The 60,948-nt window shown below is 43.2% G+C and overlaps 1 protein-coding gene across 2 annotated transcripts; it reads right to left on the reverse strand.

Annotated features, from left to right (window-relative positions):
• Positions 1 to 9,583: 9,583 nt before the first annotated feature.
• LOC124048475 (alpha-tectorin-like) lies at positions 9,584 to 60,698 on the reverse strand. Of its 2 annotated transcripts, none has more exons than XM_046369312.1 (25): positions 60,580 to 60,698; positions 60,386 to 60,464; positions 60,153 to 60,176; positions 43,036 to 43,157; positions 41,758 to 42,036; positions 41,478 to 41,573; positions 40,752 to 40,905; positions 40,106 to 40,506; positions 38,079 to 38,658; positions 37,383 to 37,966; positions 35,085 to 35,655; positions 32,416 to 33,017; positions 31,832 to 31,989; positions 31,178 to 31,578; positions 30,236 to 30,432; positions 27,758 to 28,156; positions 27,148 to 27,431; positions 24,334 to 24,605; positions 24,015 to 24,131; positions 23,651 to 23,835; positions 21,561 to 21,730; positions 19,009 to 19,254; positions 18,012 to 18,174; positions 16,934 to 17,036; positions 9,584 to 10,242 (listed from the first exon to the last, which is right to left on the reverse strand). In XM_046369312.1, exons 2-25 carry the CDS (start codon positions 60,429 to 60,431, stop codon positions 10,136 to 10,138), a joined length of 6,261 nt encoding a protein of 2,086 aa, XP_046225268.1. In that variant the 5' UTR covers positions 60,432 to 60,464; positions 60,580 to 60,698; the 3' UTR covers positions 9,584 to 10,135. The 2 variants fall into 2 exon arrangements, with proteins under 2 accessions (XP_046225268.1, XP_046225267.1); XM_046369311.1 differs by having other exon boundaries at positions 24,015 to 24,134.
• Between the last annotated feature and the right edge of the window lie 250 nt (positions 60,699 to 60,948).

Raw genomic sequence — 60,948 nt, forward strand, 5'->3', positions numbered from 1 at the left:
TCCCTATGATAAAACAAGATGGCAGACTGTTAGTTCATTGTTTTTGTGCCCGCTGTGCCTTGATTAATAATCTCAAACATCAGCAGAGTATAAATTAAAACCATTATAAATCATTTCCTTCATTAGAAACATAAAGTGCAAACAGCTTGAAGCTGTAGGATCATTGACACCAACACAGTGCAGGAAACAAAACATTATTGATTTATTGCTGATATATTGGGAGCATACTGTACTGTATCAGTGGTCATACTGTATTTTATTGTATCGCCTTTTCAATATAGCCTCACACCTACTGCACAAAAACAAAGGTCACAAGTCTTATAAGCCGGACATCCAATAAAATTTGGTCTACTTCACTGAAAACACCTCAACACACACTCTATAATGCCCAATTTCTAATACATTACCATTATATAACCATTTATATTAAAATACTTTAAGCCTCTCAACTGCAGGAAGGTTTTCATTTCTTCTTACATGCCACTTTATATTCCACGATGTGTAGTAGAGGTCTGTTATGTTTGTAATGGCACGGTTACTGTCAGGACCCTGTCACGAACCCAGGTCTCCGGTGTGAGAAACAGTCACTTAGCAAACTGAGCCACGAATAGTCGGCAGAACTCAGAAGATGAGGCAGACACAGCAGTACTTGAAACGGTGTTTTAATAAAGTAAAAAGAAAAGTTCTTCAGGCAAAAATATAAGTCCACAACGTCAATAGTAATTCCAAGAGAACAAAGGTAATCCTCCAAGTCGAAAAGGTAAATCCACAAGGTGGTAGGTACAGCAGAAAAAAGCCTCAAAAGATAATCAAAAATAAATAAACAAAAACAGAGTACCACAAGTGATTCCAACTGGCGCAACAAATGTTCACAGCATCACTGGGGCTGGGTGCTAACATTCAAACACAGAGCAAAGAACTGAGGGCAAACTAAGGGTTTAAATACAATCAAGGGAAACGAGGCACAGGTGCAAATAATAACTGGAAACAGGGGAAAACAAAAGGGTCAAAAAGCACAATGGGGGCATCTAGTGACCAAAACCGGAACAACCCTGGCCAAATCCTGACAGGTTACTATGGGAGATGATGCTGTGATAATTAAAATGATGTAAGCATTTGTTGTGGGGACAGACACTGGGAGACGAGAAGTAAGTACAGGGAGTGAACATGTTTCTTTTTTCTTAATAGGGGTGGATCAGCTTAATATTGAGGAAAGATTGTTGCTTCCATCAGTGTAATTGTCTGCATAATTTCCAATCCCCCATATCTTTTTTGGGTAAATATATATATATATATCCATATACATACACGTACATGCCCATACATATACATATGCATACATAAACATTCATACATATACACATATATACATACATACACATACCCACATAGATATATATATATATATTTTCAAATATACCTTTATTATTCCTGCAAACCCTACCACCTTTCCCCCAATTGGAGTAAACTAATAAACAATAACACTTAGGCTTCTACCTTCAGTTTATACATATTATACACATTTTACAGACACAATCTATTTTACAATAGTTATATTTTGTTTGTTTATAGTCATTCCTCGATTTCTGATGTCCATCCAGTTGGATTTCTATTTGTAACTATGCTATTTCACAAACTGTCTGAACCTATATACATTTTACATACACTCAGTGGTTAAAACATGATAATAATGGTCCTCTGAGTATATCAAAAAAGCTTTGGTATACTTCCACTGGTATGCCATCCAGCCCTGGAGTTTTCCCATCCTTAAAGGCTTTAATTGCATCAAGAAGTGCCTCTGTAATTTGGCCATCACATTTGTACAGATGTTAATTTTACATTATTATTAGGAAAATAATCCATACAATTAGCTTCGGTTAGTGGAGATGGAGGAGACTGAAATGAAAACAAATTCTTAATGTACTTTACTTCCTCTTTCAGTTTAAAAAAAAAAAAAAACAGTAGCATTTCTATATTGAAGATTGAAAAATAATTTGGTGCATGTTTCCCAATATTCCATTCAGTTCGCGTTATTTTTATAATAGATTACACTGGATTTTCCTTGAAGAAGTTCCTCCATTTCTTTTTGTTTTTCTCTAACTGATTCTGTGCCTCCATGGTACAGTTTTTATTACTTTATAACTGTACTGTTAGTTCTTCAATTTCTTTTGGTCATATGGACTCTTCTGATCTAAATTGCTTTTGTTTTATAGATGAGTACTGAACTGCATGGCCTCTAAAGGCACATTTAAAAGTGTCCCATACAATAAGGGGATCTGCTGTAGCTAAAGTTGAAGTCAAACGTTCACATACACCTGAGCCAAATACATTTAAACTCAGTTTTTCACAATTCTTGACATTTAATCCTAGTATAAATGTCTTGTCTTGGGTCAGTTAGGATCACCACTTTATTTTAAGAATGTGAACTGTCAGAAAATAATAGTAGAGAGAATGATTTATTTCCGCTTTTATTTCTTTCATCGCATTCTCAGTGGGTCAGAAGTTTACATACACTCAATTAGTATTTGGTAGCATTGCCTTTAAATTGTTTAACTTGGGTCAAACATTTCGGGTAGCCTTTCACAAGCTTCCCACAATAAGTTGGATGAATTTTGGCCCATTCCTCCTGACAGAGCTGGTGTAACTGAGTCAGGTTTGTAGGCTTCCTTGCTCGCACACGCTTTTTCAGTTCGGCCCAAAATACAATTTTCTATAGGATTGGGGTCAGGGTTTTGTGATGGCCACTCCAATACCTTCACTTTGTTATCCTTAAGCCATTTTGCCTCAACTTTGGAAGTATGCTTGGGTCATTGTTCATTTGGAAGACCCATTTGCGACCAAGCTTTAACTTCCTGACTGATGTTTTGAGATGCTGCTTCAATATATCCACAAAATGTTCTTCCTTATGATGCCATATATTTTGTGAAGTTCACCAGTCCCTCCTGCAGCAAAGCAACCCCACAACATAATGCTGCCACCCCTGTGCTTCAGGGTTGGGATGGTGCTCTTTGGCTTGCAAGTCTTCCCCCTTTTTCCTCCAAACATAACGATGGTCATTATGGCCAAGCAGTACAATTTTTGTTTCATCAGACCAGAGGACATTTCTCCAAAGAGTACAATCTTTGTTCCCATGTGCAGTTGCAAACCGTAGTCTGTGGTTATAGATACTTTTGTACCTGTTTCCTCCAGCATCTTCACACGGTCCTTCGCTATAGTTCTGGGATTGACTTGCACTTTTCGCACCGAAGTACATTCATCTCTAGGAGACAGAACACGTCTCCTTCCTGAGCGGTATGACGGCTGCGTGGTCCCATGGTGTTTATACTTACGTACTATTGTTTGTACAGATGAATGTGGTACCTTCAGGCATTTGGAAATTGATCCCAAGGATAAACCAGACTTGTGGAGTTCTGCAAAAAAAATTCTGAGGTCTTGACTGATTTATTTTGATTTTCCCATGATGTCAAGCAAAAAGACACCAAGTTTGAAGGTAGGCCTTGAAATACATCCACAGGTACACCTCCAATTGACTCAAATGATCTCAATTAGCCTATCAGAAGCTTATAAAGCCATGACATCATTCTCTGGAATTTTCCAGTTGTTTAAAGGCAGTCAACTTAGTGTATGTAAACTTCTGACCCACTGGAATTGTGAAACAGTGAATTATAAGTTAAATAATCTGTCTAAACAATTGTTGGAAAATGTACTTGTGTCATGCACAAGTTTTAATGACTCCAACCTAAGTGTATGTAAACTTCTGACTTCAACTGTATGTTATGTCTGAAAAAGTCAGTTATAAATTCTTCTGTCCTAATTATAATACAATTTATCATCTTGTAAGCTTTGATGAAATTTCCAATATCCTCGCCCACGTGGATATTCTGTAAGAGTAATATATATGCCAATTTTGGTGCCAGAGAGAACGGCATAAGAAAGTAATCAAGACGACTAGCTTGATTAAGACTCCGCCATGTATATCTCACTAGGTCAGGGTATTTAAGCCTCCATATATACATTTACATTACATTACATTACATTTAAGTCATTTAGCAGACGCTCTTATCCAGAGCGACTTACAAATTGGTGCATTCACCTTATGACATCCAGTGGAACAGTCACTTTACAATAGTGCATCTAAATCTTAAGGGGGGGGGGGGAGAGAGGGATTACTTATCCTATCCTAGGTATTCCTTAAAGAGGTGGGGTTTCAGGTGTCTCCGGAAGGTGGTGATTGACTCCGCTGTCCTGGCGTCGTGAGGGAGTTTGTTCCACCATTGGGGGGGCCAGGGCAGCGAACAGTTTTGACTGGGCTGAGCGGGAGCTGTACTTCCTCAGTGGTAGGGAGGCGAGCAGGCCAGAGGTGGATGAACACAGTGCCCTTGTTTGGGTGTAGGGCCTGATCAGAGCCTGGAGGTATACACTAATATACACTAATTCCAATATATCCATGACATTCAGGATTTCCTTAATTGCCTGAGAGTGATAGATTGTAGTGTGATTTCCTTTACGGTCTATAGAGGTATTTAAGACCGTATAGAGGTATTTAAGACCGAGTCTAGTGTTGCTTGTAGAGTTGATACATTCTTATATATATTTTCAAAGAATCTTGGATCATCATTATTTGGACCGTATAGGTTAATAAGCCATATCTGCAATGATTAGGAAATGGAAGACATACAAGACCACTGATAATCTCCCTCGATCTGGGACTCCACGCAAGATCTCACCCCGTGGGGTCAAAATAGCCTTTCATGTCATACATTGAGGCTAGTTCACAGACAACCCGGGAATATGCATGAAACCCAGTAAGTATTCCAAAGGGAAATTCTGCCCTCTCCTGGCAAGGAGACATTAACAGTATATCACTTTCTACAGTATATACCATCCCTGATCAAAAAAGAAACATCCCTGTTTTACAGTTAATTATAAATGTAGAAGTTTTTTTTAAACGTAAAGCATGAGAAGAACATGTTACCTTAGCACAGTTAGTTGTTAGAGGATAAAACATGAGAGTAATCCACATCGTCACCAGACTGTGGCTAGAATATGTCAACACAGAACACTTTCAGATAATTCACACCAACAGAATAGAGATGTTTTTCAGAGAGAGAGAGAGAGAGAGAGAGAGAGAGCTTGTGTGCTCGGTTGATGTCCGTTTGTGCAGAGCTTGATTACTAATGCCCAGAAATACAAGATTGAACACTATGTCAAAAAATCTAATCAAATGTTATTTGTCACATAACCATGGTTAGCAGATGTTGATGCGAGTGTAGCGAAATGCTTCTGGTTTCGACAGTGCAGTAATCTCTAACAAGTAATCTAACAATTCCCCAACAACTACCTAATACACATAAATCTAAAAAGGGATGAATGAGAATATGGACATAAGAAAATATATGGATGAGCGATGGTTGAGCGGCATAGGCAACATGGAATAGATGATATTTGATACAGTATATACATATGATGAGTAATGTAAGATATGTAAACATTATTTAAGTATCATTATTTAAAGTGGCATTGTTTAAAGTGACTAGTGATCCATTTGTTAAAGTGGCCAGTGATTGGGTCTCCATGTAGGCAGCAGCCTCTCTGAGTTAGGCCTTGAGATATACTGTTTTTCAGTCTCTCGGTCCCAGCTTGGATGCACCTGTACTGACCTCTCCTTCTGGATGGTAGTGGTTTGAAAAGGCAGTGGCTCGGGTGGTTGATCTTTTTTGCCTTCCTGTGACATCGGGTGCTATAGGTGTCATGGAGGGGAGTTAGTTTGCTCCCGGTGATGCGTTGTGCAGACTGCACCACCCTCTTGAGAGCCTTGCGGTTGAGGGAGGAGCAGTTGCCATATCAGGCTATGATACAGCCCGACAGGATGCTCTCGATTGTGGATCCATAAAAGTTAGTCAGGGTTTTGGATGACAAGCCAAATTTCTTCAGCGTCCTGTGGTTGACGAGGCGCTATTGCGCCTTCTTCACCACACTGTCTGCATGGGTGGACCATTTCAGTTTATCGTTGATTTGTACGCCGAGGAACTTAAAACGTTCCACTTTCTCCACTGCTGTCCCTTCGATGTGGATAGGGGGGTGCTCCCTCTGCTGTTTTCCTGACACCACACTCCGAATGCCCTCACCTCCTCGCTGTAGGCTGTCTCGTCGTTGTTGGTGATCAAACCCACTACTGTTGTGTCGTCTGCAAACTTGATGATTGAGTTGGAGATGTGCATGACCACGCAGTCATGGGTGAACAGGGGGTACAGGAAGGGGCTGAGCACGCACCCTTGTGGGGTCCAAGTGTTGAAGGTCAGCGAAGTGGAGACGTTGTTTCCTACCTTCACCACCTGGGGGTGGCCCGCCAGAAAGTCCAGGACCCAATTGCACAGGGCGGAGTTGAGGCCCAGGGCCTCCAGTTTGATGATGAGCTTGGAGGTTACTATGGTGTTGAATGCTGAGCTGTAGTCAATGAACAATATTCTCACTTAGGTATTAATCTTGTCTAGATGGGATAGGGCAGTGTGCAGTGGGATTGCGATTGCTAATTGATGGCACTCTGATTAATGCCGAAAATCGCTAATCAATATAAACATTTTACCACAGTGATCATGTTATTTTTGGGAAGCATATTTGATTCGGAGTTCGATCATTATAACGTTTGTATGTGAAAACGACTTCTAAAATGAATACATTCAGTTGTTTCCGAAATTACCTCACTTTCAGTTAAAGTCGGAAGTTCACAACGAGTCATTAAAACTCGTTCATCAACCACTCCACTAATTTATTGTTAACAAACTATAGTTTTGGCAAGTCGGTTAGGACATCTACTTTGTGCATGACACAAGTCATTTTTCCAACAATTGTTTACAGAAGGATTATTTCACTTATAATTCACTATATCACAATTCCAGTGGATCAGAAGTTTACAGACACTAAGTTGACTGTGCCTTTAAACAGCTTGGAGAATTCAAGAAAAAAATGTAATGGCTTTAGAAGCTTCTGATAGGCTAATTTGATATCACCTGAGTCAATTGGAGGTGTACCTGTGGATGTATTTCAAGGCATACCTTCAAACTCAGTGCCTCATGGGAAAATCAAAAGAAATCAGCGAAGACCTCAGAAAAAAATTGTAGACCTCCACAAATCTTGTTCATCCTTGGGAGCAATTTCCTAATGCCTGAAGGTACAACACTCATCTGTACAAACAGTAGCATGCAAGTATAAACACCATGGGACCACGCAGCCATCATACTGCTCAGGAAGGAGATGCATTCTGTCTCCTAGAGATGAACGTACTTTGGTGCAAAAAGTGCAAATCAATCCCAGATCAACAGCAAAGGACCTTGTGAAGATGCTGGAGGAAACAGGTACAAATGTATCTATATCCACAGTGAAATTAGTCCTATATCGACATAACCTGAAAGGTCGCTCAGCAAGGAAGAAGCCACTGCTCCAAAACCGCCATAAAAAAGCCAGACTACGGTTTGCAACTGCAAATGTGTGGGCAGAACTGAAAAAATGTGTGCGAGCAAGGAGGCCTATACAACCCTGACTCAGTTACACCAGCTCTGGGGCAATGGGCCAAAATTCACCCAACTTATTGTGGGAAGCTTGTGGAAGGCTACCCGTAACATTTGACCCAAGTTAAACAATTTAATGGCAAAGCTACCAATACTAATTGAGTATATGTCAACTTCAGCCCCACTGCGAATGTGATGAAATAAATAAATGTTGAAATATATCATTGTCTACTATTATTCAGATATTTCACATTCTTAAAATGAAGTGGGGATACTAACTGACCTAAGTCAGCGAATTGTTACTCAGATTAAATGTCAAGAATTGTGAAAAACTGAGTTTAAATGTATTTGTCTAAGGTGTATGTAAACCTCCGACTTCAACTGTACCTCGGGTGGCTAGGGGAGCGGTTCCTCTGATGAGACAAGCTGTAGTCTGGAGTAGGTGAGCAACCTACTCTGCCTGTGGAGTAAGAAGAAACCTGTCAACTTGGACTGCCTTTTGAATCATGGTGTGGGTCATCCTGCCTCTGTCTTTGCATTGATAATCCCTGTCCCATCACCTGTTGTCCTTTACGTAGTCCGGAGAATGTCACTTCGCACCGATTTCATGTCGGTTGTAAGGTCCTCTATTATTTTCACGAGCCGCTCATCACATTAAGTGGTTGCAGCACCTGAGCCTGGCACAAGGGGTTAGATGTGGTAGACATGTTAACCATTAGACTTGGGGAGTTCAAATGCATTTTTTTCTGTGCTCGCGCCCAGCAATTACAAATGCCTGTTTCAGAGTAGCAGCCCCATGTTCGTGGCATGTAAGCCTGAAGCACTGGGTACAGTCCAGCTTCAAAACGTTTCATTTGGATGGCAGCATCATTGTAGCCTGGAAAAGCTTCCTGTGTTAGACGTGTGATTTCAGCTGCATACACCTCTAATGCTGATCTTGGGAGTCTGGGCCTAACATTTAACAAAGCTCTGAAAAGGAGTATTGCTTTCCACCAAAAACATCACTCCACTTTTCCATAGTCCAATTGAATTGCTTGTTGCAGGGAAATCCAGCAAGACAGTGCATCATCACTAAGTTTAGTTGGAAGACTTGTTGCTAAACAATTGTCTGTTGTGCCAGCACAAGCTTTGACAGCTAATTCCCAAACGTTTTTTCCTTTGAGTAAAACTCTCCTTGTCCTTTCCATCGCCATGAAATGGTGGGGGCAGATCCACTTTCTAATGTATCACGTTGTTAACTGTCACGCCCTGGTCAAATTATTTTGTGTTTATGTATTGGGTCAGGCCAGGGTGTGGCATGGGGTTTTTGTATTGTGGTGTGTTTTGTCTTGGGGTTTTGGTGTGTATATATTGGGATTGTAGCTAGTGGGGTGATCTAGCAAAGTCTATGGCTGTCTGGAGTGGTTCTCAATGAGAGGCAGGTGTTTATCGTTGTCTCTGATTGGGAACCATATTTAGGCAGCCATATTCTTCGAGTTTGTCGTGGGTGATTGTCCTTAGTGTCTTTGTTCCTGTCTGTGTTAGTTTTCACTAGTATAGGCCGTTTCGGTTTTCGTTACGTTCTTTGTTTTGTAGTGTTTGTATTTTAGATTCGTGTTACGTTTTTTGTTCATTAAACATGGATCGCAATCTACACGCTGCGTTTTGGTCCTACTCTCCTTCACCACACCTAGAAAACCGTTACATTAACAGTGGGATGCGCTGGGTACCAGGCAATACTCACAGGGTCTCCAGTGGTTTCTGCTCGTCCCTCGGGTCCTCTCAGCGGTGCAACGACGTCCTCACGCACCTCCTCAGAGTCCGACATTCTCGTTTTAGCTGTTTTGTTTGTTTGTTATTCCACTCACTTGTAGTTATATAGTCTGTTGGTTCGTTTGTTTAGTTTTATTGTTCTTGGTCATGAATAGCAAGCTTCACAGCAGACTCATTCATTCATATTCCATTTGCTAACTAGGTCAATGCTTTAGTAGGTAGCTATTGATGCAAAACAGCATAAAAGTCTGTAATTCCTAACAGAACCCACTGTCACCAACTATGTAAAGGCATGGATATAAAGATGAGCCGAACAACTTCTGTCTTCAATGATTAATATTTAATTTCCAACTGCTAGTTCCACATAAAACATGTCATACATTAAAAAGGCTAGTTCAAAGACAAGTATTCTATGAAATGATTACATCCTCTCCTGGCAAGTAGACATGAACCATACATCACTTTCTACATTGGGATAACATGGTTTCATGGTTGGCCTAGCAAAACATTGAATTTGTAATGCTCCGGAGTTGAGAATATTGATAGCCTATATCCAGAGACCAAAAAGTTGAACAGGTAAACACATTTTAAAATTGCAGGAGGGGGAATTGCACTAAATCAAACTATTAATTAACAATATTTCACAATATCACTGTACAGTTTTATCGACGTCATTGTAAACCTCAACACACACTATATCCCTTTACTCAAACATGATCACTATATCACCATTAACAATATCACTGAAGGTTGGTCTACTTCATTGTACACCTCAACACACACTCTACTATGTCTCTTCAGTCATACAGTCATATTCGGATTATTTTGTAACCGGACAGACCCAAGCCTGGGTTTGCCATAAAGACAGATTGGTCCTAGATCAGTGTTGTGACACTCAGGAGGACAGAGAGCAGCAGGGTCACCAGGGAGCCAATCTGACCTGGGGCTCCACTCACTCTCTCAGATATTGGAATCCACATATCTGAGGAGAAATCAAAACAGATCAGAGATCAGTTAGTCCAAAAAATAAGAGCACTGAACAAAATAGTAATAATAATAATACATTTAATTTGTATAGCGCTTTTCATTACAGAGTTATCGCAAAGCTCTACTGAGGGAAAAAAAATAATGATACAGAATAAAAACAACATTTAGAATCAAGGCAAGTAAAATATCAATAGTGAGCTTGGTGCTAAATACATTTAAGGGTGGGTTTTAAGGCCAGTTATAGAAGTTCTGAGTGATGGAGAGAATCTCAGATGGTCAGGTGAGGGGCAAGGGAGCAGAAGGCTCGGTCCCCCATAGTTTGGAGACATGTCTTGGGGACTTGAAATAGTAGCGAGTGGCTGGAATGTAGAGTGTGAGGTGGCTCGCTGATTTAGACAAGGTCACTGATGTAGTGAGGCTCAATCCATTTGAGGCTTTAAATACAAGCATGACCATTTTTAAGTTGATCCTGTGGGGGGGGGGGGGGGTCTGATTTCTTCTTCTTCTTCTACCCTGGCAGCACTGTTCTTGACTAGTTTGAGCCTCTGTAATAATTTGGCTGGGGGGCACCCAAACAGCGCATTACCGTAGTTGATCCAAGAAACGATGTACACTACCATTCAAATGTTTGGGGTCACTTAGTAATGTCCTTGTTTTTGAAAGAAGAGCACCTTTTTTGTCCATTTAAAATGACATAAAATTTATCAGAAATACAGTGTAGACATTGTAATAATTGTAGACATTGTAGACAGTGTAGACATTGTAATAGACAGTGTAGACTAGACACTGTAGACATTGTAATAATGTTGTGAATGATTATTGAATGATGATATTAAATGAATGATATTATTGAATGATTATTGATTATTGTAGCTGGAAACGGCAATAGTCTACATAGGCGTACAGAGGCCCATTATCAGCAACCATCACTCCTGTGTTCCAATGGCACTTTGTGTTAGCTAATCCAAGTTTATAATTTTAAAAGGCTAATTTATCAAAACCCTTTTGCAATTATGTTAGCACAACTGAAAACTGTTGTTCTGATTTAAAAAAGCAATAAACCTGGCCTTCTTTAGACTAGCTGAGTATCTGGAGCATCAGCATTTGTGGGTTTGATTACAGGCTCAGATTGGCCAGAAACAAAGACCTTTCTACTGAAACTCGTCAGTCTATTCTTGTTCTGAGAAATTAAGGCTATTCCATCTGAGAAATTGCCAAGAAACTGAAGATCTCGTACAATGCTGTGTACTACCCCATTCACAGAACAGTGCAAACTGGCTCTAACCAGAATAGAAAGAAGAGTGGGAGGCCCCGGTGCACAACTGAGCAAGAGGACAAGTACATTAGAGTGTCTAGTTTGAGGAACAGACGCCTCACAAGTCCTCAACTGGCAGCTTCATTAAATAGTACCCACAAAACACCAGTCTCAACGTCAATAGTAAAGAGGTGACTCTGGGACGCTAGCCTTCAAGGCAGAGTTCCTCTGTCCAGTGTCTGTTCTTTTGCCCATCTTAATCTTTTCTTTTTATTGGCCAGTCTGAGATATGGCTTTTTCTTTGCGACTCTGCCTAGAAGGCCAGACTGTTGTTTTGCGGGTACTATTTAATGAAGCTGCCAGTTGAGGACTTGTGAGGCGTCTGTTTCTCAAGCTAGACACTCTAATTTGAACGGTGGTGTAGGTGTGGATGAATTCCTCTGCATCTGGATGGGAGAGTGATGGTATGACTCAGGTAAAAATGTTTTACATGTGCATCGATGGACAGAGAAGGATCAAACTTGACTCCTAAGTAGGAGATGACAGAGGACAGGTGGATGGCCTGGCCGTTGATTGTAAGGGAGATGTTTCCAGTACTGGTGACCTGCTTGGGTTTCCCAATAAGCATAGCCTCAGTCTTGCTACTGTTCAACTGGAGGAAGTTCTGTTTCATCAATACCCTGATGTCCTTTAGGCAGCCGCTGAGTCTTGCTAGGGTCAGTGATGGTGTCTAGTTTTTTGTTGTAAACCTGGTTTCGTCAGTGTAGCAGTGGAAGTTAATGTTATAATATCTGACGATTTGGCCAAGAGGGAGCATGTAAATTAAAAACAGGATAGGGACCAGCACTGACCCCTGTGACTGTAGACTCCTATGATCTGGACTCTCTAAAAGGGATGTATTGTTTCCTATGGGAGAGGTAGGAGGAGAACCAGTTCAGAACTGTTCCAGAGACAGTAGTATGCTCTCTGATAAGCCGCAGGAGGATGACGTGGTCTACAGTGTCAAAAGCAGCACTGAGATCTAAGAGGAGGAGGATGCTGATCCATAATCGTCAGCCATCAGTAGGTCGTTGGTAACTTTATCCAAAGCTGTTTCAGTGCCATGCAAGAGCCGGAAGCCAGACTGGAAAACCTTGTAAAACGGCACTTTCTCCAGAACTTTTGATAGGAAGAGATGGTTGGAGATGGACCTGTAGTTGGATGGGATGTCCTGGTCAAGTTTGGGTTTCTTCAGTAAGGGGGGGACAACAGCTGTTTTGAGAATCGATGGTACTTCTCCGGTCAGCAGGGACTTGTTGATCAGGGTGGTGACAAACATAAGCAGGCTAGATGAGCAGTTTTTGAGTATGGGTGTAGGGAAAGGGTCAAGGGAGCAAGTGGTGGCCTTCATTTGTGAGATGATGGAATGCACAGCAGTGGATGTGACTTCTGTAAAGATGCTGAAGGGAGGGGCACGTGGGGTGCCGGCCGTCTTAGAGGCCATTATATTTGTCCTGATGGTATCAATCTTTGTCTTTTAAAAAATCTCAGAAGCGATTGCACTGCTCAGAGGAGGCTGCAGGAGAGCATGAGTTTGCAGGGTTGAAAAGGCGGTTAATGGTAGGGCTAACTTTGTCATTGTCAACCGTGGCAGAGTAGAAGGCTGATCGTGCTGCTTTTAAGGCAGCAGAGTAGCTTGCCTTGTGGTCTTTATACATCCTTCCTCAGATATCTCTCAATCTTACTGCCACGAGTCTTCATTCTGTGCAGTTCATAAGTGAACCAAGGAGACAAGCGTTAGAATGTTACTTCACATGTTTTTTCAGGGGCAAGGATGTTCAAAATATTACTCTGTGCGCTGTTATACAGATTGACCATGTCATCGAGGGCCAGCTCACTGCAGTCAAACTCAAAGGTGGACTGCATGTGTACCTGAAAGATGGTCCTTCTGTAGCTCAGTTGGTAGAGCATGGCGCTTGTAACGCCAGGGTAGTGGGTTCGATTCCCGGGACCACCCATACGTAGAATGTATGCACACATGACTGTAAGTCGCTTTGGATAAAAGCGTCTGCTAAATGGCATATTATTATTATATTATAAAGAGGGATGAGGTTAAGTTTCCTCAGGTTGCAGAATTGAATGGTCCGGTAGAGAAGAGTTGGAGCGGTTAGAGACAGTGTCACAGCGTTGTGGTCAGAGATGCCTAGCTCGATGACATCCAAGTCAGAGGCAGGGACATCGCATTTTCATTGCATGTTGGTTTGTCCACTGTGCTCTGTATGGACTGTATTGGCTTGGAGTGGGTGACGTCAATTGCCTGAGGGTCAGCTTGCAGAACTGGCAAGTGATCCTTATTGTCCAAGTCCAGTGTGCATGCTGTACTGCTCGCACTGCGAGTGCACACAAAAGACTTTCATTTGTGGATCAATTTCCCATGGCCCTATCGTCCTCACCATCTGCATGTTTTCCGTAGGATCCCGTATTGCATAAGGCTGTTCTTGAGCTCCTTGCACAGAGTTGTTTTAATCTGTTCAAAACTGTGCATAATGGAGGAAAGTTGCTGCCATTTCTAAATATTTGATCCTGCCGTGCTCAATGGCAACGTTCTTATCCCTTGCTTGCTAGCTAGCCAACTAGCCAGGGCTAACACAGTCACGGCCTCTGCAGAATAACAGCAAAGTACTTCCATTTGCGTTTGCTTAAAACCTCTAAAAGTGTAAACTGTTGGGGGAGGGGGGGGGTACTAATTTATGGAATTGTTTTAGGATGGTCATGAAATATTTAGCTATTTGATTTGGAATTTTAGGACTCCTTTGGGTATCCCCCAAAAATATAGAACAATTATTTGATAAAATACTGATGTTGGCCTTTACTACTATAGCCCATAGAACCACATTGAATAAGACATTCATAATGGCAAAAAATACAGTTAAAAAAATGATAAGGAATAAGATTTTGAAGTGTCTGTCCTATATCTAGGAGATACTGTATAAGAAATCTCAGGAAATATACAGTACCAGTCAAAAGGTTTGGACACACCTACTCATTCCATTTTTAAAATCTTTAAAAAAAAACTTTACCTTGACAGCTTTGCACACTCTTGCATTCTCTCAACCAGCTTCATGAGGTACTGTAGTCACCTGGAATTAATTTCAATTAACAGTTGTGCCTTGTTTAAAGTTAATTTGTGGAATTCCTTAATGCGTTTGAGTCAATCAGTTGTGTTGTGAAAAGGTAGGGGTAGTATACAGAAGATAGCCCTATTTGGTAAAATACCAAGTCCATATTATGGCAAGAACAGCTCAAATAAGCAAAGAGAAATGACAATCCATCATTACATTAAGACATGAAGGTCAGTCAAGAACTTTGAAAGTTTCTTCAAGTGCAATCACAAAAAAACATCAAGCGCTATGATGAAACTGGCTCTCATGAGGACCACCACAGGAAAGGAAGACCCAGAGTTACATCTGGTGCAGAGGATAAGTTCATTAGAGTTACCAGCCTCAGATTGCAGCCCAAATAAATGCTTCACAGACATCTCAACATCAACTGTTCAGAGGAGACTGCATGAATCAGGCCTTGATCGTCGAATCGCTGCAAATAAACCACTACCAAAGGACACCAATAATAAGAAGAGACTTGCTTGGGCCAAGAAACACAAACAATGGATATTAAACTGGTGAATATCTGTCCTTTGCTCTGATGAGCCCAAATTGTTTTTTGGTTCCAGCCTCCGTGTCTTTGTGAGATGCAGAGTAGGTTAACAGATGATCTCTGCATCTGTTGTTCCCACCGTGAAGCATGGAGGAGGAGGTGTGATGGTGTAGGGGATCTTTGCTGGTGACAATGTCAGTGATTTATTTAGAAGTCAAAGCACACTTAACCAGCATGGAACAACAGCATTCTGCAGCGATACGCCATCCCATCTGGTTTGCACTTAGTGGGACTATCATTTGTTTTTCAACAGGATAATGACCCAAAACACACCTCCAGGAAGTATAAGGGCTATTTGACCAAGGGGGGTGATGGAGTGCTGCATCAGATGACCTGGCCTCCACAATCACCTGCCCTCAACCCATTTGAGATGGTTTGGGATGAGTTGGACCGTAGAGTGAAGGAAAAGCATCCAACAAGTGCTCTGCATATGTGGGAACTCCTTCAAGACTGTTGGAAAAGCATTCCTCATGAAGCTGGTTGAGAGAATGCCATGAGTGTGCAAAGCTGTCAACAAGGCATTGGGTAGCTACTTTAAAGATTTCAAAATATATTTTGATTTGTATAACACTGTTTTGTTTACTACATGATTCCATATGTGTTATTTCATAGTTTTGATGTCTTCACTATTATTCTACAATGTAGAAAATAGTAAAAAATAAAGAAAACCCTAGAATGAGTAGGTATGTCCAAACTTTTGACTGGAACTGTATATATTATAATTTTCTTCTACACATACTTAACCCCATATTTTTGGGGGCAAAAAAAACACTTCCATACTTGCATTCATTTGTATAGGTCACCTTCAGACACGTCCCGTGACACTTGCGAGGTCATTATAGTAAAGCAGAGTAGTCTCCCCCATAATGAGGAAGGCCGACATAGGCGGATGCGGTGGATTGAGACTCAGCCCACGCAAAAAGAACATGATATCGCCATCTTAAATTGATGGATTTTGATGGGGATTCTTTTATTATGTTACTTAGATTGACGCACGGGTGTGGCAATCAGTGGAGGCTGCTGAGGGGAGGATGGCTCATAATAATGGCTGGAACGGAGCAGATGGAATGGCATCAAAGACACGCTATAGCCATTACCACGAGCACGTGCTCCCCAAACAAGGTGCCACCAACCTCCTGTGGCATCAATAGACTCTTAAGAATTAAGCGGTTTTCTATTGACATTCATTTGGAGACATCCATAACAATGAGCTGATGATGCCCAATTTTGCCTGGACACTCGTCGACACTGGTCATTGCTGTTAATTATCTATGCATAGTCACATCACCCCTACCTACATGTACAAATGACCTCTAAATTCATGTTCATCACTCACAACGTTATGTCATCAGATGCTCCAAAAAAAGATTTCTCTGCAAAAACAAATCAATTGCTAGCTAGCTAAATTTTTCTTTGTTGGACTTGCAATTTAGTTTTGTGTGGTTGTTGGTTTAGCTTTCTGTAACTTTATAGCAAGCACGGTCTGCATGTGTAGACGCATATTGCGTCATGATTGCAAGGTGTCCCGATATCTTTTCCAACTGTCCCAAAATCTTTTCTAACCGTCCTGTTATCTGGTTTTAATGTGCATTCTAGAATGCCCTTCTCGCCAGTCAGAAAGGAGTATTCAACAAGGCTGTGGTTATTTTCAATTTGTGCAGTTGGTACAGTATGCCATAGTGTATTCTGTATAAAATATCATATTTTAAGGCCAGAAATACACAGTGGGAAATATTACCTCTGTCTTTTCCATTCGAAACCAGAGGTCCCATGGAAATGGCAGCGCTGTCGTGGAAGGACACGTCCCTGCGTCCTCTGTGGTGGTGCCCAGGGTAGCAGTGCTGCAGGACACAGAAACACGACGGAAGACTGTATTACCATGTTTAGGCTATGGACTACTAGAGTTTCCGCCAAATGACTACTGTTTGTAAACAAGTTCAACTTATCTAGGATGATTCCAGAACATATTTTTTTACATTTTACTATAAGTGGTTGTCTTGGCTATTTGACATTAACTCACAAAAGTGAGAGTATAATCTAACATCAGCTGATTTTAGAGAAAAATGTCAAAGTTCCAATTTAACAAAAACGTCAAAGGCATCAACAGGATGCTTGACTTCCGGCGTGTGTACGGCAGACCTGGGTAAATTAACAAATCAAATAATTTAGTTGCATTTTAAAGGGGCAATCTCCAGTTGCTACATCCATTTTAGGATTTATAAATGAATGATATGTACCCATTGACTCTTTACGAATATCACTTATTACCATTGGTTCTTTACGAATATAACTTATTAATAAGCCTCATGAGATTAGTTTAACTGTTCTACACCTTCAGAACCACAAAATGTACGTTTTTGTACACCAATTTTTTGAAACAATTTAAATGTAAAAATAAAAAAACACTGTATAGCCTCAAACATGGTTAAAAATATACTTTTTATATCATGGATGGTCAGTACTTGCATCCATTGCTCTGTTTATCAATTTGAGAGTATTTACATTTCTTCAGCCCCATCCCTCAGCTTTTTACCGAAATAGTGGCAGGGCAAACACTTTGATATTGTTTCAACTGCGGATTGCCACTTTAACGTAAAGCTTTGAGCTTGCCTGGTACAATGGAATCAACAATGGAATAGTCGCAAAAGAGCAAACCACACACATCTGCCACTCCAGACAGGCTCAATTAAATGCCCAAAGTATTTGAAAGTAAACAAATAGTATTTTAAACCTGGGCCATGTTAATTTTGCAATGTTTTCAAACGTTTTGCAAAATGAACATGGCCCAGGTGTGTTGGGGAGGGAAGGAGACTCACAGTGGTGCAGTCGTTGAGGTGCAGCAGGCACAGATGGACCTGGCAGTGCAGGAAGACACTGGAGGAGTTCCTGGTGAAGGTGAACATCCGGAAGGAGAAGTGGGCCGATGTGGAGACGCCATTTTGGACAAGCTCCACCGTGCTGTCCTCAGGGTTAGGGCACCTGGAGTGAACAAGGAAGCAGGGGAGGAAATGGGAGGAGGAAGTGAAGGAGGAAGTAAATGATAAATTATGCTGTTATTTTTGCTTTCTAAATGAAATGTCATTTTGGTGATTACATGCGATTACATTAGGATGGTTTAACAGTCAAGCATTTATCAATATCTCAACTATTTTGTTCCATCAAGTGTAGTTTCCTTGTTAAATAAATAGAATTTTAGTTGACCAGGAAATGACAACCTGTTAAACTGCGCGGTTGTTTTGGACCTGGTACCAATTGCTAGCGTCATTTTAAGATGTCTGGCTTGAAAATCAGCAAGCCACTACCCAAACCAGACTCTGGCCAAGTCACATCATGTGATATTCTACTGCGATCTAGTGGATGAATTGAGAATCAGACATGAGATCTGATTACATCAGCGAAAAGGTTATGACTAAAGCTTTCTCATCACATGTATATAATTCCTGTAAGGCGAAAATGAAAGCATGGGACGTTGCACAAGTACCGCACTTTTAAAATGGCTGTGTTCCCATTGGAATATGTGCATGTTAAGAGCGCCACCCATAGCTGCAGGAAGTAGTTTGTCAGGGGGTGGGGGGGTTGGGTTGCTGAGAATGTTTTGTTCAATTCTGATTATTCAGGACCCCTACTTCCCATAGCTATGGCGCCACCATAAGGTTATGACCCTTTTTGTTTAGTTTTGATCCTTTTGGAATGGTAATTGGTGACATTTTTTTATACCAAACCTACACTTTCAAATCTCTTATTCCCATCATGGGGACAATTTGTGGCTCTGAACATGCTAACATTTCCCTGGTAAACATAATGTCTCCATACTCTCTAGCAATAAGATTCCAGCGGGCATAGTTTGGGTCATTCACAGGCGTGGCCCAACAGGAGTCCAGCACAGTAGAGATCTGATGACCGTCCACTCCGTCCACCTGCACGGCCACATAGATCTGCTGGTCAATCTCCACGTTGATGTGAGAACCAGATAACGGGTAGCGGAAGCCGGCATCCTGGTATGGGATCATCCGCATTTGGTAGTGGCCCTTGCCGGAAGGAAGCTTCCTGGTCACAATGCTATGGAGCAGAGGAACAAAAGGTTATTCAAATAACTAGACAAAAACTCAGGGGTTGAAGATTTAAAAAATCCCATGACTGAAACAGAAGTCGATCTCAAACCGATTGTCTGAGGGGCCTAGTTAACCTCCCCTGTCATGTACAAAAGTAATGACCATTGTACTTTTAGGGGAAGAGTACATGTATTGTACATAAACTGTAAGTTTGATCTATTCCAGTACCCTTGCTTAGGGGGTTCCAGCTTCCTCTTCTGGGATTTGTTTTGTGTAGACGGTCTGAGTAGCTCAGTTCTGGTGACTTTTTAGAAGTAGTTTCTACTCTAAAATAAAATATAATTTCCACCTCCAGAAATGAGCCCAATAACATATTGGTAAAAAGTGTTATTTTTAACATATGTCTATATTATCACATGTGCTATAAATACATATGCTGAAGCATGGGGTTTGGCCATATGCATTTACCCGATTGGACAAAACATCCTGATTGTTAATATTATTAATTATTATTACACACTCAAAGTTCTATATTTTTTTGTTTCTATTATGAAGTATGTCATTGCCCTTTTAAGATGAAATTGCCTCTTTAAGAGCTCTGTTGCGCCTTAAAACTACAATATTTAACTTTTCAGCGACCAGACCAAATTCACATAGAAATATAAGTTAAACATCTGTCATTCTCATTGAAAGCAAGTCTAAGAAGTGGTAGATCACTTTTATATGTGCTATTTCTATGCTTCTTGTCTTAAGTTGTGTTTTTGCATATTTTACTTTCGGTTTTGTACAGCAGCTGCAAAGAGCAGAAAATACGATATTTTTGGATATGGAAAATATATTTCACAGCTTTTTAGATGGTACAATGATTCTCTACACAATGACTGCTTGTTTTGTCCCATAAACTGAAATTAGGCAAACTATTATAATTTAAGCAACCAGGAAATGGCAGAGTGATTTCTGCATATTGCACCTTTAAACATGTTTGAAACTCTGGTTGTACCTGCAATTTTTAAATGATGCCACACATTTTAAGAAAACAAGAATAAACGTGGTAGCAATGGAAAGCTGGGATCCCCCAAAACTGCTTTCAAAACATAATTGCATAAAACATTATTGTGCATTGACTGCTTGTCAGAATACGTTTCCCTCCCTATGGCTCTCGCAACCTGAATGAGCCTCGATAATAATATTTATATTGCATAGAACACACAACAAGCCGACTAGGTGAATATGTCAACTATTGGGTTGTCTGATTTTGTTTAAATAATAACACTGGAAGGTTTCATCGTTAGTGATGAAATACAGGCTTTGGATTACTTTGCCAGCAGCTACGGTAGGCTACCCACCACTATTTGAGTTGAGCGCTGGGGTGGTGCGCATTATAGACTGTTTATTTCCTTTCATCTGAACATCAGTGTCAGCAACAATCATGCATTTCAGTTCACAGCGTATGCACTGAAGTCCCCAGAATTCTCTTCCCCGCAGTGACAGAGAACTTTAACCCTTGTAAGACTATTCAGCTCATTTGTCATAATTAACGGATACTGCGAGATTCTGGCTACCGTAACTGTAGACTTCAAGTCAGTGCGCTAACACTAGTTAGTATTGTCTCGCGAAACTTGTTCCGACATACAGTGCGCAGAGACATAAAAATGGTATCCACGCGTTCATCTACTCTGGGTAAATAGAAAAATGGCTAGAATCCCGCCTAAAAAGGCCTACAATAAAGGTTATTTGTAGAGCACATTTTATACAGGTGAAGCACAACCCAAATTCTTGTACATAAAATACGATACGTTTATAAAAGGATTATAAAAAGATACTTTTAATATAAAAGGATCATTTTGATAATAGGATAACATGAGCATAAAACAGAGTTTCACGCACTGACTACAGAATATTAACAATGATATACTGTACTAGCACACATAGCACTTAAAAACATCCTCCAGCGATATATTTTTTTACTTTTCCTGTTGAAAAGCAATATCCCAAGTATAAATACAGTGCATACACTAAAGGGTAAAAAAATAAAATAATGTTTTGAGCAAAATACTTTTTTTTTTTTTACACAACTGCAAACTTCAAGGAATAGGGCATTCAAGGAGTTGGTCTGATGTGATGTCATCAGCCTCCCCCTTGCTTGAGATACAACTTGTGTCATGTCATGTCTGACCTGGACCACCTATTGATGTGTCCTTTGTTAAGTAAATAAGGTGTTACTTGAGGTGAAAAAGGAGACTGGAGGAGAACTTTAATGCTAAGATCAATTTAATTCCAGTCATAATAGGCTGTTTGAGAGGGTGCTCTGACCTCTCTAGTGGGTTGAGATCCATGGTCATGGACAAGGACTGGTAGAGGGGGTACTCGCAGCAGAAGCGCAGGTTGAGGTGCCTTGCACGGCTGATGACCCCCATCGCCCCTCCGTGGGGTTCCACTTCACCCTGGATGTAGTTCTGATAGATGAAGTGAGTCCCGTTGCTCTGTGGAGAAAAAACAAACAAAATAAGAACATTTGTCTCATTCCAAAGAGTCTCATTCCAAAACGCTCTATGTCCCCTTTCTGAAATGTTGGTAAATTAGCTTATGAAAAAAAATGGTGTGTTTTTTCACTATCTAATCATGGCGTGGGGTTGTTCATTGACAGACATGTATTTGTTTGATATCTATCAGAGACAAATATGCATGTTTTTTTGCAAACCGCTATATACAGTACAGTAGCTCTCTCACTCTCAGAGAAATAAGTAGTTCAGCTTGGTTTTACACAGTTAAATATGACAAACAACAACATTTTTAATAAATAACTGTACAAATGACACATTTGTGAAGTCAACATTAAAAACAAATCTAAGCAGTAATATGAGATCTGAATGTAAAACATTTACATTTGACATTTTAGCAGATCTTAAGATCTTCTCCAGAGGGACTTACAGTTAGTGCATTGATCTTAACAAAAAAAAACATTTGAATACACGTTAAATCGATGAATTAAAAATCGGAGAATATTCATATTTTAAACACACATGAAGGTAAGCAGTCATTTGTAGTGGAAAAACACAAATGTGAAAAACTGGTGGACTTCAGGAAACAGCAGAGGGAACACCCCCCTATCCACATCGATGGAACAGTAGTGGAGAGGGTAGCAAGTTTTAAGTTCCTCGGCATACACATCACAGACAAACTGAATTGGTCCACTCACACAAACAGCATCGTGAAGAAGGCGCAGCAGCGCCTCTTCAACCTCAGGAGGCTGAAGAAATTCGGCTTGTCACCAAAAGCACTCACAAACTTCTACAGATGCACAATCGAGAGCATCCTGGCGGGCTGTATCACCGCCTGGTACGGCAACTGCTCCGCCCACAACCGTAAGGCTCTCCAGAGGGTAGTGAGGTCTGCACAACGCATCACCGGGGGCAAACTACCTGCCCTCCAGGACACCTACACCACCCGATGTTACAGGGAGGCCATAAAGATCATCAAGTACAACAACCACCCGAGCCACTGCTATCATCCAGAAGGCGAGGTCAGTACAGGTGCATCAAAGCTGGGACCGAGAGACTGAAAAACAGCTTCTATCTCAAGGCCATCAGACTGTTAAACAGCCACCACTAACATTGAGTGGCTGCTGCCAACACACTGACACTGACTCAACTCCAGCCACTTTAATAATGGGAATTGATGGGAAATGATGTAAAATATATCACTAGCCACTTTAAACAATGCTACCTAATATAATGTTACATACCCTACATTATTCATCTCATATGCATACGTATATACTGTACTCTATATCATCTACTGCATCCTTATGTAATACATGTATCACTAGCCACTTTAACTATGCCACTTTGTTTACATACTCATCTCATATGTATATACTGTACTCGATACCATCTACTGTATCTTGCCTATGCTGCTCTGTACCATCACTCATTCATATATCTTTATGTACATACTCTTTATCCCCTTACACTGTGTATAAGACAGTAGTTTTGGAATTGTTAGTTAGATTATTTGTTGGTTATTACTGCATTGTCGGAACTAGAAGCACAAGCATTTCGCTACACTCGCATTAACATCTGCTAACCATGTGTATGTGACAAATACAATTGGATTTGATTTGATATAGAATATTATAAATAAAATCTTCACTTGATGGGCACCTACTGTATGTAAGGATTTCATAGCACATTCATAAACTACAGTACACTGCATTTATGCAGTAAGAAGTCAGCAACACTCGACAATGAAAAGTTGACAAATATTTATAATATGAATCACTATTTGGACTATGATTTGTATTTGTTGAGCCTTTTTTGAGCATGGGGTTGTCTGTGAAGTGCACTATGAGACTACATAATCCCAAGTGATAATATCATGATTGAACTGTGAAAATACAGTACCATAAGAGTTGTCCCACAGAGTTGGTTGTCGTTGTCAAAGTGGAACTCCAGGCGTCCATCCCGGACAGACCCGTTGCAGGTGGAGTCAGTGAGGTGCAGGGCGTGGGGTGGGAAACCGGCTTCAAATAGCTGGCACCGGGACAGAGACATGATGCCTGAACTGCTGGAGCAAGACGTGACCGAATCTAAGGGCGGAGATGGACAAAGATTACGGATTAATCTCTAAACGTCCGTCCTCAGTTTCTCGTATCCTCTATACTCATCCTTCCTTCTTTTCGAAACATCAAAGGGAGGTGAATTTGCACTGGAGACGTGGGTTTCGGACGACGTCGGTCACATTGGCGAAGTGCTAGGGAGGTCTTACCGTAGCTTTCGTTGTTGGGCCGATGGTGGTTCTCGTCACAGAAACAGCCGTAGACGCCGTCTTGATCCCCACACCACTCATCATCAGTACAGTCCAGATCATCGCAGGGGTCCGACTCTGCTAGAGAGAGAGAGTGGGAGGGAGAGAGGGAGGGAGAGAGTGATAGAGAAAGAGGGACAATTGGCAACAGTAACTACTACAGGGTTAACTAGAAATAGTATGGACAGACATTTGGAAAAGAACAGTAATGCCTACTAATTGCCAATTTCTCCATTTTTCCATTTAGACAAAATGCCCCCAAAGACACCCGGACACTCACCACACAGCAGAACCGCACGCCATTCTGGGATATCAAGACCCAGGACGGAACAGGACTCTTCATAGGCCGCCACGGCAGAACACAGCATCCCATTGGCTGGAGTGTATAAGCAAAGGTCGTAGACACAGGAAGTGAAGTAGGGCTGGGGGTCAGAGTGCAGGTGGCAGGCGCTGAAGGGGCCGGTAGTGTTGGTGATGATGCTACACAGGTCCGTGTATTCCACACTGAAGGGACAGTTGTCTCCGCCGCCTCTGTTATCAGAAGCCCCACATCTGGAAAAGGACACGTAGAAGAGTTAGTTAGTTATTTACCTGGTGAGTGAGTGGCTACATTACGATTCTGTACCCTTCTCCGACTAGTGTGAAGAATATGGTTGAAACTCCCTCCAGCCATGCTTGCACAAATCCAATGGTTTTAAATACATGAGGGCGAGTGAACGAGAGCACACTTCTAGAACAGGGCTCCGGGCAGCCGAGGGGAAATGGAGGAGAACTCGCCTCCCTGCGGATCTGGCATCCTTTCACTCCCTCCTCTCTACATTTTCCTCCTCTGTCTCTGCTGCTAAAGCCATTTTCTACCACTCTAAAATCCAAGCATCTGCCTCTAACCCTAGGAAGCTCTTTGCCACCTTCTCCTCCCTCCTGAATCCTCCTCCCCCCCCCCCTCCTCCCTCTCTGCAGATGACTTCGTCAACCATTTTGAAAAGAAGGTCGATGACATCCGATCCTCGTTTGCTAAGTCAAACGGCACCGCTGGTTCTGCTCACACTGCCCTACCCTGTGCTCTGACCTCTTTCTCCCCTCTCTCTCCAGATGAAATCTCGCGTCTTGTGACGGCCGGCCGCCCAACAACCTGCCCGCTTGACCCTATCCCCTCCTCTCTTCTCCAGACCATTTCCGGAGACCTTCTCCCTTACCTCACCTCGCTCATCAACTCATCCCTGACCGCTGGCTACGTCCCTTCCGTCTTCAAGAGAGCGAGAGTTGCACCCCTTCTGAAAAAACCTACACTCGATCCCTCCGATGTCAACAACTACAGACCAGTATCCCTTCTTTCTTTTCTCTCCAAAACTCTTGAACGTGCCCGTCCTTGGCCAGCTCTCCCGCTATCTCTCTCTGAATGACCTTCTTGATCCAAATCAGTCAGGTTTCAAGACTAGTCATTCAACTGAGACTGCTCTTCTCTGTATCATGGAGGCGCTCCGCACTGCTAAAGCTAACTCTCTCTCTCCTCTGCTCTCATCCTTCTAGACCTATCGGCTGCCTTCGATACTGTGAACCATCAGATCCTCCTCTCCACCCTCTCCGAGTTGGGCATCTCCGGCGCGGCCCACGCTTGGATTGCGTCCTACCTGACAGGTCGCTCCTACCAGGTGGCGTGGCGAGAATCTGTCTCCTCACCCTCTCCTATTCTCGCTATACACCAAGTCACTTGGCTCTGTCATAACCTCACATGGTCTCTCCTATCATTGCTATGCAGACGACACACAATTAATCTTCTCCTTTCCCCCTTCTGATGACCAGGTGGCGAATCGCATCTCTGCATGTCTGGCAGACATATCAGTGTGGATGACGGATCACCACCTCAAGCTGAACCTCGGCAAGACGGAGCTGCTCTTCCTCCCGGGGAAGGACTGCCCGTTCCATGATCTCGCCATCACGGTTGACAACTCCATTGTGTCCTCCTCCCAGAGCGCTAAGAACCTTGGCGTGATCCTGGACAACACCCTGTCGTTCTCAACTAACATCAAGGCGGTGGCCCGTTCCTGTAGGTTCATGCTCTACAACATCCGCAGAGTACGACCCTGCCTCACACAGGAAGCGGCGCAGGTCCTAATCCAGGCACTTGTCATCTCCCGTCTGGATTACTGCAACTCACTGTTGGCTGGGCTCCCTGCCTGTGCCATTAAACCCCTACAACTCATCCAGAACGCCGCAGCCCGTCTGGTGTTCAACCTTCCCAAGTTCTCTCCGCTCTCTCCACTGGCTTCCAGTTGAAGCTCGCATCCGCTACAAGACCATGGTGCTTGCCTACGGAGCTGTGAGGGGAACGGCACCTCAGTACCTCCAGGCTCTGATCAGGCCCTTACACCCAAACAAGGGCACTGCGTTCATCCACCTCTGGCCTGCTCGCCTCCCTACCACTGAGGAAGTACAGTTCCCGCTCAGCCCAGTCAAAACTGTTCGCTGCTCTGGCCCCCCAATGGTGGAACAAACTCCCTCACGACGCCAGGACAGCGGAGTCAATCACCACCTTCCGGAGACACCTGAAACCCCACCTCTTTAAGGAATACCTAGGATAGGATAAGTAATCCTTCTCACCCCCCTTTAAGATTTAGATGCACTATTGTAAAGTGACTGTTCTACTGGATGTCATAAGGTGAATGCACCAATTTGTAAGTCGCTCTGGATAAGAGCGTCTGCTAAATGACTTAAATGTAAATGTAATGGAGAAGGGTAGAGAGTCGGAAGGCAGTGAGTGAGTGAGTGAGTGAGTGAGTGAGTGAGTGAGTGAGTGAGTATGAGTGAGTGAGTGAGTGAGTGAGTGAGTGAGTGAGTGAGTGAGTGAGTATAGCATAGCACTTTTAAAACATTGCATGGGAATAACAGTCACTGTACAATCATCTAATCCCTTGTGTTTCCATTGTGGATGAAAGTATGTATTTTCATTCTGCGAAAACTTTGCTTCTGAATCATCTTCTTGTGTTTTTTTATGAAATGATACATTCTATGGCATATTGTGAATAAACTGAATTTCAATAGAGGTTGTTTCCCCAGAAGCCTTAGTTGTTTCAAAGCAGCAGCAGCAGCTCACCCTGGCCGGCTAGTGTCTGCCTTCCAACCGTCACCAAAGTCATTGTCACTCCGTGCCGGCGTGCCATTGGGCAGGACTTTGTCATCTTCCGGGTCGCCGTTGAGGTTGCCACACATCCCGCACACTGCACCGTGGTGGCTCTGGCCCAGCCTGACCATCAGGGTGCTACGGCCGTCGAACTGGACCGTCAGGTCACTAGAGTTGAGCATCACAAAGCCCCGCTCCCGCACCACTCCGGCAATGGAGCCGATGGAGGAGGGGATAGAGACCTCGCTCCCGTCCACCTGACCAAGAAAAAAGGGGGAATGTCGGAAAGAGATTTGAGGTTATTGGAAAAGACCTCAGGCCTAGACTTGACTAGTTTGATAGAGGACAGTTGACGACAAAGAGACCTCAAGAAGCCTTTGTCCTTGTAAGCAAGACAATAAGTATTTGTAGGTAGTGTGGACAATGCAAAAGCATGAGGACAAAAACTTGTGGTTGGGGAAGGCTTGGCGACTACCATCTTGAAGGGCTCTATAATAAAAGTCTCATATCATTGCTAAAAACTGAGAGATTTGTCACATTTGCATCAACTTTAAAAGTGTTATTTGGATTTTAGTGCATTTACCATCACGCTCTTGCTCTGTCCAATGGAGATATGGGTCTCCTCCCCTCCATGGGACAGCCACACATCCACCAGCGACACAAACGAGACAAGGTTGTTGCCACGGTGACGGTTGGTGGCCACCACACGGAACGTGAGGCCATTAATAGAGTGGTTGGAACAGGTCCTAGCGATGTCATAGGAGCAGGTGCCCTGGAAATGGGCCACGGCCCCGTCAAAAGTGATGTAATGGGGGTCGCCCCAGACCGTGCAAGTGGACAAGGCGTTGAAGCAGCCCAGGCGTCCATTTTTTATGGCGCACTCCTGGTTGGGGGTGCAGGATGCGGCAGAGCAGCGGAGGTCATTTGGGGCGTAGCACTCACAGTGTCGTGAGCAGCCTTGGGTCCAGAAAGACTCACTAACCTGAAGTACAAAAAAACAGTGTGGATGCGTTGCAAAATATAGGCAACAGTACACCATGTTCATATAACAACGTCTCTACAGGTACACCTAGCTATTTAAAATTACAAAGGGATTAAATCAAAGAGTAATAACAGTTAAATGAATGAAGTAGGCCTACTTGCATAAAATAAACGACATAAAAATACTGATGATTTCTATCAACTTTCGAAAATGTAGCAAGGTACTGTTTTTATTAATGATTCAGCAGTGATCTAACGGACTGGCCTGGGTCAATCAGGTCACTTTAGGGGGTTATAATTTATTTCTGAATACATTTTCTACTGTAATATTGTGTTCATATTTTACCATGACTAGAGCTATGTTGGTATATTATTTCAAAAAGCACTGCAGTGCAAATCCATCTGTCCCCTGAGTGTAACAGAGTTGATATGAGAAAATATGACAATAAGAATGATAGAATCAGAATGGTTTGTTCCATTTCCCATGAATTTCCGATGAACCTGTTGCAACCTTTCTCTCTCCTTCTGCATCAATGGGAAGTGGTTTGTATTTTCCAGCTCTGCTAATCCTGTCATAAAAATGATGTAATTATCACTACAGAATAGTGAAATATGTTCCTTGTCAACTTTATTAATGTTTATTGTACCATCTACACTGGGAATTCTGTGTGTTTAGAATGTCATCTTTGTACTCGAACTCAATGGAATGTTCACCTTAGTCTGAGCACGAGCTGCTAACTCTTGTGTTGTTTTCAGCATTTGCTCCAGCATAGAGTGCTATGCAACTTAGCATGTTTTTTATTTATTTTACCTTTATTTAACTAGGCAAGTCAGTTAAGAACGGCCTAGGAACAGTGGGTTGTTCAGGGGCAGGTGCCTGTTAAGGGGCAGAACGACAGATTTGTACCTTGTCAGCTCAGGGGTTTGAACTTGCAACCTTCCGGTTACTAGTCCAACGCTCTAACCACTAGGCTACCCTGCCGCCCCATGTTAGTATATTTGCTATGCTGTAAACTATTTCCTTTGGGAAAACGAGCAGTCATTGTATTCTCACTGGTCAGACACTGACTGAGGGTTATATGACTTTTACCATCCAACAGGCACGGATGCAGTTGAGACACTGAACTAAAAGCCTGCTTATGCAGGCATGGTACTTTTTCTATTACACTGAGTGTACAAAACATTAGGAGCACCTGCTCTTTCCATGACATAGACGGACCGGGTGAATCCAGGTGAAAGCTATGATCCCTTATTGATGTCACTTGTTAAATCCACTTCAATCAGTGTAGATGAAGGGAGACAGGTTAAAAAGGTATTTTTAAGCCTTGAAACAATTGAGACAGATTGTGTGTGTGCCATTCAGAGGGTGAATGGGTAAGATCAAAGATTTAAGTGTCTTTGAACGCGGTATGGTGGTACCGTACGCGGTATGGTGGTACCGTACGGGGTATGGTGGTACCGTACACGGTATGGTGGTACCGTACGCGGTATGGTGGTACCGTACGCGCTATTGTGGTACCGTACGCGCTATTGTGGTACTGTACGCGCTATGGTGCGCACCGGTTTGAGTGTGTTATGAAATGCAATGCTGCTCGGGTTTTCCACACTCAATAGTTTCTCGTGTGTATAAAGAATGTCCTGCCACCCAGAGGACATCCAGCCACCTTGACACAACTGTGGGACACATTGGAGTCAATATGAGCCCGCATCCCTGTGGGACGTTTTTGACACCTTGTAGAGGGCCATGCCTTGACGAATTGAGGCTGTTCTGAGGGCAAAAGGGGAGTGCAAATCAATATTAGTACGGCATTTCTAATGTTTCGTACACTCAGTATATATGGTGTATGTAACTTGTGGTGCCACGCATGCATTGCATGTGCACAATTATTTACTTGATCTTGACTTCTGCTCTAATGGGAGAATGTGCAGATGTAGTTGAGACACAATGAACTGAAAGAACGTTGTTTCATGTTTCATCCGTCGAGAAAGTCTTTGCGGTGTCACCCTTGATCCTTTACTCTGCATACAACACAGAGCGAAACCTATTCCCCTGGCATAAACTATGAGATGAGTAACTCACATCGTAGTAGAAGCCATCGTACTGGCAGCCACAGCTCTCTACGGGGACACAGTGCCTCCCGCTCCTGAGGTAACCGTTGTCACAGAAGCATCCCTCGGTGCAGCTCTGCTCGCAGCTGGCATCAATGCTGCTGACACAGGTGTGCCCACAGTCTGATCCACAGAGCTCATAGTGGCTATTTGCTGGGCACTCAATATCTGCACATGCAGACAGAGAGAGAGAGAGAGAGAGAGAGAGAGAGAGAGAGAGAGAGAGAGAGAGAGAGAGAGAGAGAGAGAGAGAGAGAGAGAGAGAGAGAGAGAGAGAGAGAGAGAGAGAGAGAGAGAGAGAGAGAGAGAGAGAGAGAGAGAGAGAGAGAGAGAGAGAGAGAGAGAGAGAGAGAGAGAGAGAGAGAGAGAGAGAGAGAGAGAGAGAGAGAGAGAGAGAGAGAGAGAGAATGAGAAAATCACCTGGAGACTACGTAAAGCCTTAGTCGTACAGTTGCAATCACTGAAAAGGTTTCATCACTGCGTGATGTTGACAAAACAATTGTTACAATGCGTGTTTAACTGCACCACCAGCAGTTTCTCTTAAGTGTTGGAGCTTATGTGATACTTTGAAATATGTGTGATATTTTATTGTCCCCAATGTACATTAGATAAATACCAGACATTCTACAAATTTGATCATGTGAAAGCTTCACAACTTGAGACTTTGTTATTAAAACTCACGGGGCTGTCTTTAGAATACAATCAAACTTGCAATTGTGCATGAAGTACATTCTTCAGAGAAAAAAAGCCTACATGAAACTGTATGAGGCTTTTCACTCTAAATAAAATGCAGAATGACGTATATACAGTACTGTATGAGGCCTTGGGTCTTACCATATTACCACAAAGGTTACACCACAGAATATGTTAGGTCCTATCTACCAATCTAAAGTGAAGACAATTTGTCACTCACTACAGGTGGTGTTCTGTCTCCAGGGGTAGATCCTGACGTTTGTTGACTGACAGGTGCTCACATACGTCTGGATAGCCCTGCAAAGAACATCCTGCTCTCTGTTCCCCGACAGACACACGTCAAACACGCAGTCGCGGAAGTAGGGCTCGGGGTCCACCTGGCCGTGGCAGAAGCTCAGGGGTCCCTCAACGTCCTTGATGACCTCACACCGGGCGCGGGCGGGACTCGGGTTGTGGCATTGTGGACAGGAGGCTCCGCAGCCATCGCTGCAGGTGTAGTTGCCCTCCACCTTCCAAGAATTCCCAAACTGGGAGGGAGTGGACGCCAGCGTTCCGGAGGGGGTGAGGAAGTCGTCGTTGCGATTGCCATTAAAGTTTCCGCACAAGCCGCACGTCATTCCGCTGTTGTAATGATAATAGTGACACAGTGAATTACAGATTTAAGAAAGAACTGTTTAAAGTGGTTAAAAACGAACATTTCCATTGTTAGGTTTTATTACGTACTTTAGGCAGAGTTGGGGTCAATTTAGTTTTCTGAATTGAAAACTAAATTGACCACAACCCTGACTTAAGGATTTTAAACATCAATCCGTTTATTACATCCATCAATTTTACATTCGCCACCACTACCACCAATGTGTACCTAAACACACACCTGTAGTTGGAGGGGACAGAGATAGACACCACACTCGAGCCGTCGTAACTGACCCTCAGGCCGAAATCGGAGTTGACAAACGTGCGGAGTCCACTCGCGTAGATAGACACCCGTCCACCATGCAAAACTATAGGCAGGTTGCTGGTCACTCCATCAATCTGAAAAGACATTTGAAGTAATCAGTATTTCGACATTGTTTACAATGTGGCATAGAGGCAATAGTATTTCTCAATGTTGTTCATCATCATCATCATCTCTGGTATTTGTCAAATAGATGATGAATGTAATCAACAGAGATGTGGTAGATAACGTTTGTATTCCCCATGGCCATAATAACACCTGAAGTGAATACCGTCTATTAACTTCATCATGCCTTTGTTCAAGTATTTCCGCTGTTCTGCTAGTCTGGGTATAAAGACATGGTACTTTTTCAAAAAAAGAAGATAAAACAAAGAAAATGGACCGCAACTTTGACATGTTTCAGTTCATATCTGTTGAAAAAGCTTGTGCGTTTTGGAAAAAAGGAGTACCACAAACTGAAAAATGTAATTTGACATAGTCTTTATCAAAGCTTGTTACCTTACCTGTACCACTCCATGCCTCTCCCTGGAAATGTGCACCCAGTGGCCCCACACATTGACAAACACCTCAGCTGTGATGGAAACTCTCAACCCGTTCCATGGCTCATTCCTGGCCTCCACCAAAAAATGCTGCAACCCTCTCGTGCTGTTACCACACAGGGTTGCTAGGACATAGCGGCAGGTGCCCTGGAAATCGAATGCCCCTCCATCAAATGTGAGGTAGTGGGGGTCTCCAGAGGCGGAGCAGGTGCCATGGGGGTTGGGGTGGCACCCGTACTCACCCTCCACCACACGGCAGGACTCCTGGGGGCTGCAGGCATATGGGGTGCAGCGGACTGCTCCGGTGGTGCCGTTACAGGTGCACAGGCTCTGGCACTCCCCACCTTCCCAGAAGCGCTCACCGCCTTGGAGGTAGCGTCCCTGGTGGTGGCATCCGCAGGCCACTGGCGGAACGCATTGATTGGCGCTGAGTAGGTAGCCATCATTGCACTGGCATCCTTCCTGGCACGCAGTGACACAGAGGAAGGGGAAGGAGAGGCTAGGGCAGGAGGCGGGACAGGAAGTGCCACACAGCTCGTAGTGGCTGTTGGGGGGACAGGTTTGTTCTGAGGGGGGAAAAAACGTGGATTTCATTGAAGAACCCTTTCAGACACAACACTAACATAATACCATTAATAGGCTATAAAGCTGAACCATATCATGATTGATATGATGATAGTGGTCCTTCTGTAGCTCAGTTGGTAGAGCATGGCGCTTGTAACGCCAGGGTAGTGGGTTCGATCCCCGGGACCACCCATACGTAGAATGTATGCACACATGACTGTAAGTCGCTTTGGATAAAAGCGTCTGCTAAATGGCATATATTATTATTATTATATTGCACACATGTATCATAGTTGAATCTCAAACCAAACACTTGGCCCCTAAGCCCTTTATAGATTGGCCACTTGCTGTTGTGTACTATAGTGATCACTCAAGTCTGAAATTGCTTTGGCCAAAATGTGCATTGAGACGCTGCACACTCGACGTCCCAACTGCCACTTATCAATATTCAAAAATTCTAAAACCATTTACGAGCACTGTCTTTCACAACCTGTCTTGGGGCATGACTCACTTGCTATGAAACACGGGTACTGGAGACTTGAGGCAGACAGATACTCCGATAGACAGTGAGAAACTTGTAAAATCAACATCTCTACTCCTGCACAAAATAAGTGCAAGCATTGTATAACGGTTGCCAGTGATTTCATCAGCTGGTTTTAGTTTGTTGTAGCCTGCTGCTAGCTAGATTCATTGACAAACACAGGGATGGAATTTGAACTAGCGCTAGCTAGTTAGGCATTGCACTGATAAAGGGCAGAGCAAGCAGTTTGCTAATTCATTAAAAACCCGTTCATTGTGATAAAATAATGTTAATACAGTAGCTAGGTAACTAGCTAGTTTGCTTATGGAATGAGCATTGTATTTAATGCAGGGGTTAAAGCAACAAACAAACAAAATATATGACAGAAACTCAAGTCGATCTCAGATTGATTATCGGAGGCCAACTCACGCAACTGAAGGTGTAGAGAAAAGAATGTGGTAGCAAAGGAAAACTGCTTTGAAAAGCATAAGAATTGTTGTGCATTGACTGCTTGTCAGAATACATGTTTCCCTCTCGCAACTTGAATGCACCTCGAGAGGAATATTTACCTCACATAGCTTGTTATTGTGTGTTCTGACTAGGTAAATAGGGAAACTATCCTAATATGGGGTTGTCTAACAACATTACATGGCGCTGGAAAGCTTCATCCTGAGTAATAAACTTTAGGCTTTGAATTACCTTGCCAAGAGCTACAGTACACTGCTATTTGATTTGAGCGCATTATAGACTATCGTTATGGAGTATTCCCTTCCTTCTTCGGAACATAGGAGTGTAAGCAACAATCATGTATGTCAGTTCAGCGCAAATATTTCGTAGAACAGACATGCTTCTGTATTAGGCTGTCATCTCCAAACCCAATCCCTCTGAGATCGTTTTTTACGATCAGTGTAGATCCGCAATAAAACAACCTCTCCAGAATCCATATGACAGAAATCCGTCACAGTGACAGGGAACTTTAACCCCCTGATTTACTGTTGCACTAGCTGGTTGGAAGGTTTCTTACGTTTCATATGAAGTGGCTGGCTCAAGCTTAGCTAACATGTTAATAATAGACAAGCTTCAGAAACATGAAACTCCTTAGCTAGATTTAAAATTGCGCGACTGAGACCTCCTCCAAATCAAAGTTCAAATTAATTACAGATTTCTTGATTTATTCAGACTATTTTTGAGGGTGACGTAGTAATAACTGTTGTTACTAGTTAACATGCTAAGATTCATGGGAACAAGTTGCTTCCAAGGGCACTGGCTTCCGAAGGACGCAGGGCGCAGTGAGATTGACCTGATTGAGTCATGAATGCTCATATCGAGTGATTGTGTGATCGAAGTGCTTGTTTTTAGATTCAGGCTATATGTATTATGCTCGTCAATGCTAGTATTCTATACTTAATTATACTACACTATACTACTTATACTATACTGGCATTGAAGGGCATAATAAGTATGCATGAACCAGCTTGTGATACATGTGCATTTTAATGTAGGGGTTCAGTTGACGTGCAGTTTATGCAATAATGCTACTGGTGCTCACCACAATCAGTGACATCCCTCCAGTTTCCCACTGTGATGCCACTCTGTTGGCACGTTAGGGCGTAACCACGAAGAGCCTCACACAGGACCCCTGGGGCCCCACCCGCTTCAGTCAAATCCTCCACACACTCTTCCACCCGATCCCATGGGCCCACCCTGCTCTGGCACAAAGAGAACGGCCCACCAGGCAAAGCCATAAGGCCACATGACTGGTCAGAATAGTAAACAGTGGTGTTCTGTCCAATTTGTGGCAGCACCCTATTTTCCGTTTCCACACAGTGCGCCGAGAGGGACCCGTCCCGCCAACTGTCTCCAAAGAGTTGCGAGTTGTTGACCAGAACACCGTTCGGGGTTCGAAAGTCGTCGTGCCTGTGGCCGTTGTAGTTGCCACACAGACCACTGAGGGAGCTGTTGTAGGTGCCTGGTGTGGTGACCCGGACCAAGTGAGGCCAGTCAATTTGGACAGTGACATCAAAGGAGGTGTGGATGACGATGCTGTTGACACTGCTGTGGAAGACCTGGATGTGGCCGGACTCGGTGCTAAAGGGCAATCGGATCAGCTGACCATTCACCTATGGTGGGATTCAATGGGATCAATTCGTTAGGAAATGTGGGATTTGAGATTTGACAAATTTGTAATTTGGGTGAACTATCCCTTTAAATGAATTTAGTACATGAAGGAGAGGTTTTAAAAGCTTCTAGATTAAATCGCTCTCCCAGTAAAGTATTTAAAATATAATTGTATATATAAACTCAGCAAAAATAGAAACATCCTCTCACTGTCAACTGCGTTTATTTTCAGCAAACTTAACATGTGTAAATATTTGTATGAACATAACAAGATTCAACAACTGAGACATAAACTGAACAAGTTCCATAGCTATGTGACTAACATGAATGGAATAATGTGTCCCTGAACAAAGGGGGGGGGGTCAAAATCAAAAGTAACAGTCAGTATATGGTGTGGTCACCAGCTGCAGGACATCTCCTCCATATGGACTGCACCAGATTTGCCAGTTCTTGCTGTGAGATGCTATCCTACTCTTCCACCACGGCACCTGCAAGTTCCCGGACATTTCTGGGAAGAAAGGCCCTAGCCCTCACCCTCCGATCCAACAGGTCCCAGACATGCTCAATGGGATTGAGATCCGGGCTCTTCGCTGGCGATGGCAGAACACTGACATTCCTATCTTCCAGGAAATCACGCACAGTACGAGCAGTATGACTGGTAGCATTGCTGGGGGTCATGTCAGGATGAGCCTGTAGGAAGGGTACTACATGAGGGAGGAGGATGTCTTCCCTGTAACGCACAAATCGATCCCGCTCAAGAGTACAGGCCTCGGTGTAACGCTCGTTCCTTCGTTGATAAACACGAATCAGACCATCACCCATGGTGAGACAAAATCGCAACTCGTCAGTGAAGAGCACTTTTTTGCCAGTCCTGTCTGGTCCGGCGACGGTGGGTTTGTGCCCATAGGCGATGTTGTTTCTGGTGATGTCTGGTGAGGACCTGCCTTACAACAGGCCTACAAGCCCTCAGTCCAGCCTCTCTCAGCCTATTGCGGAAAGTTTGAGCACTGATAAAGAGATTGTGCATTCCTGGTGTAACTCGGGCAGTTGTTTTTGCCATCCTGTACCTGTCCCGCAGGTGTGATGTTCAGATGTACCTATCCTCTGCAGGTGTTGTTACACGTAGTCTGCCACTGCGAGGACGATCAGCTGTCCGTCCTGTCTCCCTGATGCGTTGTCTTAGGCATCTCACAGTACAGACATTGTAATTTATTGCCCTGGCCACATCTGCAGTCCTCATGCCTCCTTGCAGCATGCCTAAGGTACGTTCATGCAGATGAGCAGGGACCCTGGGCATCTTTCTTCTGGTGTTTTTCAGAGTCAATAGAAAGGCCTCTTTAGTGTCCTAAGTTTTCATAACTGTGGCGTATTGCCTACAGTCTGTAAGCTGTTAGTGTTAACGACTGTTCCACAGGTGCATGTTCATTAGTTGTTTATGGTTCATAGAACAAGCATGGGAAACAGTGCTTAAACCCTTAACAATGAAGATTTGTGAAGTTATTTGGATTTTTACGAATTATCTTTAAAAGAGAGGGTCCTGAAAAGGGGACATTTCTTTTTTTGCTGAGTTTATATTAAAAAATAATTAAATCATACATTCGGGAGACAAAAACTAAATCTGATATATCTGATACATTTGAGCAATGTCATGATTCATGACACATTCAATACATATTGTGGTTGGCAAGTTATCTGTAGTTACATTTTATTACTGATGAATGGCACTGACCTGCACTCTGCTCCCACCTCCCATCTCAATGTGCACCTGTGTCCCCACCGCTTCAAATTTCAGCACCTGGGTGAAACCCTGCTGGCCTCTGGGTACTTTCTCTGCCGACACCACAAAGTGAGTGTGGGGGGACCACCCCATGACCCTGGCCAGGATCAGCCCACAAGCCCCGGGGTACTGGAAGGTCACTCCGTCAAAAGTGCGGTAGGACCTGGGTCCTTCCACCCAGCAGGTGGCGTAGCTGGTTGGTCTGCAGCCCCTCTCCCCATCCTCCACGCTGCAGGCCTCAAGTTCTCCACACCCATGGGAATAACAGGACATGGAGCCACGGCTGCAGATGCAACGCCTGCCGCAGTTCTGGTCCAGTATGACGGTCGCTCCCGAGCTGTAATAGCGGTTTTCGAAGGTGCAGCCACACTGGGCGAGGGGTACGCACACCCCAGCGCTCAGGACGTAACCAAGGTTACAGATACAGCTCTCCTGGGAGGGGAGGGGGCAGCCATGGGAGGCATTGAGGTTGCTGCAGGTGGCAGGACAGCTTGTGCCCTGGGACTCAAAGTGACTGTTGGCTGGGCAGGAGATTTCTGATGGAATACAATGGAAAGAGAAATGGTGAAAACATATGTTATTTTTATGGTGCAATTCGGTGGAACAGAGACCATAGTTACAAGATTGATTGGCACATACAGTACATACCACAGAAGCCTTGCCTCCTCCATAATCCTGGCTGTATGCCATGCTGTTGGCACTGGGTGGCATACACGTTGAGGGACTGGCACAGAATGGGCTGGTACCCTCCCCCCACGCACAGATCATAGACGCAGCTCTCCTCATAGGTCTGGGGGGGCAGCTGAACGTGGCATGGGGCGAATGGTCCAGACGGGTCCTGGAGGATACCGCAGTGAGCTGTGTTGCCATAAAGACTCCTCTGGGAGGGGGTGCAGAAGGCACAGTCCAACCCAGCACACTGGACCCTCTCACAGGCTGGGTCGTTGTCCCCAGACGCCTGCCAGCTGTTGGCAAAGTCAACGTCAGAGGTCAGGATCTGTCCCGTGCGAGAGCGGAAGTCATCCTCACGGTGGCTGTTGAAGGTTCCGCACAGACCGCAGGTGGCGTTGAAGTAGTTGAAAGGTACACTGATTCTCACATAGTGGTTGGCGTCATACATCACCAGCAGGCCAAAATCGGTGCTGACTGCCAGGGAGAAACCAGACTGGTAGACCTGGATGGTGCCATTACGGAGGGAGAACGGGGTGGAGGCAAAGCTTCCGTTGACCTGGATGAGCAGAAGGAGTAGAAATCATAACATTGTGGAGTATGAGAGAGAAGGACATAATTAGGACACTACTACACTATATTTCCAAAAGTATGAGGACACTCCTTCAAATTAGTGGATTTGGCTATTTCAGCCAAACTTGTTGCTGACAGGTGTATACAATTGAGCACAAAGCCATGCAATCTCCATACACAAACATTGGCAGTAGAATGGCCTTACTGAAGAAAGAGCTCAGAGACTTTCAACGTGGCACCGTCATAGAATGCCACCTTTCCAACAAGTCAGTGTGTCAAATTTCTGCCCTTCCAGAGCTGCCTAGGTTAACCGTAAGTGCTGTTATTTTGAAGTGGAAATGTCTAGGAGCAACAACTGCTCAGCTCACGAAGTGGTAGGCTACACAAGCTCACACAACAGGACCACCGAGTGCTGAAGTGCGTAGTGCATAAAAGTTGTCTGTCCTCGTGGCAATACTTACTCCAAACTGCCTCTGGAAGCAATGTTAGCACAACTGTTCGTCAGGAGCTTCATGAAATGGGTTTCCTTGGCCGAGCAGCCACACACACAAGCCTAAGATATGGAGGGGTGTGAAGCTCGCCTCCATTGGACTCTGGAGCAGCGGAAACACGTTCTCTGTAGTGATTAATTACACTTAATTACACCATTTGGCAGTCTAACAAATATGGGTTTGGTGGATGCCAGGAGAACGCTACTTGCCCGAATGCATAGTGTCAACTGTAAAGTTTGGTGGAGGAGGAATAATGGTCTGGGGCTGTTTTTCATGGTTTCGGGCTAGGCCCCTTAGTTCCAGTGAATATAAATCTTAACACTACAGCATACAATGACTTTCTAGACGATTCTGTGCTTCCAACTTTGTGGCAACAGTTTGGGGAAGGCCCTTTCCTGTTTCAGCATAACAATGCCCCCATGCACAATGTGAGTTCCATACAGAAATGGTTTGGCAAGATTGGTTTGGAAGAACTTGACTGGCCTGCACAGAGCCCTGACCTCAACCCCATCAAACACCTTTGGGATGTATTGGAACGTTGACTGTGAGCCAGGCCTAATCGCCCAGCATCAGTGCCCGACCTCAATAATGTTCTTCTGGTTGAAGGGAAGCAAGTCCCCGCAGCAATGTTCCAATATCTAGTGAAAATCCTTCCCAGCAGAGGTGAGGCTGTTATAGCAGCAAAGGGGGGACCAACTCCATATTAATGCCCACGATTTTGAATGGGATGTTCAGATGAGCAGGTGTCCACATACTTTTGGTCGTGTAGTGTATATCATTAAAGTAAAAATAACACTTCCTACATCATTATGAAGAGACAATTCAGTGAAGTGCAAGTTCACATTTTTGTCAACTATGTGCAATGCAATGTGAATTCAACAGTAATAAACATCAATCATGCTTGAGCGACAAAGAAACTCTTACATGTGTACCGGCACTGACCTTTGCTTCGGCTTGGTGACCTTTGACCAGCTCTATCTCCACGTCGTAAACAGATACCCTCACCAGACGGGTCCAGGACACCTGGGTGCTACCACGGTTCTCGTTCTTTCCCTCCACACGGTAGTAGGGCAGTCCATGGCCACACTCCTCTGACAGGACATAAGTGCAGGTGCCCTGAAAGTGGAACACGCTTCCGTCAAAGGTGTAGTAGTGGGGGTCGCCGGAAACGGTGCAGGTGCTACGTTCAATCGTTTGGCAGGAGAACCGGAAGGCGTCGGGTTGACAGATTTGGGAAAAGGAGCAGGGTTGGCTCTGGCACTGAATGCCTGTACTGGTGCAGGTACACCTCTGTCTGCAGCTGTTGTCACTCCAGAAGGAGTCACCCAACTGGACAGGAGAACCTGAAAGAGAGTGATAGAAGATGTTTCATGCAGCCAATATTATGGGGTAAGGACAGAAGCCTGGACAAGATGTCAAGAATTTAATTTAAACCTAGTCAGAGTCTCTCAGTAACATGATGCGCAACCATCACTTAAAAAAATATAGATTGAATATAGTTTGTCTATATTGGAGAAGAACAGTAATTCTTAACACAAATCAAAAATAATGGGGCTCCTATGTTTTGTATTTTTTGTGTTGTTCTCACCATTGAAAGTACAGCCTCTTGATCCATGGTCTGTGCGAAAGGCCCAGCGACCTGCAACATTGACGTTACTGGTGGAGCTGAACGTTGTAAAATTGCTTTGAAATGATCCAGGGATCGAGAAGTGGTGGATGGAGTTGATTGTGTCATAGCCAGCCTAGTAGAAAAAAAATAGACACAAATGTATTTTAAAAAATTGAATTATGAAAAAAACAAATTTACGTCACCAGACAATATATATTTTTGCTGTTGTTGCAGAAATGCCTTCTTAAACGTGAACTTTCATGTGCCTTAATTACAAACTTGTATGGGATCAGAAAATATTGAGTTTTGCCAAGGAGAAAGCACTGAGCTATATAGGGAGAAAGACAGGATCCTTTCTGGCTAGCCATGATTGGCTGAGACAATGGAGAGGTTCACCATGCTGACGGTTGGCCATGCCGACATGTGAATTCTTAAAGAGATGGGTGGATCTATGGCTTAAGAGGGTGTGGACGATGCTGAAGGATCGTAAACAACTAAATTCTCTCCAGCACTCAAAATCTTTCAAGGGTATTTTCTCCTACTTGTCTCCTAAGTGGGATAACAAGTTTACCAACTTTTAAAGTAGAATAACTTTCCCATGTTTTCTCCAATCACAATGAATTATATACAAGCTCTGAATCTAAACTTTTGTACATAAGCCCCCATTGGGATAGACCGTTACAGGTATGCATTCATTCTTCTGACCTGAATACTGCGTTGTGCTAGTGCAATCTGCCCATAGTTCATCAGGACAAAAGAGGATTGGACACCAGCAATCAGAACCACTTGGAAGGTGGTTTCCTTACATTAAGGAAATGAGAGAAAGATTTTAATACATAGCCTACTGTATAATGTAACCATTTTCCCCACCATAAGAAATCCCATGTAATTTCTATTTCATATCATTGCTTCACAGGTGTTGTATCGATTGCCTTTACAATTAACATTACTTTTGATGGATATAGAACCACAAGAAAAGTCTTACTGTTCCTGAATTGGGGTAGTATGCCACCCTATCCCACGTAGCAATGAAGACCAAATTAGCAGAGAATCCCAGGTTTGGGAAGTACTGATTGATATCTTGTGTGGCCTGTTGAAGAACACTACCGCTAATGTACTGCTGGTAAAAGATGTTACCATTCCCTCGGTTGTCCAAATCGGTCCAAAATGGAGCTATTAGATCTATTGTGGAATGTGCAGGAAAACTGTATGGTGTGAAGCTGGACCATGCTTGGTTGAACGTCAGGTGTCCATTGTGGTTAACCTTAAATCAAATGAGTTCATTGAAAAATGGTAAATGATTACACAATTATTTTGTTTAGTTGTACTGTATATCAGAACAGGTTTTGAATTGCTTAAAGGAGTAGTTCAGGCTTTTACAACTTGATGGTAGATGGTTCCTCACCCTGAAAGTAGTCTATGGATCAGGAGAAACTGTGTTTTGTATATATTTCCAAACTCTGAGGTTGGAATAATACTGTGAAATTGTGAAAATTCAGATAATGTCCTTAGTGTGAGAGCTGTTTGAAAAGACCAGTTCAAATTTCAACGTGTTTTGATGAGATGGAGTTTTGGTCTGTCTGGTGACATCACCAGGTGGTAAATTAGTTAATAGACCAATAAGAAGGAGAGTTCAAAACCTCTCTGCCTATAAGAGCTAGTTTTCCCCTCCCCACTCAGACCACTTCCAAACAATCCTAGCAAAATGATTGCTCTTTGCTAAAAAGCTATTAATTGAAAATATGCACAGTAAGGTACTCAATTGTTACTCAAAGGCCAAATCACTTTTGAGTAACATTAAACAAAATATTCATATTTGAGTTGATTTCAGATGATGTGGACTTTGAAAAAATAAAACACGCTCACACAGTGAGCTATAGTGAGCTGAAGCTAGTAGCAGCAACAACAAAAAACATGGATTACAGTTTCTCCTGGCCCATAGACTACATTCAAGGTGAAGAACCATCTAACATCAAGTTGTATAATCTTTAACAACTCCAGGAGGCATCCCAGCATACTTTTTTGGGGCATGCAACACCGTAACAGCATATTCTGATTGTAAAGTGGTTTACTGGTTGAACAGACATCATAGAACCAGATTACATCCCGGTAAACAATGGCATCTTGATTTTTGACAACCAATATTCAACCTGACCAGCAAAATAAGTCATAATGCATTGCATACAGTTTTGCCCACAAAGATATTAAAAATACACAACAGGTTTCATGCAACAGAGATAAATAAATATACATTTCTACCCACATATATCTGGTGGTACGTGTTTCCAAAATACACAAATGGCCGGCTCAGGGGAATAAGAGGGGAACTTCCATCATCTGATCTTGAACTCATGGTGTCTCCAGCCCCAAATGGATAGAGTGGTCCTGAGATGAACAAAATACCCCTCTGTCATAAAAAAAGTTATTATCCAGCCATATTTGACCACACTGGCAATTATTTCAAGTGAGTTATTCGATCACCAACCAGTGATCAGGTCAGCAAAGTATACCCTGTCCATCAAAGTGGATCAACAATAAGCCAAGATAACTATTAGTTTTTTAGTACTATTAATAGTTTTTAAAAAATACATTTGATTTCACAAAGCATATCTAATTGTATTATATCTGGTAGGAATCTAAGAAATATTTGGAGGAATTATTCAAGTGTGATTAAATCACTCAGAAGTCTGGTTCTTTCACTTTTTAAATGCATGTGCCAATCAACAGAAATGGCTTCACTGGTTGGCAACAATCAATGCACACAACAAAGAGGACATATATTTATCCTGGTAGCCTCATCCTCATATTTCTAGCTAATCACATACTGTATAGCAAATTACCTGAAGGCCCACCTATTACCAGTAAGTCAAATGTTTGCGACTTCCTTTTCCTGGTGGGCAATGTAGGTTGATAAGTGAACAAAAGCATTGCAGGTCATTTAGCAAATTACCTCTTCATTGTCAGGGGACATTTAAAACCTCTTAAGGATCCGCCCCTTTTTTTCCATTTTCAACTAAAATGACATACCCAAGTCTAACTGCCTGTAGCACAGGTCCTGAAGCAAGGATATGCATATTATATTACCATTTGAAAGGAAACACTTTGAAGTTTGTGGAAATGTGAAAGGGATGTAGGAGAACATAACACAATAGATCTGGTAAAAGATAATACAAAGAAAGAATCAACCGTTATTTTGTATTTTTTTTGTACCATCTTTGAAATGCAAGAGAGAGGCCATAATATATTATTTCAGCCCAGGTGCAATTTAGATTTTGTCCACTAGATGGCATCAGTTTATTTGCAAAGTTTTAAATGACCCATTGCATTTTGGTTCCACATTTTGTGTCAATACTGCCCAAATGTGCCTAATTTGTTTATGAAAAACTTTTCATGTTCAAAATTGTGCACTCTCCTCAAACAATAGCATGGTCTTTTTCCACTGCAATAGCTACTGTAAATTGGACAGTGCAGTTAACTTAAATTCTTGTTAATCCTTCTGCCAATATCAGATATATCTATGTCTTGGGAAATTTTCTTGTTACTTATAACTTCATGCTAATCGCATTAGCCTACGTTAGCTCAACCGTCGCATACACAGGACACCGATCCCTAAGAAGGCAATTGAATGAACACCTGCTATGATAAATCAACACTTTCGGCAATAATGTTTTTCATGGGGTACTTTTGATAAGCATATTTGTGGTCTGATTAGGGCTGTGGCGGTCACGAATTTTGTCAGCCGGTGATTGTCAAGCAAATAACTGTCAGTCTCATGATAATTGACCGTTAATTAACATAAACATATTTAGCATCTACTGGCTTCCACACATAGTCTACAAGCCACTGATGCATTTTTTTTAAACCTTTATTTTACTAGGCAAGTCAGTTAAGAACAAATTCTTATTTTCAATGACAGCCTAGGAACAGTGAGTTAACTGCCTGTTCAGGGGCAGAATGACAGATTTGTACCTTGTCAGCTCGGGGATTCAAACTTGCAACCTTTCAGTTACTAGTCCAACACTCTAACCACTAGGCTACCCTGCCACCCCTTTGGAACATCTCAATTTTAAAAAGATTAATAGATCCATGTAATATAGCCTAAACCTTCAGACAGGTCTAAAGAAAGAAATGAAGAAATTGTAGTCTATTTCAGAAGAACAGAATAGCATACTCTGAGTTGTCCATATGTTTGGTCCTGATCTGGCTATGCCAAATGGCTGTGGGCTAAGACTAGTTCATTTAGCAGACAAGATTTGCTTAGAATTCCCGTGGCATTATTTTATATTATTTTAAAGTATGAAGAATACAATTTCACAAAGTTTAATAAAATAGAAAGGATATTTTCTCCAACAATTTGAGGGAGTGCGCACATGCGGCTATTCTGTGTTGAGCGGTTAACAAAGAAGTAGGTACTCACTCCTATGTGCTTCATTTAGAGGTATTAATGGAACTTTAGTTGTACTACAAATGTTGGGCTTATATGTTTCGATTTTTTTACCCCCTTTTTCTCACGAATTTTGTGATATCCAATTTCGATCTTGTCTCATTGCTGCAACTCCCCAACGGGCTCGGGAGAGGCGAAGATCGAGTCATGCGTCCTCCGAAACATGACCCGCCAAGCCATGCTTCTTAACACCCACTCGCTTAACCCAAAGTCAGCATGAAGTAAAGCCCCCTAGCCAAACCTTCCCCTAACATGGATGACGCTGGGCCAATTGCGCGCCACCTTATGGGATTCACACAGCTTGGCATCGAACCCCAGGCTGCAATGATGCCGCAACACTGCAATACAGTGCCTTAGACCACTGCACCACTCGGGAAGCACATTTAGATTTTTTATACATTATAAGGCTGAATAATGCAAATCAAATGATGATTTGAAAATAGTCGGTTGAAAAGAATGAGCTCTGCTTTGTTTTTTTTGCGTAGACTGTACAGACATTCACAATTTTACAAGCACTTGCTAATGCCTCAAATGTCCTGGCGGCATCCCCTTTGTAATGCACCATAAAACAATCCATGCCTTTTTTGACCAGTGGCCATTGTGCCCTTGGACCGGAGTGCTGCGTTGTGCCTTTCTCTCTGAGTGCTACGTGATCCGAAGCACCTCTCACTCACATGGCTCTCCATCACGTGATCGGGTCTTTCTTACAGGCTACAAGTGAAGACCGACTGTGAGAGAAATTACAGGATCATGTTATAAATACTGTTATTGCATCAAATGGTTGTTTAATGCAACAGAATAGGGGGTTCTCATCTGTGTGTGTTCTACTGAGAATGGGCCTCTGGGGGTTTAATGCTGACAGTAGATTTACGATGCCTTAGGCCACATTCCATTCATGTGAGGGAGATTGCTCCGGTTTGATTGGAAGGTACCAGGGAGAGATGGCTCAGGGCCAGACTCTGGTTTCTACACAAAGAGAACGGTCTTTACAGCAGTCTGATGTGAATTATTATTATCTTTATTACAAATCTTAACCTTGTGACCCATTCCATACATCTATTGTTTGTCATGAACATTCAGGAGGATGTAGTTTGCTATAAAAAAGGTGTTATATTCTTTGTCTCCGGGCTCTCAACGAATCATAATAATAATAATAATAATAATAATAATAATATCATCTGAGGGTTATTTGTCGACCAGCCCACATTATCGCAGAGAACTCAATCGATTCACTTTGTATGTGTGTGCTGTATTTACCTGCTCCCTTATTAATAAGTGAATAAAGATTTAGTTTCAGTTATAACCCCGACTTGTGTGATAAGTTTGTCTCTCCTCATTTGATAGTAAAGAAATTAACCACCCCAAGACACGTCGGGGACGCAACTGCAGAAGTCCTTATCCAATTCTGAAGTGCATATTGAAGATATTGGAAGAACTGTCCACATTTACTTTTTGTCAGCCAACAAGATGTGTAGGCCTAACGAACAACAAAAACACAAGCCTATATCAATCTACTATCCCACACAGTACAAAAGTTAACCTATTCTATTCTATGCGAGGAAACAAATATTCCAAACATAGTCTGGGACAGTTCTGGGATGCGATAGAGCCCAAACTAATACAACCACTAGCATTTGTTTTTCTTCGCAATGTGGCTGATGGAAAATATCAGAACCGTTAGTTTAAATGTTGATAAACTATTAGGCAATTACACGGCAGTATGTGTGCGAATGTTCCCCAAACTTGAAACTCACATGCTGCTTATGTATTCCAGTTAGGCTCTACACCCCTTATTAAGGGGGTTAATGTTATTTGGCCACTTTAGTTGTGAAACAAACCTTATCAAAACGTATAGGCCTATGGGCTAGGCTACATGAGGGGTGCGACTATGATTCGAAAAAGTTGGAACAAATTGTTTCTTGCCGTTACGCTGGGCATCATTCACAAGTGATAATATATCATTCACAAGTGATAGGCTAATATTATCACCCATCAGACTATTCTTGATTTAATCTTGGCTTTACATGTACCAAATAATATATATGACATTTGTTTTGATTTAGAATGGATCATTATCATGCACCTGTCTTAAAACAGGGGCAGGGGAAGAAAATACATGTCATCTATGCATTTAAATAGAAAATGGAGGACGCTTTTCCCGTGGTTCATTTTCATGACAGCCAGGTAGGCTATACTCCTGTTGTAAAGATAAGCAATGTGCTTAATATTAGGAAAGTTGAGGAAAAAAAATATAGTAGGCCTTTCCAAAAGAAAGCTGATGGGAATCCTCCTCTTTTTAATGTGCTACAGGTGGGAGATGCTATGGTGACCAGCGAGCTGAGATAAGGGGGGACTTTACCTAGCAGGGTCTTGTAGATGACATACAAAACATACAAAACCCTAGACACGACAAAACACATATATCATCCTCGTCACACCCTGACCTAACCAAAATAATAAAGAAAACAAAGAACACTAAGGTCAGGGTGTGACCTGTGGCCCGTCGTTAGAGGTTCTGGTCTGTGGCCCGTCGTTAAAGGTTCTGTAAACCGTCGCCGGGCGCTCTGGACTGGGCACTGTCGCCGGACGCTCTGGACTGGGCACTGAGGCGCACTGTAGGTCTGGTGCGTGGTGCCTCAGGGCGAGTGCGGGGAGCAGGAACAGGGCGTACTGGGCCCTGGAGGCGCACTGGAGGCCTGGTGCATGGTGCCGGCACTGGTGGTACTGGGCTGGTGACACGCACCTCAGAGCGAGTGCGGGGAGGAGGCATTGGATACACTGGACCGTAGAGACGCATTGGAGATCCAGAACATAGAGCTGGCTCAATATGTCCTGGCTGGATGCCCAATCTAGCCCGGCAAATGCGAGGAGCTGGAATAGACTGCACGGGGCTAGAATAGCGCACTGAAGATACCATGAGCATCTCTGCATAACACGGTGCCTGACCAGTTACACGCTCCCCACGGTAAGCACGAGGAGTTGGCTCAGGTCTCCTACCTGGGTCTCCTACCTGACTCAGCCAATGTCCTCGTGTGCTCCTCCCCCCAAAAAATATTGGGGCTGCCTCTCGGGCTTCCGTGCTAGTCGTGTACCCACATATCGTAACCGTTCCTCCATTCTCCTGTATCCCTCATCGCACTGTTCCATTGAATCCCAGGCAGGCTCTGGCACTCTCCCTGGATCGATCGACCACCTAGACAAGTTCAACCCCATAAACATACAAAAACCCTAGACACGGCAAAACACATATATCACCCTTGTCACACCCTGACCTAACCAAAATAATAAAGAAAACAAAGAATACTAAGGTCAGGGTGTGACAGTGACTAAATGGTCATATGAAATTTGACTGCCTTCGTGACTCGTGACCGCCGGAGTGGCGGTAATACGGTCACCACAACAGCCCTGTCTGTTATGAACTGAAAAGAAGAATGACCCAGGGATGTGTTTGGGGACATTTAATACAATGTGACTGGCAGATCGGGTGCTGTATTTGAATAATCGACCCGGAGGGAATGGCTGCCATTTTACGGGCTCCCAACCAACTGTGCTATTTTGTTTGTTTTTTCGCATTGTTTGTAACTTATTTTGTACATAATGTTGCTGCTACCGTCTCTTATGACCGAAAAGAGCTTCTGGATATACGAACAGCGATTACTCACCTCGAACTGGACAAAGATTTTTTCTTTAATGAGTCCAACGCAAAGGATATATTGCATCTCCAAGACCAGGCCCAAATCCCTGTAATTTCCAAGAAGAAATTATGGAAATACAGGGAGCGGAGATCAGGGTGCATTGTGAGAATTCTTTGGCAAGTGGGTAAACTTCCTCTACCATCTGTTCTATTGGCCAACGTGCAATCACTGGGAAATCAATTTGATATCTCTGTTCTATATTATAGTAACCAATAAAGTGTTAAACAAATGAAAAAATATTTTAGATTATAGATTCTTCAAAGTAGCCACATTTTGCCTTGAGGACACCGTTGCACACTCTTGGCATTCTCTCAACCAGCTTCACCTGGAATGCTTTTCCAACAGTCTTAAAGGAGTTCCCACATATGCTGAGCACTTGTTGGCTGCTTTTCATTCACTCTGCTCTACATCTCAAATTGGGACCCAACAACAGATTTCCAACTGTCTAATGTCCATTGCCCATGTCTCTTGGCCCAAGCAAGTCTCTTCTTCTTATAGGTGTCCTTTAGTAGTGGTTTATTTGCAACAATTTGACCATGAAGGCCTGATTCAAGCAGTCTCTTCTGAATAGTTGATGTTGAGATGTGTCTGTCACTTGAACTCCGTGAAGCATTTATTTGGGCTGGTAACTCTAATGAACTTATCCTCTACAGCAGAGGTAACTCTGGGTCTTCCTTTCCTGTGGCAGTCCTCATGAGAGCCAGTTTCATCACAGTGCTTGATTGTTTTTGCCACTGCACATTAAGAAACTTTCTTAAGTTTTTGAAATTGAAGTTCTTGAAATTTTCCGCATTGACTGATCTTCATGTTTTAAAGTGATGATGGACTGTCGTTGCTCTTTGCTTATTTGAGCTCTTCTTGCCATAATATGAACTTGTTATTTTACCAAATAGGGATATCTTCTGTATACCACCCCTACAGTGCCTTGCAAAAGTATCTATCCCCCTTGGCGTTTTTCCTATTTTGTTGCATTGCAACCTGTAATATAAATAGATTTTTAGTTGGATTTCATGTAATGAACATACACAAAATAGTCCAAATTGGTGAAGTGAAATGCAAAAAATAACTTGTTATACAAAAAAAAAAAATTAATAGAAAAGTGATGAGTGCATATGTATTCACCCCCTTTGATATGAAGCCCCTAAATAAGATCTGGGGCAACCAATTACCTTCAAGAGTCCACATGTGTGCAATATAAGTGTCACATGATCTGTCACATGATCTCAGTATATCTACACCTGTCCTGAAAGGCCCCAGAGTCTGCAACCTCACAAAGCAAGGGGCACCACCAAGCAAGCGGCACCATGAAGACCGAGGAGCTCTTCAAACAGGTCAGGGACAAAGTTGTGGAGAAGTACAGATCAGGATTGGGTTATAAAAAAGTATCCGAAACGTTGAATATGGCACCATAATAAACCTGCCAAAAGAGGGCCGCCCACCAAAACTCATGGACCAGGCAAGGAGAGCAATAATCAGAGAGGCAACAAAGAGACCAAAGATAACCATGAAGAAGCTGCAAAGCTCCACTGCGGAGATTGGAGTACCTGTTCATTGGACCACATTAAGCCGTACATTCCACAGACCTAAGCTTTACGGAAGTGTGGCCAGAAAAATGCCATTGCTTATTAATGAAAAAAATGACGCCGACAAAACATTACAAAACCAAACCGTGAAGCTCAACGGCAAAGTGCCATAAAAAAAGTCAACATCCCATTAAAAAAAAAAGAGTCAACCTCCCATATGTAACGGATGTGAAACGGCTAGCTTAGTTAGTGGTGCGCGCTAAATAGCGTTTCAATCGGTTACGTCACTTGCTCTGAGACCTTGAAGTAGTAGTTCCCCTTGCTCTGCAAGGGCCACGGCTTTTGTGGAGCGATGGGTAATGATGCTTCAAGGGTGACTGTTGTCAATGTGTGCAGAGGGTCCCTGGTTCGTGCCCGGGTATGGGCGAGGGGACGGTTTAAAATTATTCTGTTACACATACAAAAAAAGTAGTCAACCTCCCATACAAAAAAAGAGTCAACCTCCCATACAAAAAAAAGTAGTCAACCTCCCATACAAAAAACAAAGAGTCAACCTCCCATACAAAAAACAAAGAGTCAACCTCCCATACAAAAAACAAAGAGTCAACCTCCCACAAACACAAGTGGGAAAAGGGTACCTAAGTATGGTTCCCAACCAGAGACAACAATAGACAGCTGTCCCTGATTGAGAACTATACCCGGCCAAACACAAAGAAATAGAAAACATAGAACACAAAACATAGAATGCCCACCCTAACTCACGTCCTGACCAAACCAAAATAGAGACATAAAAAGGATCTCTAAGGTCAAGGCGTGACAAAATTGGAAATCGCAAATTCAACAATGAGTGGTTTGGAAGGAATCAGTGGCTAACTGCAAGCGTTGCATAGCAATTACTATTTTGCTTCTCCTACCTGTTATTCGGTGGAGAGGGTGTGTGGTCCAAATCTGGGTTTAAGGATTTAAAACAGCTGTCTGAATTGGTCTTATTTCCAAGCTTAAAAGGATAGAAATAACCTCGCAACAAACCATGGGCCAGAAAAGGTTGAATACATTGGTCATGCTGTCAATCCAGCATGACTTCAGTCGCATTTAAAACAACTGGGAACTAGGAACTGGAGAATCTCAGAATTCAGTGAGCTAAAGACAACTGGGAACTCTGGGAAAAAAACTAGCTCCGACAGGGAAAATATGTTTTGAACTGTAATCCAACTCGGAATTCCAAGTCGGGAACTCGGGCCTCTTTCTAGAGCTCCAAACTGAAGATCACTGATGTCATGATTCAACCTTATTTTTTTCAAGGTTCCCAGCACCTTTGATGACAAAACTTGCCTACAAGAAGTACCACCGCTCCACCTTCCTGTTCAAGTCAGCACAGCACAACTGTCACACCCTGATCTGTTTCACCTGTCCTTGTGATTGTCTCCACTCCCTCCAGGTGTCGCTTATTTCCTTGGTGTATTTATCCCTGTGTTTCCTGTCTCTCTGTGCCGGTTTGTCTTGTATGTTTAAGTCAACCAGCGTGGTTTTTCCTGTGCTGCTGCTTCTCTATTCTCGTCTACTAGTCCTCCCCCTGTTTTCTGGATCCATTCCTGCCTGCCCTCGAGCCTGCCTGCCATTCTGTACCTCTGGAACTCTGAACTGGTTTTGACCTTTTGCCTGTCCATGACCTTTCTCTTGCCTACCCCGTTTGGATTGTTAATTAACATCTTGGACTATAACCATCTGCCTCCTGTGTCTGCATCTGGGTCTCGCCTTGTGCCCTTATAACAACGAGTCCAAAAATGTATTGGAATGCTGCTGCATAAATTATCTCATGTGCTTTTCTACACGAGGACAGGACACTATATAAAGTTGTTGGGTCTGTAACCATGTCTGCCAGTGACAGTCTTCCCATTCAAATATTTTTTTTAAGTAATAGACCCATGTAATTCCAGTTGGTATTGCGAGAGTTGTTTTGTTTGCGCAATGCACTGTCTGTGCATCAGTAAATTGTCTATAAAAGTGGATCCTCATGATTATATTTTCCTTCCTTTTTAGACCACGTAGCCCCAATAAAATACTTCAGATGGTAGGCTAACTGCGTCTCTCTCTGAATTTCTGTCGGTATCCATTTTGAAAGTGCTGAACAAATAGTCCTACCTCATAGCAAAAAGTTTGATTTCATTTGCTTATATTTAGATCTAAGTATTGATGATATGAGAACAAGCATTATACATTTACTGAACATTAATGTGTGTGTATGGTTCAAAAGTCAAAACTCATGGTGTTCGTTGTTACTGAAGGACAATAACGTTAGCGACTTACACAAATCCACAAGGAGTCAGAAATGCCATTTGTTTAAGCACGTCAGCCATATCAGCTATGGTTTTAAGTCAGTAAATGAGGCTGAATGAATTGTTTCGCTGCCAAACGAGGCTCCACTGAGTGGTTAGGATTCACTCCTTTTAGGATTCTCTATTTTCAGGTCTCTCCAGAGATGTTCGATCAGGTAATGAGGCACATGACAGCCAACTTGGAGAATTATGGAGGCCACTGTGTTCTTGGGGACCTTCAACGCTGCATAAATATTTTTGTACCCTTCCCCAGATCTGTGCCTTGACACAATCCTGTCTCAGAGCTCTAAGGACAATTCCTTCGACCTAATGGCTTGGTTTTGACGCTGACATGCACTGTCGACTGTAGGACCTTATATAGACAGTTGTGCTTTTCCAAATCATGTCCAATAAATTGAATTTGCCACAGGTGGACTCCAATCAAGTTGTTGAAACATCTCAAGGATGATCAATGGAAACAGGATGCACTTGAGCTCAATTTCGACTCTCATAGTAAAGGATCTGAATACTTATGTAAATAAGGTATTTTTGTTATTTTTTGCTTTGTCATTATGGGGTTTTGTGTATAGATTGATGAGGAACATTTTTTATTTATTCCATTTAAGTATAAGGCTGTAAGGCAACAAAATGTGGAAAAGTTCAAGGGCTCTGAATACTTGTACTGTCCTGCATTGTACTCTACCGCAAATGACCTGAAAGCACATATGTTTCTAGGAAGTCATGCCTTATTGGCAGTCTTTCAGCTATGTTTCTGGCAAGATTAGGAATGTGTCACAACAAGGGGTGTGTCATGTTTGTCATTTATTATCATGTCTTGTCCCTGTGCTCCCCATTCTATTCGTTTCCCTCTGCTGGTCTTATTTGGTTCTTTCCCTCCTTCTATCCCTCTCTCTCCCCCTCCCTCTCTCACTCTCTCGCTCTCTCTTCTCTCTATCGTTCCGTTCCTGCTCCCAGCTGTTCCTATTCCCCTAATCATCATTTAGTCTTCCCACACCTGTTCCCGATCCTTTCCCCTGATTAGAGTCCCTATTTATTCCTTTGTGTTCCGTTCCTGTCCCGTCGGTTCCTTGTTTAGTATTCACCGTGCTGTGATTGTGTTTCGCCCTGTCCTGTCGTGTTTTTTGCCTTCATCAGATGCTGCGTGTGAGCAGGTGTCTCTGTCAACTACGGCCTGCGCCTACCCGAAGCGACCTGCAGTCTGTGGCCGCTTCTCTTGTTATTCCCCTCTACAGACTAGAGGATTTCTGTTATTCCCTGTTTGGACTTGAATAAACTCTGTTTCTGTTAAGTCGCTTTTGGGTCCTCTATCACCAGCATGACAGAAGGAACCGACCAAGGAATGGACCCAGCGACTTCAGACGCTCGTTACACTGCCGTCAAGATCCAAGGAGCCATGCTCGGCAGACACGAGCAGGAATTGTCTGCTGCTCGCCATGCCGTGGAGAACCTGGCCGCTCAGGTTTCCGACCTCTCTGGACAGTTCCAGAGTCTACGTCTCGTGCCACCTGTTACTTCCTGGCCTGCCGAGCCTCCAGAACCTAGGGTTAATAACCCACCTTGCTACTCCGGGCAGCCCACTGAGTGCCGCTCCTTTCTCACGCAGTGTGAGATTGTGTTCTCTCTCCAACCCAACACATACTCTAGAGAGAGAGCTCGGGTTGCTTACGTCATTTCACTCCTTACTGGCCGGGCTCGAGAATGGGGCACAGCTATCTGGGAGGCAAGGGCTGATTGCTCTAACAAGTTCCAGAACTTTAAAGAGGAGATGATTCGGGTTTTTGACCGTTCAGTTTTTGGTAGGGAGGCTTCTAGGGCCCTGGCTTCCTTATGCCAAGGTGAACGGTCCATAACGGATTATTCTATTGAGTTTCGCACTCTTGCTGCCTCTAGTGAGTGGAACGAGCCGGCGCTGCTCGCTCGTTTTCTGGAGGGACTCCACGCAGTGGTTAAGGATGAGATTCTCTCCCGGGAGGTTCCTTCAGATGTGGACTCTTTGATTGCTCTCGCCATCCGCATAGAACGACGGGTAGATCTTCGTCACCGGGCTCGTGGAAGAGAGCTCGCATCAACGGTGTTTCCCTGCTCCGCATCGCAACCATCTCCCTCCTCTGGCTTTGAGACTGAGCCCATGCAGCTGGGAGGGATTCGCATCTCGACTAAGGAGAGGGAACGGAGGATCACCAACCGCCTGTGCCTCTATTGCGGAGTTGCTGGACATTTTGTTAATTCATGTCCAGTAAGAGGCCAGAGCCCATCAGTAAGCGGAGGGCTACTGGTGAGCGCTACTACTCAGGTCTCTTCATCTAGATCTTGTACTACTATGTCGGTCCATCTACGCTGGACCGGTTCGGGTGCTACATGCAGTGCCTTGATTGACTCTGGGGCTGAGGGTTGTTTCATGGACGAAGCATGGGTTCGGAAACATAACATTCCTTTCAGACCGTTAGACAAGCCTACGCCCATGTTTGCCTTAGATGGTAGTCATCTTCCCAGTATCAAATTTGAGACACTACCTTTAACTCTCACAGTATCTGGTAACCACAGTGAGACTATTTCTTTTTTGATTTTCCGTTCACCGTTTACACCTGTTGTTTTGGGTCATCCCTGGCTAGTATGTCATAATCCTTCTATTAATTGGTCTAGTAATTCTATCCTATCCTGGAACGTTTCTTGTCATGTGAAGTGTTTAATGTCTGCCATCCCTCCCGTTTCTTCTGTCCCTACTTCTCAGGAGGAACCTGGCGATTTGACAGGAGTGCCGGAGGAATATCATGATCTGCGCACGGTCTTCAGTCGGTCCCGAGCCAACTCCCTTCCTCCTCACCGGTCGTATGATTGTAGTATTGATCTCCTTCCGGGGACCACTCCTCCTCGAGGTAGACTATACTCTCTGTCGGCTCCCGAACGTAAGGCTCTCGAGGATTATTTGTCTGTGTCTCTTGACGCCGGTACCATAGTGCCTTCTTCTTCTCCGGCCGGGGCGGGGTTTTTTTTGTTAAGAAGAAGGACGGTACTCTGCGCCCTGCGTGGATTATCGAGGGCTGAATGACATAACGGTTAAGAATCGTTATCCGCTTCCCCTTATGTCATCAGCCTTCGAGATTCTGCAGGGAGCCAGGTGCTTTACTAAGTTGGACCTTCGTAACGCTTACCATCTCGTGCGCATCAGAGAGGGGGACGAGTGGAAAACGGCGTTTAACACTCCGTTAGGGCATTTTGAGTACCGGGTTCTGCCGTTCGGTCTCGCCAATGCGCCAGCTGTTTTTCAGGCATTAGTTAATGATGTTCTGAGAGACATGCTGAACATCTTTGTTTTTGTCTATCTTGACGATATCCTGATTTTTTCTCCGTCACTCGAGATTCATGTTCAGCACGTTCGACGTGTTCTACAGCGCCTTTTAGAGAATTGTCTCTACGTAAAGGCTGAGAAGTGCTCTTTTCATGTCTCCTCCGTTACTTTTCTCGGTTCCGTTATTTCCGCTGAAGGCATTCAGATGGATTCCGCTAAGGTCCAAGCTGTCAGTGATTGGCCCGTTCCAAGGTCACGTGTCGAGTTGCAGCGCTTTTTAGGTTTCGCTAATTTCTATCGGCGTTTCATTCGTAATTTCGGTCAAGTTGCTGCTCCTCTCACAGCTCTTACTTCTGTCAAGACGTGTTTTAAGTGGTCCGGTTCCGCCCAGGGAGCTTTTGATCTTCTAAAAGAACGTTTTACGTCCGCTCCTATCCTCGTTACTCCTGACGTCACTAGACAATTCATTGTCGAGGTTGACGCTTCAGAGGTAGGCGTGGGAGCCATTCTATCCCAGCGCTTCCAGTCTGACGATAAGGTTCATCCTTGCGCTTATTTTTCTCATCGCCTGTCGCCATCTGAGCGCAACTATGATGTGGGTAACCGTGAACTGCTCGCCATCCGCTTAGCCCTAGGCGAATGGCGACAGTGGTTGGAGGGGGCGACCGTTCCTTTTGTCGTTTGGACAGACCATAAGAACCTTGAGTACATCCGTTCTGCCAAACGACTTAATGCCCGTCAAGCTCGTTGGGCGTTGTTTTTCGCTCGTTTCGAGTTTGTGATTTCTTACCGTCCGGGTAGCAAGAACACCAAGCCTGATGCCTTATCCCGTCTGTTTAGTTCTTCTGTGGCTTCTACTGATCCCGAGGGGATTCTTCCTTATGGGCGTGTTGTCGGGTTAACAGTCTGGGGAATTGAAAGACAGGTTAAGCAAGCACTCACGCACACTGCGTCGCCGCGCGCTTGTCCTAGTAACCTCCTTTTCGTTCCTGTTTCCACTCGTCTGGCTGTTCTTCAGTGGGCTCACTCTGCCAAGTTAGCTGGTCATCCCGGTGTTCGAGGCACTCTTGCGTCTATTCGCCAGCGCTTTTGGTGGCCGACTCAGGAGCGTGACACGCGCCGTTTCGTGGCTGCTTGTTCGGACTGCGCGCAGACTAAGTCGGGTAACTCTCCTCCTGCCGGTCGTCTCAGACCGCTCCCCATTCCTTCTCGACCATGGTCTCACATCGCCTTAGGCTTCACTACCGGTCTGCCTTTGTCTGCGGGGAAGACTGTGAGAGCCGCCAATAAACGCAGGATTAAGAGTCCAAGGTATTGTTGCGGCCAGAGAGTGTGGCTTTCCACTCGCAACCTTCCTCTTACGACAGCTTCTCGTAAGTTGACTCCGCGGTTCATTGGTCCGTTCCGTGTCTCCCAGGTCGTCAATCCTGTCGCTGTGCGACTGCTTCTTCCGCGACATCTTCGTCGCGTCCATCCTGTCTTCCATGTCTCCTGTGTTAAGCCCTTTCTTCGCACCCCGTTCGTCTTCCCTCCCCCTCCCGTCCTTGTCGAGAGCGCACCTATTTACAAGGTACATAAGATCATGGACATGCGTTCTCGGGGACGGGGTTCACCAATACTTAGTGGATTGGGAGGGTTACGGTCCTGAGGAGAGGAGTTGGGTTCCGTCTCGGGACGTGCTGGACCGTTCAGTCATCGATGATTTCCTCCGTTGCCGCCAGGATTCCTCCTCGAGTGCGCCAGGAGGCGCTCGGTGAGTGGGGGGGTACTGTCATGTTTGTCATTTATTATCATGTCTTGTCCCTGTGCTCCCCATTCTATTCGTTTCCCTCTGCTGGTCTTATTTGGTTCTTTCCCTCCTTCTATCCCTCTCTCTCCCCCTCCCTCTCTCACTCTCTCGCTCTCTCTTCTCTCTATCGTTCCGTTCCTGCTCCCAGCTGTTCCTATTCCCCTAATCATCATTTAGTCTTCCCACACCTGTTCCCGATCCTTTCCCCTGATTAGAGTCCCTATTTATTCCTTTGTGTTCCGTTCCTGTCCCGTCGGTTCCTTGTTTAGTATTCACCGTGCTGTGATTGTGTTTCGCCCTGTCCTGTCGTGTTTTTTGCCTTCATCAGATGCTGCGTGTGAGCAGGTGTCTCTGTCAACTATGGCCTGCGCCTACCCGAAGCGACCTGCAGTCTGTGGCCGCTTCTCTTGTTATTCCCCTCTACAGACTAGAGGATTTCTGTTATTCCCTGTTTGGACTTGAATAAACTCTGTTTCTGTTAAGTCGCTTTTGGGTCCTCTATCACCAGCATGACAGGGTGTGTCATGCGGACTGATGCAGGTTCTTTTAATGGGTTATTTCTAATCGTTGAGATTAAAATACAGTATCTTTGACAAGAGCAACCTGGCAGGATGTGTTGGGCAAACAAAATATTTGCAGACTTCTTTTGCCAAGAGGGCAATGAAGGTTGGCAAGTAAACAAAAGCATTGCAGGTCATTGTCAGGGGACATTTAATACCATTGAATAAACACCTGCTATAACAAATAAACACCTTTGGCAATAATCTTTTCAGTGGATAGTTTGAATGATAAGTATTGTGGTGTGATATTATACAATCTGCTGTTCAAACAACAACAGTGGACACCCCGGCACTGTTTTGGTAAAAAGTTGAGGGATGGGGCTGGAGAAATGTAACCACACTCAAATGAATAGACAGAGCTATGCATCATCCATGAGATCAAAATTATAATTTTAACTATGTTTTGAGTTCATAAAAAAACTTTTTTTTTAAACATTCAAGCTATTGCACATGCAACACTGAGCTAGAGTTCAATCAAAGTGACCACCGATGATAGCATGGGGCACTGAAACATTTGCTCTACCTTCTTGGCTGGTTTACATTTGGCCTATCGACATGTCTGTAGACAGTTGTCGTGGTGACATCATGAACATTCTATTGTCATCTGACATCAAACTTGTTGTTGTCATTGCGAAAAAGTATAAATACAAAGTGACAGTCTGAATGGCATCAGCAGCCCAGAGCTTCAAATAGCATGCTTCCTCTATTTTAACACCAATAAACCCATATATCAACCTATACTAGCTGGCAAGGCAACTAAAACCACTTTCTAAACAATGTTTTGGTTTCTTTATATCCTTAATATTGTTGGACCCCAGTGGGGATCCATAATAAAACACAAAACATGTCATCTAGCTAAAGTTAGCTGGCTACCCAGTTCAAATAATGACCTAAGTATAGCTGATAAAGTCTTCCTTTTACAGGGAAATAAAAGTATTATTATTTACAAAGTAATGGCGAGCATACAGAAAATAGCTTATGGCTGTGAGTGTGACTAAATAAAAGTAGTTCATTCTGAGGATTTTAGAACTCCGGCACTATCTCGTCACAGATGGATTTGGTCTTGTTGCTGTACCAGCCCAGTAACCACGACAAGGAAACCAACAGTCGCAGCAACGGTCTACAGTATAAATTAAATATAGTTTTGATCGGTGACACTTGTCACATTCTAATTATTACAGACCAAGTATTTACTCTATCACATGCATTGTCTACACCTTGTCATAATGGATTTTTGTCAAATAAAATAAAACAATGACAATTACGAAGTGTGCAGACAGCATTATGCACATTCAGAACAACGTTCTCTTACTGAAGCAAATTTTCACTTAATCTTAATTGTTTTCTTACAGGATTTTTTAAATGATTAAACACAGTTATGTTCCAAAACATTTCATTCAAAGTCAAACACAGATTTTCTTGAGTGATATTGTTTCAATATAAATTGAATGGAAGTGTGTGAGCTATTTTAGGGTGACTATTCATACATGAAGTAAACTATGACATTGCAGGAATAGTTTACTTCACAGGGCATTCCATAGAGATTGTATTAAAAATATAATACAGTCGCATAGAGCTTGTATTAAAAATATAATACAGTCGCATAACTCCACTCATGGTAAGAAAACAATTACGATTAGATCGTCATTTTGAGAAACTATCCTTTAAAGGGAATTGTTTGTTTTGCTGACAAACAATTTGTTTTTTGGGGTTTGAAATTAGTTATTGGACAAGGTAAACTTACCAGAAACAGCATTGGTCACCCTACCTGTTGAGATACCAAAGATAAAATGTTTACGCAAGGGAAATGAATATGGAAAAATAAGTTGGTTTTATAGCATTATAGACTACATTTAAGATTTACATTTACATTTAAGTCATTTAGCAGACTAAATAGAAGTGGGGACAAAGGAAAACGTGTGCAATTCAACACCAGCTTTTCTCATCAGCGTCATATTGAGAAGAGACAATACTTACTCATCATCAACAAAAGCAGCACCAAAAGCATGGTTTGGTTCCCCATTGTCACTAGCTCCTTAGCCAAGATAATTCAAATCTATGAGAAAAGATTATAATCATTTTTACCATAGTCGTCAGAAACTATTAATATTATTATCCCATCCTTAAAATGTATTTTACGCAGATTTTACATGTTGTATTGATAAGCTCACCTATTTCTGTGGATTTACCCTCTCATGGATGCGGTACAATTGGACACGAGGCTTATATACTGTTCATTTCTGTGATGGAATGCACCTTGATCGAAAGCTCTACAAACCGGTTGTCTCACCAGGTACAATAATCAATTGACCATTTATGTGAAACATTCGCGTGACAAAGGGCAAAAACAAATTGCTTCCTCATATGGGCGGTAGGGTAGCCTAGTGGTTAGAGCGTGGGACTAGTTGCCGGAAGGTTGCAAGTTCAAATCCCCGAGCTGACAAGGTGTGTCTGTTGGTTTGTTTCGTTATTCTGTCTATTCAACATAACTCAAAGAAATCTGTGAATATATACAAATATTTCACAAGCTAAACCATAAT

Source organism: Oncorhynchus gorbuscha, linkage group LG11, assembly GCF_021184085.1.
Source record: "Oncorhynchus gorbuscha isolate QuinsamMale2020 ecotype Even-year linkage group LG11, OgorEven_v1.0, whole genome shotgun sequence".
NCBI classification, from domain to species: Eukaryota; Metazoa; Chordata; class Actinopteri; order Salmoniformes; family Salmonidae; genus Oncorhynchus; species Oncorhynchus gorbuscha.

Bases quoted from the DNA above. Each gene is read 5' to 3' on its own strand.
- LOC124048475 (XM_046369311.1), bottom strand. From the start codon at position 60,431: ATGGGGAACCAAACCATGCTTTTGGTGCTGCTTTTGTTGATGATGA. The intron at 40,507-40,751 runs GTGAGAACAACA...ACTCTCTTTCAG, and splicing joins AAGAGGCTGTACTTTCAATG to GTTCTCCTGTCCAGTTGGGT. The intron at 24,135-24,333 runs GTGAGTGTCCGG...CTCTCTCTCTAG, and splicing joins GCGTGCGGTTCTGCTGTGTG to CAGAGTCGGACCCCTGCGAT.